This window comes from Aquarana catesbeiana, linkage group LG13 (genome assembly GCF_042186555.1).
Source record: "Aquarana catesbeiana isolate 2022-GZ linkage group LG13, ASM4218655v1, whole genome shotgun sequence".
In the NCBI taxonomy this organism is placed as follows: Eukaryota; Metazoa; Chordata; class Amphibia; order Anura; family Ranidae; genus Aquarana; species Aquarana catesbeiana.
Window position 1 is genome coordinate 219939168 of NC_133336.1, and position 72089 is coordinate 220011256.

General features: G+C 45.5%; 2 long non-coding RNA genes across 2 annotated transcripts; both read right to left on the minus strand.

Annotated features, from left to right (window-relative positions):
• Positions 1-13253: 13253 nt before the first annotated feature.
• LOC141116373 (uncharacterized) lies at positions 13254-14923 on the minus strand. Its single transcript, XR_012237030.1, has 3 exons — positions 14883-14923; positions 14732-14809; positions 13254-13386 (listed from the first exon to the last, which is right to left on the minus strand). It is a non-coding gene; the product is annotated as an uncharacterized lncRNA (long non-coding RNA).
• Positions 14924-38296: 23373 nt separating this feature from the next.
• Positions 38297-39979, minus strand: LOC141117750 (uncharacterized). Its single transcript, XR_012237206.1, has 3 exons — positions 39927-39979; positions 39776-39853; positions 38297-38430 (listed from the first exon to the last, which is right to left on the minus strand). It is a non-coding gene; the product is annotated as an uncharacterized lncRNA (long non-coding RNA).
• Positions 39980-72089: the final 32110 nt, after the last annotated feature.

The following is a 72089-nucleotide window of genomic DNA, read 5'->3' on the forward strand; positions in this document are numbered from 1 at the left end:
TGAGTGACTTCCTCTTCACTATCTGTCATGCTCAGAAACGTGTAGGCCTCTTCACTAGTGTACCTTCAATTTGCCATTTTGGGCTCTAAATTTAGTGGTACACTAGTGAGACTCACAGGCAAAAAAGCTCCTGACTGTCAGCGACTGTATCAAAACGCTACCAAAAAACTGTTAGCGATCGCAGGGATCAGGCCTGACTCTGCGAACGCTGCAGTTATGTGTGCTTAGTGTTTTGTGACAGTTATTGATCGATACTGCACTTGGGTGGGCTGGGCAGGGCTGGGCCGAGGAGCAAAACGCAGGTGCTAGTAGGTATCTGGACTGATCCCACTAACACTGCGTTTTTTTGGGGGACCCTAAACTGCTGGGGAGTATAGATCTGATCGGATCAGATATCGATCCGTTCAGATACTATAGCACTAAGGGAGGTGTATGCTGCGTGCGTGGGTGTTAGCGGTACTGGCGCTAACCTGACGCTGCCTGGGGCGACGCAGACCTTATCTGACCCTAAAAACTTAACTTATATCACCGCCGGGCAATTAGGGGGTTAAACCTTTATAAGGTAATAAACGGCGGGTGCCCTAAAACTATAATAAACTATAAAAAACTACAAAAAACAAACCAACTAACCAGCGTCACCCATAACAATTATATGGTGATCACTGGTGAAAGGGTTAACTAGGGGGCAATCAAGGGGTTAAAACCTTTAGAAGGTAGTATATGGGGGTCCCTGTCGCTATAAAACACTGACGGCGAACCAATATACTTACCTCCCTAACTAGCATCACCTGTGTCACTAATACAGCGATCAGAAAAACGATCGCTTAGTGACACTGGCGACGGGGGGTGATCATGGGGTTAAAACTTTATTAGGGGGGGTTAGGGGGGTACCCTGGACCTAAGGGGGGGTACCCTAGACTTAAAGGGGGCTAACCTAACTGCCCTAACACTTATAACTGACACAAACTGACACCAATGCAATAATCAGAAAAAAAAAACTGCTATTGGTGTCAGTATGTGTGGGGGTACAGGGGGGTGATCAGGGGGTGACTGGGGGGTGACAGGGGGGTGACAAGTGTGCCTGCGTGTTCTACTGTTAGTGTAGTGTTGGTGCACTTACTTGGATGTCTTCTCTCCTCGGCGCCGGATCAAAAAGACCGGCTCGAGGAGAGATGACATCACTTCCTCCGCTTCTGTTTACATTCACAGAAGCCGAGGAAGCCCATCATTGGCCAGGAGCGATCGCGAGGGGGGAGCCACGAATGAGTGGCCTCCCCCTCACCTTCGATCGACCCTGACCTGAATCCGACCGCCGCTGGCACCGGGGGGGTCCGATCGGACCCCCCACCCGCGGGCAGGCAAGGACGTACCTGTAAGTCCTTTTGCCTGCCCGTGTCATTCTGCCGACGTACATCGTCGTGCGGCGGTCGGCAAGTGGTTAAACTACGTAGAGGGTTCTTTACTGTAAGAGCGGCAAGGATGTGGAATTCCCTTCCACAGGCGGTGGTCTCAGTGGGGAGCATTGATAGCTTCAAGAAACTATTAGATAAGCACCTGAATGACCGCAACATACAGGGATATATAATGTAATACTGACACATAATCACACACATAGGTTGGACTTGATGGTCTTTTTTCAACCTCACCTACTATGTAACTATGTAACTATGTAAAGGCTTATATTCATGGTATTGTCATAAAAAGTGTTTGGGGACCTGGGTCCTGCCCCAGGGGACATGGATCAATGCAAAAAAAGTTTTAAAAACGGCCGTTTTTTCGGGAGCAGTGATTTTAATAATGCTTAAAGTGAAACAATAAAAGTGTAATATTCCTTTAAATTTCATAGCTGTGGGGTGTCTATAGTATGCCTGTAAAGGAGCGCATGTTTCCCGTGTTTAGAACAGTCTGACAGCAAAATGACATTTCAAAGGAAAAAAGTCATTTAAAACTACTCGCAGCTATTAATGAATTGCCGGTCCGACAATACACATAAAAGTTCATTGATAAAAACGGCATTGGAATTCCCCACAGGGGAACCCTGAGCCAAAATTTAAAAAAAAACAGTCTGGGGTCCCCCTCAAAATCTATATTTTAAGGGGATTTTAAGGGGAACCTTCTGCCACAATTGAAAAAAAAAAACGGCGTACCAGACCCTTATCTGAGCACGCAACCTGGCAGGCCGCAGGAAAAGAGGAGGGGACGAGTGAGCGACCCCCCTCCTGAACCGTACCAGGCCACATGCCCTTAACATTGGGAGGGTGCTTTGGGGTAGCCACCCAAAACACCTTGTCCCCATGTTGATGAGAACAAGGGCCTTATCCCCACAACCCTGGCCGGTGGTTGTGGGGGTCTGCGGGTGGGGGGCTTATCGGAATCTGGAAGCCCCCTTTAACAAGGAAACCCCCAGATTCCGGCCCTCCACCCTGTGTGAAATGGTAAGGGGGTACTGTACCCCTACCATTTCACTAAAAAGTGTCAAAAATTTTAAAAATTACAAGAGACAGTTTTTGACAATTCCTTTATTTAAATGCTTCTTCTATCTAGTTTCTCTTTCTTCTATCTTCTATCTTCCTTCGGTTTCTTCCTACATCTTCTTCTTCTTCTGGTTCTCATCCGGCATCTTCCTTCACGGCATCGGTGTCTTCTTCCCTTCTTCTCCTCAGGTAGCTCTGCATCCATGATGGCATGGATGGAGGCTCCCACTGTGTGACGCTTCTCCACTTCTGACGGTTCTTAAATAATATGGGGCGGAGCCACCGGTGACCCCGCCCCCCTCTGATGCACAGGGACTTGACAGGGACTTCCTTGTGGCATTCCCCGTGACGTCAGAAGGGGCGGGGTTACGTAACGGGTGACCCCGCCCCTCTCTGACATCACGGGGAATGCCACAGGGAAGTCCCGTCAAGTCCCCATGCGTCAGAGGGGGCGGGTCACCAGGCGGCCCCGCCCCCTGTTATTTAACAACCGTCAGAAGAGGAGAAGCGTCACACAGCGGGACCCTCCCTCCATTCCATCATGGATGCGGAGCGAACCCGAAAGGAAGATGAAGAGAGGATGAAGAGAGAAGCGTCACACAGTGGGAGCTGAAGGGTCTGGTATAGATTTTGAGGGGGACCCCACGCCATTTTTTTTTTAAATTTGGCGCGGGGTTCCCCTTAATATACCAGACCTGAAGGGCCTGGTAAGGAATTTAGGGGGACCCCCACGTCATTTTTTTAAATCTTGGTTCGGGGTTCCCCTGTGGGGAATGTCCTTGCCGTTTTTTATCAATGAACTTCTATGTGTATTGTCGGACCGGCAATTCATTAATAGCCGCAAGTAGTTTTAAATGACTTTTTTTCCTTTAAAATGTCATTTTGCTGTCAGACTGTTCTAAAAATGGGAAACATGCACCCCTTTAAAGACATACTATAGACATCCCCAGGTACAAAATTTAAAGGGATATTACACTTTTATTGTTTCACTTTAAGCATTACTAAAATCACTGCTCCTGAAAAAATGGCCTTTTTAAAACTTTTTTTGCATTGATCCATGTCCCCTGGGGCAGGACCCAGGTCCCCAAACACTTTTATGCCAATAACTTGCATATAAGCCTTTAAAATTAGCACTTTTGATTATTCATGTTCGTGTCCCATAGACTTTAACAGTGTTCGCGTGTTCAAACTAATTTTTTGCCTGTTCGCAAGTTCTGGTGCGAACCGAACATGGGGGTGTTTGGCTCATCCCTGGCTGAGAGGTATAGTGAGTATTTTGCAGACTTCGCTTTTTGTCACAAAGTTTTGAAAATTGAAAAATACATTTTTCTTTTCTGTCTTTATTTTCAAAAACAAATGAGAGCTGCAAAATGCTCACCATGCCTCTCAGCAAATAGCTTGGGGTGTCTACTTTCCAAAATGGGGTCATTTGCGGGGGTTGTGCCATCTTGGCATTTTATGACCTTGGAAACTATGATAGGTAGTGAGGAGTGAAATCAAAAATTTACGCCCTTAGAAATCCTGAAGGCGGTGATTGGTTTTCGGGGCCCCGTACGCGGCTAGGCTCCCAAAAGTCCCACACATGTGGTATCCCCATACTCGGGAGAAGCAGCTGAATGTATTTTGGGGTGCAATTCCACATATGCCCATGGCCTGTGTGAGCAATATATCATTTAGTGACAACTTTTTGTAATTTTTTGTTTGTTATTATTCAATCACTTGGACAAAAAAAATAATATTCAATGGGCTCAACATGCCTCTCAGCAATTTCCTTGGGGTGTCTACTTTCCAAAATGGTGTCATTTGGGGGGGTTTGTACTGCCCTGCCATTTTAGCACCCCAAGAAATAACATAGGCAGTCATAAACTAAAAGCTGTGTAAATTCCAGAAAATGTAGTTTGTAGACGCAATAACTTTCACGCAAACCAATAAATATACGCTTATTGACATTTTTTTTACCAAAGACATGTGGCCAAATACATTTTGGCCTAAATGTATGACTAAAATTGAGTTTATTTTTTTTTATAAGAAAATGTAGAAAATATTGTTTTTTTTTCAAAATTTTTGGTCTTTTTCCGTTTATAGCGCAAAAAATAAAAACCGCAGAGTTGATCAAATAGCATCAAAAGAAAGCGCTATTTATGGGAAGAAAAGGATGCAAATTTCGTTTGGGTACAGCATTGCATGACCGCACAATTAGCAGTTAAAGCGACGCAGTGCCAAATTGTAAAAAGTGCTCTGGTCAGGAAGGGGGTAAATCCTTCTGGGGCTGAAGTGGTTAATCATGGTTGATAAAGCAATTTATACCCCAATCAACTTTTAAGCCAAATGGCACATATGATCTCATGTTAAAAATCCATTTAGTTTCAAGCCTAGAAATTGATCTAATCTTGTTAGTACCCCTCCAGTGGGGATGAAATTTATCAATAGGTAAAAAAGGGTCCCTTTGAGTTTTTTGTCATGGTATTTGGCATAATGCCTGGATAAATTATGTTTAGTGAACCCACGTTTGAAGTTTTCTACATGCAGACATATGATTTTTTTCCTCATTCATTCATTTCAGGCATTTCACTCACACCAGCGCTGCACCCATACCTTATTCTATTTGTTTGAGTTTTGTATTTAGACTTCTGGTGCTGGCAGCTTTTTTTGTATTGGTTTCATTTCTAGTTTCTTATATTTGTTTCTAGCTCAGCGTTACCCTTCTGGGCTTTTTTACTACTATTGTACAATCAGATTACATAGTGTATGGTCTCGCTGAAAGGAATCTTTCTGTGAGAGCTGAGAATGGTCTTCCCCATTAGGGAGATTCCTCCTCTATATTTGCCCTGGTGACTAGGGATGAGCTTCGAGTTCGAGTCAAACTCATGTTCAACTCGAACATCGGCTGTTCACCAGTTCGCTGTACAGTGGACAATTTGGGGTGTTCACGGCAAATTCGAAAGCCACGGAACACCCTTTAAAAGTCTATGGGAGAAATCAAAAGTGCTCATTTTAAAGGCTTATATGCATGGTATTGTCATAAAAAGTGTTTGGGGACCTGGGTCCTGCCCCAGGGGACATGGATCAATGCAAAAAAAGTTTTAAAAATGGCCGTTTTTTCAGGAACAGTGATTTTAATAATGCTTAAAGTGAAACAATAAAAGTGTAATATCCCTTTAAATTTCGTAGCTGGGGGGTGTCTATAGTATGCCTGTAAAGGGGCGCGTGTTTCCTGTGTTTAGAACAGTCTGACAGCAGACTGTGTGATGCTTCTCTTCTGATGGTTCTTAATTAACGGACGGCAGGGCCACCCGGTGACCCCGCCCCCTCTGGAACACGGGAACTTCCCTGTAGCATTCCCCATGACGTCAGAGGGGGGCAGACAGGGAAGTCACCGTGCGTCAGAGGGGGTGTAAATAAAGGAATTGTCAAAAACTGTCTCTTGTCATTTTTAACACTTTTGACACTTTTTTTGTGAAATGGTAGGGGTACCCCTTACCATTTCACACAGGGGGGAGGGCCAAGATCTGGGGGTCCTCTTGTTAAAGGGGGATTCCAGATTCCGATAAGCCCCCCACCTGCAGACCCCCACAACCACCGGCCAGGGTTGTGGGGATGAGGCCCTTGTCCTAATCAACATGGGGACAAGGTGTTTTGGGGGCTACCCCAAAGCACCCTCCCATTGTTGAGGGCATGTGGCCTGGTACGGTTCAGGAGGGGGGGCACTCTCTTGTCCCCCCTCTATCCTGCGGCCTGCCAGGTTGCATGCTCAGATAAGGGTCTGGTATGGATTTTTGGGGAGACCCCACGCCATTTTTTTTACATTTTGGCGTGGGGTTCCCCTTAAAATCCATACCAGACCTGAAGGGCCCGGTATGGAATTTAGGGTACCCCCATGTCATTTTTTTAAAATTTTGGTTCGGGGTTCCCTTGTGGGGAATTCCCATACTGTTTTTATCAATGAACTTTTATGTGTATTGTGGGACCAGCAATTCATTAATAGCCGCGAGTAGTTTTAAATGACTTTTTTCCTTTGAAATGTCATTTTGCTGTCAGACTGTTCTAAACACGGGAAACATGCGCCCCTTTACAGGCATACTATAGACACCCCCCAGGTACGAAATTTAAAGGGATATTACACTTTTATTGTTTCACTTTAAGCATTATTAAAATCACTGCTCCTGAAAAAACGGCTGTTTTTAAAACTTTTTTGCATTGATCCATGTCCCCTGGGGCAGGACCCAGGTCCCCAAACACTTTTTATGACAATAACTTGCATATAACCCTTTAAAATTAGCACTTTTGATTATTCATGTTCGTGTCCCATTGACTTTCGCGTGTTCGAACAATTTTTAGGCCTGTTTGCATGTTCTGGTGTGAACCAAACAGGGGGGTGTTCATCTCCCTACTGGTGACCATGATCATTGAAAGTAACTTCACAAAATTTTGGGTTGTCACCAGAACAGGAATAGCGGGAAAATCTTCCAATGGGGCCACCGAGGATATTCTCTCACATCCTGTTTAGGATATAGAACAGGAAGTGAAGGGAAATCTTACCAATAGGATGTAGCCCCTCCCCCTTATTTTATCCAAAAACATAACAGAAAAGGTTTTGCCTTTAGTTCTCCTTTATTGAATTTGTAATTATCATTCATTATTAATTTTCATTCCTTTGTATTTCATACGGTGGATTTGGTTGTTGTCGGGAGACGTAGCGGCACCTTCCGTAGCCGGCCTCACTTTTGGGGTTGAGGGAAATAAAATTTGGGGATGGGATTGCCCGGAAAACTCCCAAATTTTTCATATTGGAATTTGCTGTCTGGTTCATTATTCGACAATACAGAATCCTTCACAAAAATAGTTGCATCCCGAAACTGATCCTGATCCTGAAAAGACACAAAGTATCATTCCTCCAATATACTGAATACACAACGTTACATTGCACCCTTTTCATCCACCGAGTCTGGGAACTGCAACATAGAAAGGGGGCTTCTCTGCTGAAGAGTTCACCTGGGGCCCCAGAACAATGACACCCTGACACTTGGGGGCCCCAGAACAATGACACCCTGACACTTGGGGGCCCCAGAACAATGACACCCTGACACTTGGGGCCCCAGAACAATGACACCCTGATACTTGGGGGCCCAGAACAATGACACCCTGACACTTGGGGGCCCCAGAACAATGACACCCTGATACTTGGGGGCCCAGAACAATGACACCCTGACACTTGGGAGGTCCAAGAACAATGACACCCTGACATATGGGGGTCCCAGAACAATGACACCCTGACATATGGGGGTCCCAGAACAATGACACCCTGACACTTGGGGGTGCAGAAAAATTACACCCTGACACTTGGGAGTCTTAGAACAATAACACCCTGACAAATGGGGGTCCCAGCACAATGACCCCCTAACACTTTGGGGCCCCAGAACAATGACACACTGACACTTGGGGGCCCCAGAACAATGACACCCTGACACTTAGGGGTCCCAGAACAATGACATCCTGACACTTGGGGGTGCAGAAAAATGACACCCTGACACTTGGAAGTCTCAGAACAATAACACCCTGACAAATGGGGGTCCCAGCACAATGACCCCCTAACACTTTGGGGCCCCAGAACAATGACACACTGACACTTTGCGGGCAATGAACAATGACACCCTGACACTTGGGGGTCCCAGAACAATGACACCCTGACACTTGGGGGCCCCAGAACAATGACACCCTGACACTTGCGGGGCACAGAACAAAGACACCCTGACATTTGGGGGTGCAGAAAAATTACACCCTGACACTTGGGGGCCGCAGAACAATGACACCCTGACACTTGGAGGGTGCAGAAAAATGACACCCTGACACTTTGGGGCCCCAGAACAATGACACCCTGACACTTGGAGGCCCCAGAACAATGACACCCTAACACTTTGGGGCCCCAGATCAATGGCAACCTTATGCTTGGAGGCCCCAGAACAATGACAACCTGACACTTGGGGTTTCCAGAATAATGACACCCTGACATTTGGGGATCCCAGAACAATTACACCCTGACACTAGGGGGTCCCAGAACAATGACACCCTGACACTTGGGGGTCCCAGAACAATGACACCCTGACACTTGGGGGTCCCAGATCAATGACACCATGACAGTTGGGGGTCTCAGAACAATGACACCCTGACACTTGGGGGCCCCAGAACAATGACACCCTGACACTTGGGGGGCCCAGAACAATGACACCCTGACACTTGGGGGTCCCAGATCAATGACACCATGACAGTTGGGGGTCCCAGAACAATGACACCCTGACACTTGGGGGTGCAGAACAATGACACACTGACACTTGGGGGTCGCTGAACAATGACACCCTGACACTTGGGGGCCGCAGAACAATGACACCATGACAGTTGGGGGTCCCAGAACAATGACACCCTGACACTTGGGGGTGCAGAACAATGACACACTGACACTTGGGGGGCACAGAACAAAGACACCCTGACACTTGGAGGGTGCAGAAAAATGACACCCTAACACTTTGGGGCCCCAGATCAATGGCAACCTTATGCTTGGGTGCCCCAGAACAATGACAACCTGACACTTGGGGATCCCAGAACAATGACACCCTGACACTTCGGGGTCCCAGAACAATGACACCCTGACACTTGGGGGTCTCAGAAAAATGACACCCTGACACTTGGGGGGCACAGAACAATGACACCCTGACACTTGGGGGTGCAGAACAATGACACCCTGACACTAGGGGGTCCCAGAACAATGACACCCTGACACTTGGGGGTCCCAGAACAATGACACCCTGACACTTGGGGGTCGCTGAACAATGACACCCTGACACTTGGGGGTCCCAGAACAATGACACCCTGACACTTCGGGGTCCCAGAACAATGACACCCTGACACTTGGGGGTCTCAGAACAATGACACCCTAACACTTGGGGTCCCAGAACAATGACACCCTGACACTTGGGGGTCTCAGAACAATGACGCCCTAACACTTGGGGTCCCAGAACAATGACACCCTAACACTTGGGGCCCCAGAACAATGACACCCTGACATTTGGGGGTGCAGAAAAATTACACCCTGACATTTGGGGGCTGCAGAACAATGATACCCTGACACTTGGAGGGTGCAGAAAAATGACACCCTGACACTTTGGGGCCACAGAACAATGACACCCTGACACTTGGAGGCCCCAGAACAATGACACCCTAACACTTTGGGGCCCCAGATCAATGGCAACCTTATGCTTGGGGGCCCCAGAACAATGACAACCTGACACTTGGGGTTTCCAGAACAATGACACCCTGACACTTGGGGTCCCAGAACAATGACACCCTGACATTTGGGGATCGCAGAACAATTACACCCTGACACTTGGGGGTCCCAGAACAATGACACCCTGACATTTGGGGATCGCAGAACAATTACACCCTGACACTTGGGGGGCACAGAACAATGACACCCTGACACTTGGGGGTCGCTGAACAATGACACCCTGACAATTGGGGATCCCAGAACAATGACACCCTGACACTTGGGGCCCCAGAACAATGATACCCTGACACTTGGGAGCCCCAGAACAATGACACCCTGACATCTGGGGGTCCCAGAACAATGACACCCTGACACTTGGGGGGTGCTGAACAATGACACGCTGACACTTGGGGGCACCAGAACAATGACACCCTGACATTTCGGGGCAGAAAAATGACACCCTGACACTTGGGGCCCCCAGAACAATGACACCCTGACAATTGGGGTTCCTAGAACAATGACACCCTGACACTTGGGGGCCCAAGAACAATTACACCCTGACACTTGGGGGTCCCAGAACAATGACACTATAACACTTGGGGCCCCAGAACAATGACACCCTTACACTTTGGGGCCCCCGATCAATGGCAACCCTATGCTTGGGGGCCCCAGAACAATGACACCCTGACATTTGGGGGCCCCAGAACAATGACACCCTGACACTTGGGGGTCCCAGAACAATGACACCCTGACAATTGGGGGTCCCAGAACAATGACAACCTGACACTTGGGGGTCCCAGAACAATGACAACCTGACACTTGGGGGTCCCAGAACAATGACACCCTGACAATTGGGGGTCCCAGAACAATGACAACCTGACACTTGGGGGTCCCAGAACAATGACACCCTGACAATTGGGGGTCCCTGAACAATGACACCCTAACACTTGGGGGCCACAGAACAATGTAACCCTGGCGATTGGGGTTCCAGAACAATGACAACCTGACACTTGAGGGTCCCAGAACAATGACAACCTGACACTTGGGGGTCCCAGAACAATGACACCCTGACAATTGGGGGTCCCTGAACAATGACACCCTAACACTTGGGGGCCACAGAACAATGTAACCCTGACGATTGGGGGCACAGAACAATGACACCCTGACACTTAGGGGTTCCAGAACAATGACACCATGACACTTGGGGGTCCCAGAACAATGACAACCTGACACTTGGGGGCCCCAGAACAATGACACCCTGACACTTGGGGTTCCTAGAACAATTACACCCTGACACTTGGAGGTCCCTGAACAATGACACCCTTACACTTTGGGGCCCCAGATCAATGGCAACCTTATGCTTGGGGGCCCCAGAACAATGACACCCTGACACTTGGGGGCCCAAGAACAATGACACCCTGACACTTGGGGGACCCAGAACAATAACACTATAACACTTGGGGGCCCCAGAACAATGACACCCTGACACTTGGGGCCCCAGAACAATGACAACCTGACACTTGGGGGTCCCAGAACAATGACACCCTGACAATTGGGGGTCCCTGAACAATGACACCCTAACACTTGGGGGCCACAGAACAATGTAACCCTGACGATTGGGGGGCACAGAACAATGACACCCTGACATGTGGGGGTCCCAGAACAATGACACCCTGCCACTTGGGGCCCCAGAACAATGACACCCTGACAATTGGGGGTCCCTGAACAATGACACCCTAACACTTGGGGGCCACAGAACAATGTAACCCTGACGATGGGGGGGCACAGAACAATGACACCCTGACACTTAGGGGTTCCAGAACAATGACACCATGACACTTGGGGCCCCAGAACAATGATACCCTGACACTTGGGAGCCCCAGAACAATGATACCCTGACACTTGGGAGCCCCAGAACAATGACACCCTGACACTTAGGGGTTCCAGAACAATGATACCCTGACACTTGGGGGTCCCAAAACAATGACACCCTGACACTTGGGGGTCCCAGAACAATGACACCCTGACATTTGGGGGCAGAACAATGACACCCTGACACTTGGGGGCCTAAGAACAATTACACCCTGACACTTGGAGGTCCCAGAACAATGACACTATAACACTTGGGGGCCCCAGAACAATGACACCCTTACACTTTGGGGCCCCAGATCAATGGCAACCTTATGCTTGGGGGCCCCAGAACAATGACACCCTGACACTTGGGGGCCCAAGAACAATGACACTCTGACACTTGGGGGACCCAGAACAATGACACTATAACACTTGGGGGCCCCAGAACAATGACACCCTGACACTTGGGGGCCCCAGAACAATGACACCCTGACACTTGGGGCCCCAGAACAATGACAACCTGACACATGGGGGTCCCAGAACAATAACACCCTGACAATTGGGGGTCCCTGAACAACGACACCCTAACACTTGGGGGCCACAGAACAATGTAACCCTGACGATTGGGGGGCACAGAACAATGACACCCTGACACTTGGGGGCCCCAGAACAATGACACCCTGACACTTGGGGCCCCAGAACAATGACAACCTGACACTTGGGGGTCCCAGAACAATGACACCCTAACACTTGGGGGCCACAGAACAATGTAACCCCGACGATTGGGGGGCACAGAACAATGACACCCTGACACTTGGGGCCCCAGAACAATGACACCCTGACACTTGGGGGTCGCTGAACAATGACACCCTGACACTTGGGGGCCCCAGAACAATGACACCCTGACACTTGGGGCCCCAGAACAATGACAACCTGACACATGGGGGTCCCAGAACAATAACACCCTGACAATTGGGGGTCCCTGAACAACGACACCCTAACACTTGGGGGCCACAGAACAATGTAACCCTGACGATTGGGGGGCACAGAACAATGACACCCTGACACTTGGGGGCCCCAGAACAATGACACCCTGACACTTGGGGCCCCAGAACAATGACAACCTGACACTTGGGGGTCCCAGAACAATGACACCCTAACACTTGGGGGCCACAGAACAATGTAACCCCGACGATTGGGGGGCACAGAACAATGACACCCTGACACTTGGGGCCCCAGAACAATGACACCCTGACACTTGGGGGGCACAGAACAATGACACCCTGACACTTTGGGGCCCCAGAGCAATGACACCCTGACATTTTGGGGCCCCAAAACAATGACACCCTGACATTTTGCGGCACAGAACAATGACACCCTGACACTTTGGGGCCCCAGAGCAATGACACCCTGACATTTGGGGGTCACTGAACAATGACACCCTGACACTTGGGGGCCCCAAAACAATGACACCCTGACACTTAGGGTCCCAGAACAATGACACCCTGACACTTGGGGGGCACAGAACAATGACACCCTGACACTTTGGAGCCCAAGAACAATGACACCCTGACATTTTGGGGCCCCAGAACAATGACACCCTGACACTTGGGGGTCCCAGAACAATGACACTTGGGGTCCATATTATAATGATGGAAATGATTTTCTTACTTGGAGGGTCTTTGCAGTATTCCGATATTCCTCCAGCTCTTTTTCATACAAAGTGTTCAGAATTTCTCCCTTGTTTGCGCTGTTATTAATTTCTTCCAGCAAACTCAGTATTCTCTCCTCCGGCAACAGGGCCTGTACAAACATATGAGGAGGTTCCATCATCTGATCTCCAACCTCCCCATCCACTAATATTATTATTATACATTTATATAGCACTGACATATACCGCAGTGCTGCACAGAGATCACTGAGCCAATCACATCAGTCTCTGCACCAGAGGAGCTTACACTCTAATGTCCCCTCCCCCACAGTCACAGTTTTCTATGCCTCCTATTAATAACAATTGTATTATTGTCCTCCACAATGAGGAGTGGTAGATACTCCCCCTGGCAACGAGGAAAGGTAGGTACTCCCCCCTGTATAATGAGGAAAGTTAGGTACTCGTCCATGTAATGAGGAAAGGTAGGTACTGATCCATGTAGTGAGGAAAGGTAGGTACTCCCCCTGGTAGTGAGGAAAACTAGGTACTCCCCTTGTATAATAAAGAAAGTTAGGTACTCCCCCTGGTAATGAGGAAAGGTAGGTACTCCCCCTGTAAAATGAGGAAAGGTAGGTACTCCCCCTGGTAATGAGGAAAGGTAGGTACTCCCTCTGTATAATGAGGAGAGGTAGGTACTCCCCTTGTATAATGAGGAGAGGTAGGTTCTCCCCTTGTATAATGAGGAGAGGTAGGTACTCCCCCTGGTAATGAGGAGAGGTAGGTATTCCCCCTGTATATTAAGGAAAGGTAGGTACTCGTCCATGTAATGAGGAAAAGTAGGTACTCCCCCTGGTAATGAGGAAAGGTAGGTACTCTCCCTGGTAGTGAGGAAAGGTAGGTACTCCCCTGTATAATGAGGAAAGGTAGGTACTCCTCCTGTATAATGAGGAAAGGTAGGTACTCCCCTGGTAGTGAGGAAAGGTAGGTACTCCTCCTGTATAATGATTAAAGGTAGGTAATCCCCCTGTATAATGAGGAAAGGTAGGTACTCCCCCTGCGTAGTGAGGAAAATTAGGTACTCCCCTTGTATAATGAGGAAAGGTAGGTACTCCTCCTGGTAATGAGGAAATGTAGGTACTCCCCCTGTATAATGAGGAAAGGTAGGTACTCTCTCTTTATAATGAGGATAAGTAGGTACTCCCCCTGTATAATGAGGAGAGGTAGGTACTCCCCCTGTATAATGAGGAGAGGTAGGTACTCCCCTTGTATAATGAGGAGAGGTAGGTACTCCCCCTGGTAATGAGGAGAGGTAGGTACTCCCCCTGTATAACGAGCAAAGGTAGGTATTCCCCCTGTATAATGAGAAAAGGTAAGTACCCCCTGTATAATGAGGAGAGGTAGGTACTCTCCCTGGTAATGAGGAAAGGTAGGTACTCCCCTTGTATAATGAGGAAAGGTAGGTATTCCCCTTGGTAATGAGATAAGGTAGGTACTCACCTTGGTGCTGTAGGCAGAGAAGAGACTCAGAAAGATCAGAATACAGAACATTTTGTTGGTGGGTTTGAGGATTGCAGTCTGGGGAGAAGAGAACACAATGATGATGGGTGAGGACGGGTAATATAAACTCTCTATAGGTAATATAACTTACCATGGTGATCGATGTGATGGCACACACTATGCTGGGTACAGGTGTGAGGAGCCTTTTATATGAACTGAAATCTGGTCAGACCCTCCTCTCCCCTCCTCTCTCCTCCTCTCCCCACCCCCTTTATGTGGATTATATTCCTTGTGTGGACACACCCAGCTCTGTACTGATACCTCTATACAGGTGATCCACACTCCAATGTCTTGTCCTGCGACTTGGGACTTCAAAGTCACATGACAAGTCGTTCCCCATGATTTCCAATGACAACCATTCATATTAGTACGACTTCAAGTTGTGCCGACTTCAAAGTAATCCCTGCACTACTTTGATCCACCTTTGATGCGAGTTATACAGGCATTCCCTAAAATTGTGGCCACAAAATTGTGTGACTTTGGAGTCGCGGTATTGTGAAAGGGGCCTAACTAGCTTGCAAACATTCTTCTCACCACTGAGTCCAGCTCTATCTCCTCAGAAAGGAACCTTTTATAGTGTGGGGTGAGACAAGGAGCACTGAGCCATGATTGGACAAAGTCATAACTCTGCCCAATCAGAGCTCTCACAGTGCTCTTTGGCCTGACTGGGCAAAGCCTTGCACCTCATCGCTGGTAAAACCGCTGGTCAGGTGCATTTCTTCAGCCAAGAAGAGCTGTAAAAAATGCACTGTGCGGCACGCAAGTGCATTGTGGGGCACTCGGCGGGAGAACATGCAAACACCCGAAAGGGCGATGTTTGGGGCTGAACTGATGCTTGACCCAAACAGCTCATCTAAACACCATGGTCTACAGAACAAGCAGGAGAATAAGAGAGCTTGGTTAGGGTCGATTGACTTCCAGTTGGCTTGTGTTCCAGTGTTGGTGTCTTTTCTTTCGCCGGCAGCCACATCTGGGTTTTACCTGGAGTGTGGTGGCTGCATCATATGACACATCACGGGTAGAGTTTTCACCTCATCACTTTAACCTCCCTGGCGGTTTTCCAGAGTGTGGCTCGGGGTTAAAATTCAGGACCATTAGCGGTAACCCTGAGCCACACTTGGGATTACATCGTAGGATCCTGGTGTGGCTTTACTTACCTTGTCCCCGGGATCCTGCGATGTCCCCCGCTGTGTCTGCTGGCTCCGTCCTCCTCCAAAGCCTCTCCATGCCAGGCTCCATTCCCTGCGAGTGGCGCGACGCACGGGGGCGGAGCCTGGCAGCAAATTCAAAAAATTGTAAAAACATAACACATACAGTACTGTAATCTTACAGATTACAGTACTGTATGAAATTATTTCACATCCCTTTTGTCCCCAGTGCTTTGGCCCATGCCCTGCATGCAGTTTTATGTTATATATACTGTTCTTTCTGCCTGGAAACTGGAGATTGTCCATAGCAACCAAAAAGTGTCCCTTTACATCAAAAGTGGCTTTAGACCAGCTAGAAAACAGCGATAGTAAATTAGAAAACTTGCAGAATTGAGCGATAGTGAATCGTGGGGAAATGTTTTTTTTTTTTTATTATTATTTATTTTTATTTATTATATTATAATTTATGTTTTTTTGTGTTTCAAACTTTATCATACCCGGGATATCTACTAGACTCTTGTTTGGACAGATTTAAGTGTGTTATTGTTAAGAATTACAGACCTACAATATAAAACGCCAAATTTCCATGCAATATAATTGTACCGCTTTCAGCACCTAAAATCCAAAATAATCATACCGCCAGGGAGGTTAAACCCGAACACCTTTGAATTACACAGGTTCTGAGGCTAATTAAATGCAGATAAGGCACCAAGCGAGTTTAATTACCTCCTAAGGCTCTGTTTCCACTACTGCGACTTGTTTTATGACTAGACACGTGACAAGTCGCATGACAAGTCAAAATCCATGTATTTCAATGGTCCTCATTCTAATTAGTGCGACTCAAGTCACAGTGTCTCCAAAAAAGGTTCTTGCACTACTTGGTTCCATCTTCGGTGCGACTTGTTCTCTATAGAAAAATATTAAGTCGCAATGCAGTCGCATGTACATGTCTGACACCACGACTTTGTTGCGACTTCCACGGAAGTCTACGGAAGCACATGATCTCTGCTCCTCCCAAATACATCACTTCCTATACTGATGTACATGAGTGTGGAAGACAGGAAGGGGAAATAACTAAGCAGGATAAGGAATTACATCACTCTGGCTAAATCGCAGAACATCAAAGTCGTTTTTAAAGTCGCATAAAATCGCAACATAAATGGTATTGTAAAGTCGCAGTGTAAATTGCGTGACTTTGGGGACGCAATAGTGGAAACTTAGCCTTAATCAGCCACAGAACCTGTGTAATTAATATGTGTTCGGGTTTAAAGTGATGAGTTGGCAACCATAATCACGGGACTGCATCCTCTATTTGAAATCAAGTGGGACATTGTGTCAGTGCTTGAGCACGGAGTCCATGTTCCTCTAGAACTTTTGTGCCTGCAGCTCCCCTAAAAGGTACTGAAGTGTTCCTCTACAACTGTAAGACCTTTAAACCTCCGTAGCCCCCTGCAACTTCCACTAATCTACACAGCAGTCCCTTTTGAGCCTTGGCATCCCCATCTGCCATCCATTCTCTGCAGCACCACCTCTGTACCCGCAGTCTCCACTACATCCACAGTCTGAACCTGGGCTACACCCAATACCAGGGCAAGGCCTTCTAGAACCCAAGAAAAATTAAGCCAAAATGTGCATTGTTGAGGCAGGCGAAGCTTTATATTTGCACCTAGAGTGTCCGGGACGGCACAGGGAACATAATTGGCCACCATTGTCCACCAGGCCTAGTCTTGATACTTTGAGGTCCATGGAAAACCAAATAGAAAAGGGAAAAAGATTTGACACGGTTCCACCAGTGTTGTTTAGGAGCTTTGGGAAGCCAGGTTTTCATTAAGGTTATTGGAACCAATTTTGGTTTTATCTGTAAACTAGTTATAACTCATAAAAATTGCAAATTGTATTCTTTTGTAAAGTCACTAGAATGAGGTCTGTGGTACAGATTCTGGTTCTGTCTATTTTTGTTATGTGACAGATCACTGTGCTGGTTCTGTTCCCCCAATGCCTATTATGACTAAATCTCAATCATGTAACTATGATAGACCACCCCCATCCCGTCCTGCAGATATACAAGTCTTCCCCGTCTCACTGATAGGGACTACAAGGATTACACCGGGACTACACCGCATGACGTCAGCCTAATGAGGATGTTTTTCACTCGGGATGTATGATTTTGGCAAATGGGCTCAATAAATCTTTATATGAGGATCTTGCTGTACCCAAAGGTCTACCGCCTGCTCCTGTTCTCCATTCCACAAGATAAATAAAACCAGTACTTACTGGGAATTAATGAATTGTTCTGCCTGCTCTTCCAATAATGAATGCCGGAGATCCGGGACCTCAGGCGAGTTCTGAACAATCATGATCTTTACCTGAACAAACTAATAGTCACAGTACAGGCCGGCCTCACAGTACATCTCATCCTCATTGAACTGTTTATCTGCGTTTGTCAACATCAACATCAATGTCACGCCACATGCCGATGTTTGTCTTTAACCTGTAATGTGGCCTGTACATAACAGAATGCATCTAAACACCCAAGAGAATAAGGGCATTACGTTAACAAAAGGTTATAAGCCCTGTCACTTGGGGGTCCCAGAACCATGATACCTGGACACTTGGGGGTCACATAGCAATGGCACCCGGGGTCCCAGAACAATGGCACCCAGGGGTCCCAGAACAATGACACCCAGGGGTCCCAGAACAATGACACCCAGGGGTCCCAGAACAATGACACCCAGGGGTCCCAGAACAAAAAAAAAGACAAAAAGACTTTTCAGAGGGTTCCCCGATCACCAGTTTGGCTGTTGATTGTATGTGACTGGCTTTAGAAGATAACTACATGCAGTATCTGGAGTAGAGTTAAAAGATATTACTTTTTATTTATTTATTTATTCCTTCATTCTGGAGTCCTTGTCCTTTAGAGCCGGTTCACACAGGGGTGGCTTCAAAGTCGCCCGACTCTGATACCGCCCCGTACAGCGCAACTTGCAAAACTAGTCTGTATAGAAGTCAATGCAAGCCGCTCTGAAGTTGCCCCAAAGTAGTACAGGAACCTTTGAGTTGAGTTTGACTTGAGTCGCTCCTATTAGAATGGTTCCATTGTAGAGAATGGAGAGCGACTTGTCAGGCGGCTAAGTTACCTGACAGGTGCCCCTGTGTGAACAATGGCTTTCTTCTTGTCACTCTCCCATAAAGGGCAGATTTGTGGAGAGCACAACTAATAGTTGTTAGAGAAATTTGGTTGTACGCAAAGCACACAGCCAAATCTCCTGTTTCTAATCATAATAGCAATTTCGTCTAATGATATAATACCAGTGCATCTCACCTTTTGATCGTATCCATCCTCTGGTGTGTGTGTCTCATGCTCACAAAAAATCACATCCTGCTCCTTCAGGTTCCAAAAGCTCACTGCTCGCCAGCCCCCCTTAGCTGTCTGCCTGAGCCACTTTATTAGCATATCAATAGGAGGTCCCAAAAGCTCGAGGGTTCCGCCTCCAACAGCCAAACACCCCTTACAAAGCTTGTGACCTCACAGGATATCAATGACCATATAAGGATTTAACACAGGAAAATGCAACAACCAATGAACAATGACTACAGGAGTCTTATGGGTGTGTCTGAGCAGAGACAGGGTGCCTGTATGTTTTTAGAAGCCACATGCCTTTTAAACATTAACCCTGTCTCCAACCAGAACCCAAAAGACTCCCGTATTTCCGTTGATAGAAATCCTTATTATACATTGTTCCAGAGAACAATGTATACCTGGATTATTCTACTGTCTTTGTGGACGAGAGATTATCGGCAGGTGTACACTCATTGGGCCACAAATGTGTTGATCAGGCACACAGGGGCAACATGAGAGCACACTCGTTAAACCGACAATGTCTTTGCAGAGCGAACACATCCCCACCAGACGATCGTTCTGTGCATCGCACAGGGGCCCTTAGCTGGCGGACATGTCCTCACTCCACAAACATTTCTCTACATCCCCAAAGAGCTTTTCCCTACCAAACGGATCTCAACCAGGGTTGGCCTGCCCCAGTCAGCTATTAGAGCGGGCTGTGGTTGATCAGACACACTGGGAGACTCTTATGACAACACATTAATATAAAATTTTCCACAACAGTCCCTCCTCTTGTCATATGATCCCATGTGTCCCTCGATGAATCCTGATCTTCTTCTTAGTCCATAAAAAGTAAAACACGGCTTGACATGTAGACTCTGTTGGAGATGACGTGGTGAGCTGTAGTAGTCGCCGGTCGGTCTGGGATCCTCTGTGTCTTGTACGTGGGTCGGGCTTCGGGGCATCTCATCAGGGAAGATGTGGTCATCTGCTCAGGCTCTGGTCACGCGTCCAATCAGGCAACAGGAGCACCTCATCATGGCATATAGAAGGAATAGAAACAAAAACAACATGAGTATATATACCCCTACTTCCTTCACTATGATCCGCTGCAAGATAAAAATTAAATCTCCAACGATTCCCAAACCCTTAAAAAGGATTCCAACCTTCACTAGCTATAGCTCTGGCTTTGCCTTGTAGGGATCTAAACCTTATCCATATGGGCCTGAACTTTGTCACTACTATCCCCGATCCAGATATAACAATCTTTACTTATGAATTCCCAGAAACCCCCTTGGACTGTGGGAACTTCCTTGTAGCTTCAACCGTTACATGAAACATCCCATCCTCAATGGATGAGAAATTGTTCAAGCGTTTCATAAGCTCAAGCCCCCACCGTGTATAAGCAATTCCCTTCCAGCTGTCCCTGCCATTCTTACCTTCTCTCGTGCCATCAGATCCTCAAGATCGGCCACGACATAAGATGCTGGGACGAGTTTCATCAGCACACATGAACCTCTTGCCTTACGGGAAATTACCTTATAAAGCTGTAGATCCGCATTAATACCAAACTACAGTTGTAGCACATTTGTGGGCTACCTCGTTATCCCGATACCAAAGCTGGCAAGAACCAGAGCTATTGTTAAAATTATAATTAATTTTACCCTCTATAAATGTTCTGTTAAATTCTTTTGACAGGTGTCTGTTTGGATTTTACTAGTCTGTCAAAACTCCTCACACCAATATGAACGTCACGTAGCATGTACCGCCGTCATCGCTGGGGCACTAGTAGACCTGACCATGTGTCCTGTTCTCTTTCTCAGCTAGTTGGGATGCTTTTCATCGTTACCCTTGCCAAAATTTATTAAACAAAAAAATATAAATGAACAAAGATACTCCTCTACTCTTTTGTGGTTGATCCGCTTCTTGTAGTGGCTGGCGTGGTCTCATCCCTCAAGCTTCTTTACAATGACCCAGTCACCTGGTTGGAAAGAATGTAAACTGGTTATTGTGTCAGGGTCCAGGATGGACTCGTGAACCCTGTGGTGGACCTTTTGAAGTTCATGTTACAGTGATTGCACCCACCGCATCAGCTGAGAATGTAGTTGACAGCTAATGAGGAAAGTACAATTCTGTTTTTGGTTGACCTTCAAACAAACCTCATATGACAATAACCCAGACATCGGGACTGTGGTCACTGCATAACCTGTGCGTGGCTTACCATCCGGGGTGTAATACCTGGAACCAGTGACAAAAAGGTTCTTAGCATCTGGGATGGGAGCCTCCTTCACCAGACTGCTGCTTGCTGATTCAAATTCCATCAAAGAAAGACAGTCTTGGCACAAACTTGGTTAGAATTAGAGCGGTTAGTATTATTGGTTTAAAAATGTGTTATTCTCACCACTCTCATCCCCCCTTTTCTTCCCTCCTCATTACATACTGAAGGAAGACATGCAGGGTTTAGAATGGTGCAGAATAAAACAGTGAAATAGCCTATGATACTTTTACCTTCTTATACACCTGTACACACACTTCCAGAAACTGGACCTGAAAAGATACTTATAAACAAAAGTTATTACTCTATCCTTCAAAGAATGGTAAACAATACAACATGCGTGTACATTGGTAAATTGTCACTGACATTCCACAAAACCGATAATAACTAAACCCTCTGTAAATCTTACTTTCACGTTTTTTTTTTTTCCTAAAATACAACAGCCGCGACACGCAAGAGGGCTGTCACGGGAGGTTCAAACATCTTGTTACCAAATACAAACAATGAAACAAAGACAAACATTTAGATACAAATGTGGGGGAGATATTTCATAGTTCCCAAAAACGAAAATGAAAAATAAAAACAAAAACGACCAGATGGAATGCTGCCTTCGCTCTTTTAGAGATAAAAAAAAGAATACAATTTGAAAGGCACGAGAGCATTTCAAAATCTTTGCATGGACCAGCCACACAAAGTTCAAAAACAGGCCTGTGTATTTTTAATCACACAAACGTGTACTACGCATCCATCAACTCACTCAACATTACAGATTTCTGAAGCCACAGCTGAACTACTTCCAAGGTATTTTTATTCTGGGGTCTTGTACCTCCAGACATCAAAAGTACCTTCCAAAGGAATACACCTTACTGTACCCTCTGATCATATCTGCCAATCTTTAAGGGGTCTCATGTCCGGAGCCCCAGACACAGATCTCATGTGAAGTGCAGCTGTCTGACTGGTGTGGAGCCTCATTTTTTTCCTCCAACGCATGGACCAACATTACCCATGACGATTCGAATCGCTTATGACGGTCCCTGCGTCCAGGGCACCCTTGCACTAGTTTTCGGATCAGTACTGCTTAGTGACTATTTTTACAATACTGGCACCCGGCGTTCTCCGATTATTTTACACGGCCTCCCGGTGTGCTAGCGTACTAATCCTCACATTTATATGCTCTACAACCGGTTATCGGCAGCCCTATAAATGTGTTGTCAGACAAACTACAAAGCACCATGAAATCCTCCACTATTTAAAACAAAAACAATCTTATGGCTTCCGTCTGTACCCAGATATTACAACAATAACTTGGATGCCTCCTGTTTGCTCTCTACCCAAAACTGTATTACAGTATAAACCTTAATATAATTTAAAAATAAAAATGATTTCGTCCTTGCAAACACAAGTCAAAAGACCCCAAGCCCCTCCCACCAACTTCCTGTTGCACACCTGAGTAGGAAGAGGGAGGGGGAGGGGAAGCCTCAAATAGCTTCATATTTTGTCTATCAAAACATTAGAAAAATCTATGGCTAACATCAACAGATAAAAACTCTTTGTCCTGGAGTGGGTGGAATAAGCCCCCATATTGCAAATGGGAGGGAATCCCCCTTGACTCACATATCCCCTAGGAAAACCACAAGTTTTGACCGAAATACCACACAACAGTGTAACAAAAGCCAAAAACTGAAACTCCTGCAAAAAGATGGCTGAAGGAGTTCTTTTCCCTTCCACGGCAGCCATAAACAAAATGGTGCCATTAACACATGAAATTTAGTTGTTGATCCCGCCAAAATCGAGATTTCTTCACTAGAAACATAAACTTCTTTAAAACAACTGGAATAAAAACCTAAATGATTCTATTGGAAATGGAATTCAGTACAAAACCAGAGATATTTCGCTCGATACTAAAATCAGCAGAAACAAGAAGGCAGTTGCAGCAATCGAAAATCGGTCCATGGCAAAATGGTGAATGAAACCAGGACTACAGAAAAATGGCCGACATTAACAAATGACAAGACAAACCAGGATTTCTTAAACACTACACTCTATTTGACTCTGAGAGTTAGAACTCCCCCATGCTATTACCTAGAAACCTGAGACCCCCACAGTGTGTAAACAGCTCCTATTGTGATGTCCCAACAATGCATGGGCACTTGGATATGCGACAGGCATTTCAACTTAAAACCAATATTCAATACAGAAAACGCAATAGTTTCCTTGAAAAGTAAGTAAACAGTACAAAAATAGAATTCACAAAATGGTGCCTAAAAGCCAGATTGTAGCTTAAAGCACATGGCTTTGCACACACAAATGAATACACAATGGAGCAGCTCCAGGGGGAGCTCACAGGTCTTCAAAATGGCCGTCGATGCACATGGTGACCACAACAAAGGCCAGACCACAACAAAATGGCGCATTTTCCCGCAAAAACTGACCAAGATGGATAAACATTTCAAAGTTCACACACAAAGGAAAAGAAAATGGTCAACCGTAGTCACATGGTAGACAACAACAACAAGAGAACAAAAGGAAGTAGCAGACAAAAACCATTTTCCTGCCAAAACCAAAAATGTCTCCCCAAAAACTTACACATTTGAGATACTAAATGAACGCTTAGACAAACATTTAAAAGTGTTAAAGTTACAAAAAGCACAACTTCGGAACACATGCTATCCAACGAAACAACCAAGCCACATAACCCACAATTACACGGCTGAAACATACCCCCAAACTCAGTTCACATCAGCTTTCACATTGAAAGATACAGACAGTGAATGCTTGTATGTCTATTCAGAACATTAGAGTTCCCTTCCCCCAGGGCGTAGACCCTTTCAATACAAAAACAACAATGCCTGCCCCTTCACTAAACTCATCTTTACAAACAGGTTCAGCTACTTACAAAACTACTCCACACACACATTGCAGGCTGCAAATAATATCAATTCATACATTTCTATTTCAAACATCTGCATTATTACACAGCATCACACACACACACACACACACAGGCACACACACACACAGGCACACACACAGACACAGGCACACACCAGACATACGATCAAACTTCCAGCATTATTTCAAAAGACGAAAAATGTGTTCTTTTTGCGAAGCAGACCCTCCCCAGCACATCTTAATGATCCGATTCTGAAGGAGGTTCTGTTCACTCCTACGTTCTGGCTCGCCATGCTGTTAGAGAAATTTGGTTGTACGCAAAGCACACAGCCAAATCTCCTGTTTCTAATCATAATAGCAATTTCGTCTAATGATATAATACCAGTGCATCTCACCTTTTGATCGTATCCATCCTCTGGTGTGTGTGTGTGTCTCATGCTCACAAAAAATCACATCCTGCTCCTTCAGGTTCCAAAAGCTCACTGCTCTCCAGCCCCCCTTAGCTGTCTGCCTGAGCCACTTTATTAGCATATCAATAGGAGGTCCCAAAAGCTCGAGGGTTCCGCCTCCAACAGCCAAACACCCCTTACAAAGCTTGTGACCTCACAGGATATCAATGACCATATAAGGATTTAACACAGGAAAATGCAACAACCAATGAACAATGACTACAGGAGTCTTATGGGTGTGTCTGAGCAGAGACAGGGTGCCTGTATGTTTTTAGAAGCCACATGGCTTTCAAACATTAACCCTGTCTCCAACCAGAACCCAAAAGACTCCCTTATTTCCGTTGATAGAAATCCTTATTATACATTGTTCCAGAGAACAATGTATACCTGGATTATTCTACTGTCTTTGTGGACGAGAGATTATCGGCAGGTGTACACTCATTGGGCCACAAATGTGTTGATCAGGCACACAGGGGCAACATGAGAGCACACTCGTTAAACCGACAATGTCTTTGCAGAGCGAACACATCCCCACCAGACGATCGTTCTGTGCATCGCACAGGGGCCCTTAGCTGGCGGACATGTCCTCACTCCACAAACATTTCTCTACATCCCCAAAGAGCTTTTCCCTACCAAACGGATCTCAACCAGGGTTGGCCTGCCCCAGTCAGCTATTAGAGCGGGCTGTGGTTGATCAGACACACTGGGAGACTCTTATGACAACACATTAATATAAAATTTTCCACAACATAGTTGTCCTGTGGACAGATTCTCCCACCTGAGCTGTGGATCTCTACAGCTCCTCCAGAGTTACCATGGACCTCTTGGCTGCTTCTCTGATGAATGCTCTCCTTGCCTGGCCAGTCAGTTTAGGTGGACGGCCATGTCTTCGTGAGATGTTCAAAGCTTGGGATATTCCTTTGTAACCTAACCCTGCTTTATACTTCTCCACAACTATATCCCTGACCTGTCTGGTGTGTTTCTTGGCCTTCATGATGCTGTTTGTTCACTAGGAATGAGCTTCGTGTTTGAATCGAACGCATGTTCCACTCGAACATCGTGTGTTCGGTCGTTCACTGAATTACGAAGAATATGAGCCATTCGCACCAAATTCGCGTGGCGCGTCATGGCCCATAATTCACTGCAGCATCACAGTGCATTGATGGCTGATGATCGGCCAAGCATGCACTCTGACCCGCATGCTTGGCCAATCACAGCGCCGTCTGTACAGAGAGCCGTAATTGGCCAAAGCCAGGTTGGCTTTGGACAATTATGGCTCAGGGGGTTTAGTACACGCCCCACACTATAAAAGGCCACCTGCATGGCGGCCCTGTGTAGTGTGTTCCGGCATTGAGAGAGAGATAGATAGACAGGGAGACAGTGTAATTTGATTTAAGTTAGATAGAGTAGGCAGGTGAGTCAGTTAGCTGCACTTACAATGTATTGTGTATATATATACATCCTAGGTGTTGTGTGTATATATATATATACACTGTATTCAATTTAGCTAGATCAGATCCTGTTATTCTCTTCTGGTGTTCTTCTGATCCTATTAGTCCTATTAGCTAGAGTATTTACAGTTAGTGTAGTGCATCCTCTGCACAGTGTGCACCTAAAGCTACATGAAGAAAATTAATGGTGTTCTTCTGATCCTATTAGTACAGTACGGCAGGCAGCTGCAGTATTTACAGATTAGTTTAGTGCGTCCTCTGCACAATGTGCACCTAAAGCTACCTGAAGAAAATTAGTGGTGTTCTTCTGATCCTATATAATTACCACAGGCAGGCAGCTACAGTATTTACAGTTAGTGTACTGTGTCCTCTGCACAGTGTGCACCTAAAGCTACCTGAATAAAATTGGTGGTGTTCTTCTGATCCTATTAATACCACAGGCAGGCAGCTACAGTATTTACAGTTAGTGTACTTTGTCCTCTGCACAGTGTGCACCTAAAGCTACCTGAAGAAAATTAGTGGTGTTCTTCTGATCCTATATTAATACCATAGGCAGGCAGCTACAGTATTTACAGTTAGTGTAGTGTGTCCTCTGCACAGTGTGCACCTAAAGCCACCTGAAGAAAATTGGTGGTGTTCTTCTGATCCTATATTAATACCATAGGCAGGCAGCTACAGTATTTACAGTATTTACAGTACTTTCACGCAAACCAATAAATATACGCTTATTGACATTTTTTTTACCAAAGACATGTGGCCAAATACATTTTGGCCTAAATGTATGACTAAAATTGAGTTTATTTTTTTTTATAAGAAAATGTAGAAAATATTGTTTTTTTTTCAAAATTTTTGGTCTTTTTCCGTTTATAGCGCAAAAAATAAAAACCGCAGAGTTGATCAAATAGCATCAAAAGAAAGCTCTATTTGTGGGAAGAAAAGGACACAAATTTCGTTTGGGTACAGCATTGCATGACCGCACAATTAGCAGTTAAAGCGACGCAGTGCCAAATTGTAAAAAGTGCTCTGGTCAGGAAGGGGGTAAATCCTTCTGGGGCTGAAGTGGTTAATCATGGTTGATAAAGCAATTTATACCCCAATCAACTTTTAAGCCAAATGGCACATATGATCTCATGTTAACAATCCATTTAGTTTCGAGCCTAGAAATTGATCTAATCTTGTTAGTACCCCTCCAGTGGGGATGAAATTTATCAATAGGTAAAAAAGGGTCCCTTTGAGTTTTTTGTCATGGTATTTGGCATAATGCCTGGATAAATTATGTTTAGTGAACCCACGTTTGAAGTTTTCTACATGCAGACGTATGATTTTTTTCCTCATTCATTCATTTCAGGCATTTCACTCACACCAGCGCTGCACCCATACCTTATTCTACTTGTTTGAGTTTTGTATTTAGACTTCTGGTGCTGGCAGCTTTTTTTGTATTGGTTTCATTTCTAGTTTCTTATATTTGTTTCTAGCTCAGCGTTACCCTTCTGGGCTTTTTTACTACTATTGTACAATCAGATTACATAGTGTATGGTCTCGCTGAAAGGAATCTTTCTGTGAGAGCTGAGAATGGTCTTCCCCATTAGGGAGATTCCTCCTCTATATTTGCCCTGGTGACTAGGGATGAGCTTCGAGTTCGAGTCAAACTCATGTTCAACTCGAACATCGGCTGTTCACCAGTTCGCTGTACAGTGGACAATTTGGGGTGTTCACGGCAAATTCGAAAGCCACGGAACACCCTTTAAAAGTCTATGGGAGAAATCAAAAGTGCTCATTTTAAAGGCTTATATGCATGGTATTGTCATAAAAAGTGTTTGGGGACCTGGGTCCTGCCCCAGGGGACATGGATCAATGCAAAAAAAGTTTTAAAAATGGCCGTTTTTTCAGGAACAGTGATTTTAATAATGCTTAAAGTGAAACAATAAAAGTGTAATATCCCTTTAAATTTCGTAGCTGGGGGGTGTCTATAGTATGCCTGTAAAGGGGCGCGTGTTTCCTGTGTTTAGAACAGTCTGACAGCAGACTGTGTGATGCTTCTCTTCTGATGGTTCTTAATTAACGGACGGCAGGGCCACCCGGTGACCCCGCCCCCTCTGGAACACGGGAACTTCCCTGTAGCATTCCCCATGACGTCAGAGGGGGGCAGACAGGGAAGTCACCGTGCGTCAGAGGGGGTGTAAATAAAGGAATTGTCAAAAACTGTCTCTTGTCATTTTTAACACTTTTGACACTTTTTTTGTGAAATGGTAGGGGTACCCCTTACCATTTCACACAGGGGGGAGGGCCAAGATCTGGGGGTCCTCTTGTTAAAGGGGGATTCCAGATTCCGATAAGCCCCCCACCTGCAGACCCCCACAACCACCGGCCAGGGTTGTGGGGATGAGGCCCTTGTCCTAATCAACATGGGGACAAGGTGTTTTGGGGGCTACCCCAAAGCACCCTCCCATTGTTGAGGGCATGTGGCCTGGTACGGTTCAGGAGGGGGGGCACTCTCTTGTCCCCCCTCTATCCTGCGGCCTGCCAGGTTGCATGCTCAGATAAGGGTCTGGTATGGATTTTTGGGGAGACCCCACGCCATTTTTTTTACATTTTGGCGTGGGGTTCCCCTTAAAATCCATACCAGACCTGAAGGGCCCGGTATGGAATTTAGGGTACCCCCATGTCATTTTTTTAAAATTTTGGTTCGGGGTTCCCTTGTGGGGAATTCCCATACTGTTTTTATCAATGAACTTTTATGTGTATTATGGGACCAGCAATTCATTAATAGCCGCGAGTAGTTTTAAATGACTTTTTTCCTTTGAAATGTCATTTTGCTGTCAGACTGTTCTAAACACGGGAAACATGCGCCCCTTTACAGGCATACTATAGACACCCCCCAGGTACGAAATTTAAAGGGATATTACACTTTTATTGTTTCACTTTAAGCATTATTAAAATCACTGCTCCTGAAAAAACGGCCGTTTTTAAAACTTTTTTTGCATTGATCCATGTCCCCTGGGGCAGGACCCAGGTCCCCAAACACTTTTTATGACAATAACTTGCATATAACCCTTTAAAATTAGCACTTTTGATTATTCATGTTCGTGTCCCATTGACTTTCGCGTGTTCGAACAATTTTTAGGCCTGTTTGCATGTTCTGGTGTGAACCAAACAGGGGGGTGTTCATCTCCCTACTGGTGACCATGATCATTGAAAGTAACTTCGCAAAATTTTGGGTTGTCACCAGAACAGGAATAGCGGGAAAATCTTCCAATGGGGCCACCGAGGATATTCTCTCACATCCTGTTTAGGATATAGAACAGGAAGTGAAGGGAAATCTTACCAATAGGATGTAGCCCCTCCCCCTTATTTTATCCAAAAACATAACAGAAAAGGTTTTGCCTTTAGTTCTCCTTTATTGAATTTGTAATTATCATTCATTATTAATTTTCATTCCTTTGTATTTCATACGGTGGATTTGGTTGTTGTCGGGAGACGTAGCGGCACCTTCCGTAGCCGGCCTCACTTTTGGGGTTGAGGGAAATAAAATTTGGGGATGGGATTGCCCGGAAAACTCCCAAATTTTTCATATTGGAATTTGCTGTCTGGTTCATTATTCGACAATACAGAATCCTTCACAAAAATAGTTGCATCCCGAAACTGATCCTGATCCTGAAAAGACACAAAGTATCATTCCTCCAATATACTGAATACACAACGTTACATTGCACCCTTTTCATCCACCGAGTCTGGGAACTGCAACATAGAAAGGGGGCTTCTCTGCTGAAGAGTTCACCTGGGGCCCCAGAACAATGACACCCTGACACTTGGGGGCCCCAGAACAATGACACCCTGACACTTGGGGGCCCCAGAACAATGACACCCTGACACTTGGGGCCCCAGAACAATGACACCCTGATACTTGGGGGCCCAGAACAATGACACCCTGACACTTGGGGGCCCCAGAACAATGACACCCTGATACTTGGGGGCCCAGAACAATGACACCCTGACACTTGGGAGGTCCAAGAACAATGACACCCTGACACTTGGAGGTCCAAGAACAATGACACCCTGACATATGGGGGTCCCAGAACAATGACACCCTGACACTTGGGGGTGCAGAAAAATTACACCCTGACACTTGGGAGTCTTAGAACAATAACACCCTGACAAATGGGGTTCCCAGCACAATGACCCCCTAACACTTTGGGGCCCCAGAACAATGACACACTGACACTTGGGGGCCCCAGAACAATGACACCCTGACACTTAGGGGTCCCAGAACAATGACATCCTGACACTTAGGGGTGCAGAAAAATGACACCCTGACACTTGGAAGTCTCAGAACAATAACACCCTGACAAATGGGGGTCCCAGCACAATGACCCCCTAACACTTTGGGGCCCCAGAACAATGACACACTGACACTTTGGGGGCAATGAACAATGACACCCTGACACTTGGGGGTCCCAGAACAATGACACCCTGACACTTGGGGGTCCCAGAACAATGACACCCTGACACTTGGGGGCCCCAGAACAATGACACCCTGACACTTGCGGGGCACAGAACAAAGACACCCTGACATTTGGGGGTGCAGAAAAATTACACCCTGACACTTGGGGGCCGCAGAACAATGACACCCTGACACTTTGGGGCCCCAGAACAATGACACCCTGACACTTGGAGGACCCAGAACAATGACACCCTAACACTTTGGGGCCCCAGATCAATGGCAACCTTATGCTTGGAGGCCCCAGAACAATGACAACCTGACACTTGGGGTTTCCAGAATAATGACACCCTGACATTTGGGGATCCCAGAACAATTACACCCTGACACTAGGGGGTCCCAGAACAATGACACCCTGACACTTGGGGGTCCCAGAACAATGACACCCTGACACTTGGGGGTCCCAGATCAATGACACCATGACAGTTGGGGGTCTCAGAACAATGACACCCTGACACTTGGGGGCCCCAGAACAATGACACCCTGACACTTGGGGGGCCCAGAACAATGACACCCTGACACTTGGGGGTCCCAGATCAATGACACCATGACAGTTGGGGGTCCCAGAACAATGACACACTGACACTTGGGGGTCGCTGAACAATGACACCCTGACAAATGGGGGTCCCAAAACAATGACACCCTAACACTTGGGGGTCCCAGAACAATGACACCCTGACACTTGGGGGTCCCAGAACAATGACACCCTAACACTTGGGGCCCCAGAACAATGACACCCTGACACTTGGGGGGGCACAGAATAAAGACACCCTGACACTTGGGGGTCGCTGAACAATGACACCCTGACACTTGGGGGCCGCAGAACAATGACACCATGACAGTTGGGGGTCCCAGAACAATGACGCCCTGACACTTGGGGGGCACAGAACAAAGACACCCTGACACTTGGAGGGTGCAGAAAAATGACACCCTAACACTTTGGGGCCCCAGATCAATGGCAACCTTATGCTTGGGGGCCCCAGAACAATGACAACCTGACACTTGGGGATCCCAGAACAATGACACCCTGACACTTCTGGGTCCCAGAACAATGACACCCTGACACTTGGGGGTCCCAGAACAATGACACCCTGACACTTGGGGGGTGCAGAACAATGACACCCTGACACTAGGGGGTCCCAGAACAATGACACCCTGACACTTGGGGGTCCCAGAACAATGACACCCTGACACTTGGGGGTCGCTGAACAATGACACCCTGACACTTGGGGGTCCCAGAACAATGACACCCTGACACTTCGGGGTCCCAGAACAATGACACCCTGACACTTGGGGGTCTCAGAACAATGACACCCTAACACTTGGGGTCCCAGAACAATGACACCCTGACACTTGGGATCCCAGAATAATGACACCCTGACACATGAGGGTCCCAGAACAATGACACCCTAACACTTGGGGCCCCAGAACAATGACACCCTGACATTTGGGGGTGCAGAAAAATTACACCCTGACATTTGGGGGCTGCAGAACAATGATACCCTGACACTTGGAGGGTGCAGAAAAATGACACCCTGACACTTTGGGGCCACAGAACAATGACACCCTGACACTTGGAGGCCCCAGAACAATGACACCCTAACACTTTGGGGCCCCAGATCAATGGCAACCTTATGCTTGGGGGCCCCAGAACAATGACAACCTGACACTTGGGGTCCCAGAACAATGACACCCTGACATTTGGGGATCCCAGAACAATTACACCCTGACACTTGGGGGTCCCAGAACAATGACACCCTGACACTTGGGGGGTGCAGAACAATGACACCCTGACACTAGGGTGTCCCAGAACAATGACACCCTGACACTTGGGGGTCGCTGAACAATGACACCCTGACAATTGGGGATCCCAGGACAATGACACCCTGACACTTGGGGGTCCCAGAACAATGACACCCTGACAATTGGGGATCCCAGAACAATGACACCCTGACACTTGGGGCCCCAGAACAATGATACCCTGACACTTGGGAGCCCCAGAACAATGACACCCTGACATCTGGGGGTCCCAGAACAATGACACCCTGACACTTGGGGGGTGCTGAACAATGACACCCTGACACTTGGGGGCACCAGAACAATGACACCCTGACATTTCGGGGCAGAAAAATGACACCCTGACACTTGGGGCCCCCAGAACAATGACACCCTGACAATTGGGGTTCCTAGAACAATGACACCCTGACACTTGGGGGCCCAAGAACAATTACACCCTGACACTTGGGGGTCCCAGAACAATGACACTATAACACTTGGGGCCCCAGAACAATGACACCCTTACACTTTGGGGCCCCCCATCAATGGCAACCCTATGCTTGGGGGCCCCAGAACAATGACACCCTGACATTTGGGGATCCCAGAACAATGACACCCTGACACTTGGGGGCCCCAGAACAATGACACCCTGACACTTGGGGGGCACAGAACAATGACACCCTGACACTTGGGGGTCCCAGAACAATGACACCCTGACAATTGGGGGTCCCAGAACAATGACAACCTGACACTTGGGGGTCCCAGAACAATGACAACCTGACACTTGGGGGTCCCAGAACAATGACACCCTGACAATTGGGGGTCCCAGAACAATGACAACCTGACACTTGGGGGTCCCAGAACAATGACACCCTGACAATTGGGGGTCCCTGAACAATGACACCCTAACACTTGGGGGCCACAGAACAATGTAACCCTGACGATTGGGGGCACAGAACAATGACACCCTGACACTTAGGGGTTCCAGAACAATGACAACCTGACACTTGAGGGTCCCAGAACAATGACAACCTGACACTTGGGGGTCCCAGAACAATGACACCCTGACAATTGGGGGTCCCTGAACAATGACACCCTAACACTTGGGGGCCACAGAACAATGTAACCCTGACGATTGGGGGCACAGAACAATGACACCCTGACACTTAGGGGTTCCAGAACAATGACACCATGACACTTGGGGGTCCCAGAACAATGACAACCTGACACTTGGGGGCCCCAGAACAATGACACCCTGACACTTGGGGTTCCTAGAACAATTACACCCTGACACTTGGAGGTCCCTGAACAATGACACCCTTACACTTTGGGGCCCCAGATCAATGGCAACCTTATGCTTGGGGGCCCCAGAACAATGACACCCTGACACTTGGGGGCCCAAGAACAATGACACCCTGACACTTGGGGGACCCAGAACAATAACACTATAACACTTGGGGGCCCCAGAACAATGACACCCTGACACTTGGGGCCCCAGAACAATGACAACCTGACACTTGGGGGTCCCAGAACAATGACACCCTGACAATTGGGGGTCCCTGAACAATGACACCCTAACACTTGGGGGCCACAGAACAATGTAACCCTGACGATTGGGGGGCACAGAACAATGACACCCTGACATGTGGGGGTCCCAGAACAATGACACCCTGCCACTTGGGGCCCCAGAACAATGACACCCTGACAATTGGGGGTCCCTGAACAATGACACCCTAACACTTGGGGGCCACAGAACAATGTAACCCTGATGATGGGGGGGCACAGAACAATGACACCCTGACACTTAGGGGTTCCAGAACAATGACACCATGACACTTGGGGCCCCAGAACAATGATACCCTGACACTTGGGAGCCCCAGAACAATGACACCCTGACACTTAGGGGTTCCAGAACAATGATACCCTGACACTTGGGGGTCCCAAAACAATGACACCCTGACACTTGGGGGTCCCAGAACAATGACACCCTGACACTTGGGGGTCCCAGAACAATGACACCCTGACACTTGGGGGCCCCAGAACAATGACACCCTGACACTTGGGGGCCCCAGAACAATGACACCCTGACACTTGGGGCCCCAGAACAATGACACCCTGATACTTGGGGGGCCAGAACAATGACACCCTGACACTTGGGGGCCCCAGAACAATGACACCCTGATACTTGGGGGCCCAGAACAATGACACCCTGACACTTGGAGGTCCAAGAACAATGACACCCTGACATATGGGGGTCCCAGAACAATGACAACCTGACACTTGGGGGTCCCAGAACAATGACACCCTGACAATTGGGGGTCCCTGAACAATGACACCCTAACACTTGGGGGCCACAGAACAATGTAACCCTGGCGATTGGGGGCACAGAACAATGACACCCTGACACTTAGGGGTTCCAGAACAATGACAACCTGACACTTGAGGGTCCCAGAACAATGACAACCTGACACTTGGGGGTCCCAGAACAATGACACCCTGACAATTGGGGGTCCCTGAACAATGACACCCTAACACTTGGGGGCCACAGAACAATGTAACCCTGACGATTGGGGGCACAGAACAATGACACCCTGACACTTAGGGGTTCCAGAACAATGACACCATGACATTTGGGGGCAGAACAATTACACCCTGACACTTGGAGGTCCCAGAACAATGACACTATAACACTTGGGGGCCCCAGAACAATGACACCCTTACACTTTGGGGCCCCAGATCAATGGCAACCTTATGCTTGGGGGCCCCAGAACAATGACACCCTGACACTTGGGGGCCCAAGAACAATGACACTCTGACACTTGGGGGCCCCAGAACAATGACACCCTGACGCTTGGGGGCCCCAGAACAATGACACCCTGACACTTGGGGCCCCAGAACAATGACAACCTGACACTTGGGGGTCCCAGAACAATAACACCCTGACAATTGGGGGTCCCAGAACAATGACACCCTGACAATTAGGGGTCCCTGAACAACGACACCCTAACACTTGGGGGCCACAGAACAATGTAACCCTGACGATTGGGGGGCACAGAACAATGACACCCTGACACTTGGGGGCCCCAGAACAATGACACCCTGACACTTGGGGCCCCAGAACAATGACAACCTGACACTTGGGGGTCCCAGAACAATGACACCCTGACAATTAGGGGTCCCTGAACAACGACACCCTAACACTTGGGGGCCACAGAACAATGTAACCCTGACGATTGGGGGGCACAGAACAATGACACCCTGACATGTGGGGGTCCCAGAACAATGACACCCTGCCACTTGGGGCCCCAGAACAATGACACCATAACACTTGGGGGCCCCAGAACAATGACACCCTGACAATTGGGGGTCCCTGAACAATGACACCCTAACACTTGGGGGCCACAGAACAATGTAACCCTGATGATGGGGGGGCACAGAACAATGACACCCTGACACTTGGGGCCCCAGAACAATGACACCCTGACGCTTGGGGGCCCCAGAACAATGACACCCTGACACTTGGGGCCCCAGAACAATGACAACCTGACACTTGGGGGTCCCAGAACAATAACACCCTGACAATTGGGGGTCCCTGAACAACGACACCCTAACACTTGGGGGCCACAGAACAATGTAACCCTGACGATTGGGGGGCACAGAACAATGACACCCTGACACTTGGGGGCCCCAGAACAATGACACCCTGACACTTGGTGCCCCAGAACAATGACAACCTGACACTTGGGGGTCCCAGAACAATGACACCCTGACAATTAGGGGTCCCTGAACAACGACACCCTAACACTTGGGGGCCACAGAACAATGTAACCCTGACGATTGGGGGGCACAGAACAATGACACCCTGACACTTAGGGGTTCCAGAACAATGATACCCTGACACTTGGGGGTCCCAAAACAATGACACCCTGACACTTGGGGGCAGAACAATGACACCCTGACACTTGGGGGCCCAAGAACAATTACACCCTGACACTTGGAGGTCCCAGAACAATGACACTATAACACTTGGGGGCCCCAGAACAATGACACCCTTACACTTTGGGGCCCCAGATCAATGGCAACCTTATGCTTGGGGGCCCCAGAACAATGACACCCTGACACTTGGGGGCCCAAGAACAATGACACTCTGACACTTGGGGGACCCAGAACAATGACACTATAACACTTGGGGGCCCCAGAACAATGACACCCTGACACTTGGGGGCCCCAGAACAATGACACCCTGACACTTGGGGCCCCAGAACAATGACAACCTGACACTTGGGGGTCCCAGAACAATAACACCCTGACAATTGGGGGTCCCTGAACAACGACACCCTAACACTTGGGGGCCACAGAACAATGTAACCCTGACGATTGGGGGGCACAGAACAATGACACCCTGACACTTGGGGGCCCCAGAACAATGACACCCTGACACTTGGGGCCCCAGAACAATGACAACCTGACACTTGGGGGTCCCAGAACAATGACACCCTGACAATTAGGGGTCCCTGAACAACGACACCCTAACACTTGGGGGCCACAGAACAATGTAACCCTGACGATTGGGGGGCACAGAACAATGACACCCTGACACTTGGGGGTTCCAGAACAATGACACCATGACACTTGGGGCCCCAGAACAATGATACCCTGACACTTGGGAGCCCCAGAAAATGATACCCTGACACTTGGGGGTCCCAAAACAATGACACCCTGACACTTGGGGGTCCCAGAACAATGACACGCTGACACTTGGGGGCCCCAGAACAATGACACCCTGACATTTGGGGGCAGAACAATGACACTCTGACACTTGGGGGCCCAAGAACAATTACACCCTGACACTTGGGGGCCCCAGAACAATGACACCCTTACACTTTGGGGCCCCAGATCAATGGCAACCTTATGCTTGGGGGCCCCAGAACAATGACACCCTGACACTTGGGGGCCCAAGAACAATGACACCCTGACATTTGGGGATCCCAGAACAATGACACCCTGACACTTGGGGGCCCCAGAACAATGACACCCTGACACTTGGGGGTGAAGAACAATGACAACCTGACACTTGGGGGTCCCAGAACAATGACACCCTAACACTTGGGGGCCACAGAACAATGTAACCCCGACGATTGGGGGGCACAGAACAATGACACCCTGACACTTGGGGCCCCAGAACAATGACACCCTGACACTTGGGGGTCGCTGAACAATGACACCCTGACACTTGGGGTCCCCATAACAATGACACCTTGACACTTGGGGGGCACAGAACAATGACACCCTGACACTTTGGGGCCCCAGAGCAATGACACCCTGACATTTTGGGGCCCCAAAACAATGACACCCTGACATTTTGCGGCACAGAACAATGACACCCTGACACTTTGGGGCCCCAGAGCAATGACACCCTGACATTTGGGGGTCACTGAACAATGACACCCTGACACTTGGGGGCCCCAAAACAATGACACCCTGACACTTAGGGTCCCAGAACAATGACACCCTGACACTTGGGGGGCACAGAACAATGACACCCTGACACTTTGGAGCCCAAGAACAATGACACCCTGACATTTTGGGGCCCCAGAACAATGACACCCTGACACTTGGGGGTCCCAGAACAATGACACTTGGGGTCCATATTATAATGATGGAAATGATTTTCTTACTTGGAGGGTCTTTGCAGTATTCCGATATTCCTCCAGCTCTTTTTCATACAAAGTGTTCAGAATTTCTCCCTTGTTTGCGCTGTTATTAATTTCTTCCAGCAAACTCAGTATTCTCTCCTCCGGCAACAGGGCCTGTACAAACATATGAGGAGGTTCCATCATCTGATCTCCAACCTCCCCATCCACTAATATTATTATTATACATTTATATAGCACTGACATATACCGCAGTGCTGCACAGAGATCACTGAGCCAATCACATCAGTCTCTGCACCAGAGGAGCTTACACTCTAATGTCCCCTCCCCCACAGTCACAGTTTTCTATGCCTCCTATTAATAACAATTGTATTATTGTCCTCCACAATGAGGAGTGGTAGATACTCCCCCTGGCAACGAGGAAAGGTAGGTACTCCCCCCTGTATAATGAGGAAAGTTAGGTACTCGTCCATGTAATGAGGAAAGGTAGGTACTGATCCATGTAGTGAGGAAAGGTAGGTACTCCCCCTGGTAGTGAGGAAAACTAGGTACTCCCCTTGTATAATAAAGAAAGTTAGGTACTCCCCCTGGTAATGAGGAAAGGTAGGTACTCCCCCTGTAAAATGAGGAAAGGTAGGTACTCCCCCTGGTAATGAGGAAAGGTAGGTACTCCCTCTGTATAATGAGGAGAGGTAGGTACTCCCCTTGTATAATGAGGAGAGGTAGGTTCTCCCCTTGTATAATGAGGAGAGGTAGGTACTCCCCCTGGTAATGAGGAGAGGTAGGTATTCCCCCTGTATATTAAGGAAAGGTAGGTACTCGTCCATGTAATGAGGAAAAGTAGGTACTCCCCCTGGTAATGAGGAAAGGTAGGTACTCTCCCTGGTAGTGAGGAAAGGTAGGTACTCCCCTGTATAATGAGGAAAGGTAGGTACTCCTCCTGTATAATGAGGAAAGGTAGGTACTCCCCTGGTAGTGAGGAAAGGTAGGTACTCCTCCTGTATAATGATTAAAGGTAGGTAATCCCCCTGTATAATGAGGAAAGGTAGGTACTCCCCCTGCGTAGTGAGGAAAATTAGGTACTCCCCTTGTATAATGAGGAAAGGTAGGTACTCCTCCTGGTAATGAGGAAATGTAGGTACTCCCCCTGTATAATGAGGAAAGGTAGGTACTCTCTCTTTATAATGAGGATAAGTAGGTACTCCCCCTGTATAATGAGGAGAGGTAGGTACTCCCCCTGTATAATGAGGAGAGGTAGGTACTCCCCTTGTATAATGAGGAGAGGTAAGTACTCCCCCTGGTAATGAGGAGAGGTAGGTACTCCCCCTGTATAACGAGCAAAGGTAGGTATTCCCCCTGTATAATGAGAAAAGGTAAGTACCCCCTGTATAATGAGGAGAGGTAGGTACTCTCCCTGGTAATGAGGAAAGGTAGGTACTCCCCTTGTATAATGAGGAAAGGTAGGTATTCCCCTTGGTAATGAGATAAGGTAGGTACTCACCTTGGTGCTGTAGGCAGAGAAGAGACTCAGAAAGATCAGAAGACAGAACATTTTGTTGGTGGGTTTGAGGATTGCAGTCTGGGGAGAAGAGAACACAATGATGATGGGTGAGGACGGGTAATATAAACTCTCTATAGGTAATATAACTTACCATGGTGATCGATGTGATGGCACACACTATGCTGGGTACAGGTGTGAGGAGCCTTTTATATGAACTGAAATCTGGTCAGACCCTCCTCTCCCCTCCTCTCTCCTCCTCTCCCCACCCCCTTTATGTGTATTATATTCCTTGTGTGGACACACCCAGCTCTGTACTGATACCTCTATACAGGTGATCCACACTCCAATGTCTTGTCCTGCGACTTGGGACTTCAAAGTCACATGACAAGTCGTTCCCCATGATTTCCAATGACAACCATTCATATTAGTACGACTTCAAGTTGTGCCGACTTCAAAGTAATCCCTGCACTACTTTGATCCACCTTTGATGCGAGTTATACAGGCATTCCCTAAAATTGTGGCCACAAAATTGTGTGACTTTGGAGTCGCGGTATTGTGAAAGGGGCCTAACTAGCTTGCAAACATTCTTCTCACCACTGAGTCCAGCTCTATCTCCTCAGAAAGGAACCTTTTATAGTGTGGGGTGAGACAAGGAGCACTGAGCCATGATTGGACAAAGTCATAACTCTGCCCAATCAGAGATCTCACAGTGCTCTTTGGCCTGACTGGGCAAAGCCTTGCACCTCATCGCTGGTAAAACCGCTGGTCAGGTGCATTTCTTCAGCCAAGAAGAGCTGTAAAAAATGCACTGTGCGGCACGCAAGTGCATTGTGGGGCACTCGGCGGGAGAACATGCAAACACCCGAAAGGGCGATGTTTGGGGCTGAACTGATGCTTGACCCAAACAGCTCATCTAAACACCATGGTCTACAGAACAAGCAGGAGAATAAGAGAGCTTGGTTAGGGTCGATTGACTCCCAGTTGGCTTGTGTTCCAGTGTTGGTGTCTTTTCTTTCGCCGGCAGCCACATCTGGGTTTTACCTGGAGTGTGGTGGCTGCATCATATGACACATCACGGGTAGAGTTTTCACCTCATCACTTTAACCTCCCTGGCGGTTTTCCAGAGTGTGGCTCGGGGTTAAAATTCAGGACCATTAGCGGTAACCCTGAGCCACACTTGGGATTACATCGTAGGATCCTGGTGTGGCTTTACTTACCTTGTCCCCGGGATCCTGCGATGTCCCCCGCTGTGTCTGCTGGCTCCGTCCTCCTCCAAAGCCTCTCCATGCCAGGCTCCATTCCCTGCGAGTGGCGCGACGCACGGGGGCGGAGCCTGGCAGCAAATTCAAAAAATTGTAAAAACATAACACATACAGTACTGTAATCTTACAGATTACAGTACTGTATGAAATTATTTCACATCCCTTTTGTCCCCAGTGCTTTGGCCCATGCCCTGCATGCAGTTTTATGTTATATATACTGTTCTTTCTGCCTGGAAACTGGAGATTGTCCATAGCAACCAAAAAGTGTCCCTTTACATCAAAAGTGGCTTTAGACCAGCTAGAAAACAGCGATAGTAAATTAGAAAACTTGCAGAATTGAGCGATAGTGAATCGTGGGGAAATGTTTTTTTTTTTTTATTATTATTTATTTTTATTTATTATATTATAATTTATGTTTTTTTGTGTTTCAAACTTTATCATACCCGGGATATCTACTAGACTCTTGTTTGGACAGATTTAAGTGTGTTATTGTTAAGAATTACAGACCTACAATATAAAACGCCAAATTTCCATGCAATATAATTGTACCGCTTTCAGCACCTAAAATCCAAAATAATCATTCCGTCAGGGAGGTTAAACCCGAACACCTTTGAATTACACAGGTTCTGAGGCTAATTAAATGCAGATAAGGCACCAAGCGAGTTTAATTACCTCCTAAGGCTCTGTTTCCACTACTGCGACTTGTTTTATGACTAGACACGTGACAAGTCGCATGACAAGTCAAAATCCATGTATTTCAATGGTCCTCATTCTAATTAGTGCGACTCAAGTCACAGTGTCTCCAAAAAAGGTTCTTGCACTACTTGGTTCCGTCTTCGGTGCGACTTGTTCTCTATAGAAAAATATTAAGTCGCAATGCAGTCGCATGTACATGTCTGACACCACGACTTTGTTGCGACTTCCACGGAAGTCTACGGAAGCACATGATCTCTGCTCCTCCCAAATACATCACTTCCTATACTGATGTACATGAGTGTGGAAGACAGGAAGGGGAAATAACTAAGCAGGATAAGGAATTACATCACTCTGGCTAAATCGCAGAACATCAAAGTCGTTTTTAAAGTCGCATAAAATCGCAACATAAATGGTATTGTAAAGTCGCAGTGTAAATTGCGTGACTTTGGGGACGCAATAGTGGAAACTTAGCCTTAATCAGCCACAGAACCTGTGTAATTAATATGTGTTCGGGTTTAAAGTGATGAGTTGGCAACCATAATCACGGGACTGCATCCTCTATTTGAAATCAAGTGGGACGTTGTGTCAGTGCTTGAGCATGGAGTCCATGTTCCTCTAGAACTTTTGTGCCTGCAGCTCCCCTAAAAGGTACTGAAGCGTTCCTCTACAACTGTAAGACCTTTAAACCTCCGTAGCCCCCTGCAACTTCCACTAATCTACACAGCAGTCCCTTTTGCGCCTTGGCATCCCCATCTGCCATCCATTCTCTGCAGCACCACCTCTGTACCCGCATTCTCCACTACATCCACAGTCTGAACCTGGGCTACACCCAATACCAGGGCAAGGCCTTCTAGAACCCAAGAAAAATTAAGCCAAAATGTGCATTGTTGAGGCAGGCGAAGCTTTATATTTGCACCTAGAGTGTCCGGGACGGCACAGGGAACATAATTGGCCACCACTGTCCACCAGGCCTAGTCTTGACACTTTGAGGTCCATGGAAAACAGAATAGAAAAGGGAAAAAGATGTGACACGGTTCCACCAGTGTTGTTTAGGAGCTTTGGGAAGCCAGGTTTTCATTAAGGTTATTGGAACCAATTTTGGTTTTATCTGTAAACTAGTTATAACTCATAAAAATTGCAAATTGTATTCTTTTGTAAAGTCACTAGAATGAGGTCTGTGGTACAGATTCTGGTTCTGTCTATTTTTGTTATGTGACAGATCACTGTGCTGGTTCTGTTCCCCCAATGCCTATTATGACTAAATCTCAATCATGTAACTATGATAGACCACCCCCATCCCGTCCTGCAGATATACAAGTCTTCTCCATCTCACTGATAGGGACTACAAGGATTACACCGGGACTACACCGTATGACATCAGCCTAATGAGGATGTTTTTTACTCGGGATGTATGATTTTGGCAAACAGGCTCAATAAATCTTTATATGAGGATCTTGCTGTACCCAAAGGTCTACCGCCTGCTCCTGTTCTCCATTCCACAAGATAAATAAAACCAGTACTTACTGGGAATTATTGAATTGTTCTGCCTGCTCTTCCAATAATGAATGCCGGAGATCCGGGACCTCAGGCGAGTTCTGAACAATCATGATCTTTACCTGAACAAACTAATAGTCACAGTACAGGCCGGCCTCACAGTACATCTCATCCTCATTGAACTGTTTATCTGCGTTTGTCAACATCAACATCAATGTCACGCCACATGCCGATGTTTGTCTTTAACCTGTAATGTGGCCTGTACATAACAGAATGCATCTAAACACCCAAGAGAATAAGGGCATTACGTTAACAAAAGGTTATAAGCCCTGTCACTTGGGGGTCCCAGAACCATGACACCTGGACACTTGGGGGTCACATAGCAATGGCACCCGGGGTCCCAGAACAATGGCACCCAGGGGTCCCAGAACAATGACACCCAGGGGTCCCAGAACAAAAAAAAAGACAAAAAGACTTTTCAGAGGGTTCCCCGATCACCAGTTTGGCTGTTGATTGTATGTGACTGGTTTTAGAAGATAACTACATGCAGTATCTGGAGTAGAGTTAAAAGATATTACTTTTTATTTATTTATTTATTCCTTCATTCTGGAGTCCTTGTCCTTTAGAGCCGGTTCACACAGGGGTGGCTTCAAAGTCGCCCGACTCTGATACCGCCCCGTACAGCGCAACTTGCAAAACTAGTCTGTATAGAAGTCAATGCAAGCCGCTCTGAAGTTGCCCCAAAGTAGTACAGGAACCTTTGAGTTGAGTTTGACTTGAGTCGCCCCTATTAGAACGGTTCCATTGTAGAGAATGGAGAGCGACTTGTCAGGCGGCTAAGTTACCTGACAGGTGCCCCTGTGTGAACAATGGCTTTCTTCTTGTCACTCTCCCATAAAGGGCAGATTTGTGGAGAGCACAACTAATAGTTGTCCTGTGGACAGATTCTCCCACCTGAGCTGTGGATCTCTACAGCTCCTCCAGAGTTACCATGGACCTCTTGGCTGCTTCTCTGATGAATGCTCTCCTTGCCTGGCCAGTCAGTTTAGGTGGACGGCCATGTCTTCGTGAGATGTTCAAAGCTTGGGATATTCCTTTGTAACCTAACCCTGCTTTATACTTCTCCACAACTATATCCCTGACCTGTCTGGTGTGTTTCTTGGCCTTCATGATGCTGTTTGTTCACTAGGAATGAGCTTCGTGTTTGAATCGAACGCATGTTCCACTCGAACATCGTGTGTTCGGTCGTTCACTGAATTACGAAGAATATGAGCCATTCGCACCAAATTCGAGTGGCGCGTCATGGCCCATAATTCACTGCAGCATCACAGTGCATTGATGGCTGATGATCGGCCAAGCATGCACTCTGACCCGCATGCTTGGCCAATCACAGCGCCGTCTGTACAGAGAGCCGTAATTGGCCAAAGCCAGGTTGGCTTTGGACAATTATGGCTCAGGGGGTTTAGTACACGCCCCACACTATAAAAGGCCACCTGCATGGCGGCCCTGTGTAGTGTGTTCCGGCATTGAGAGAGAGATAGATAGACAGAGAGACAGTGTAATTTGATTTAAGTTAGATAGAGTAGGCAGGTGAGTCAGTTAGCTGCACTTACAATGTATTGTGTATATATATACATCCTAGGTGTTGTGTGTATATATATATATATACACTGTATTCAATTTAGCTAGATCAGATCCTGTTATTCTCTTCTGGTGTTCTTCTGATCCTATTAGTCCTATTAGCTAGAGTATTTACAGTTAGTGTAGTGCATCCTCTGCACAGTGTGCACCTAAAGCTACATGAAGAAAATTAGTGGTGTTCTTCTGATCCTATTAGTACAGTACGGCAGGCAGCTGCAGTATTTACAGATTAGTTTAGTGCGTCCTCTGCACAGTGTGCACCTAAAGCTACCTGAAGAAAATTAGTGGTGTTCTTCTGATCCTATATAATTACCACAGGCAGGCAGCTACAGTATTTACAGTTAGTGTACTGTGTCCTCTGCACAGTGTGCACCTAAAGCTACCTGAAGAAAATTGGTGTTCTTCTGAACCTATATTAATACCAAAGGCAGGCAGCTACAGTATTTACAGTTAGTGTAGTGTGTCCTCTGCACAGTGTGCACCTAAAGCTACCTGAATAAAATTGGTGGTGTTCTTCTGATCCTATTAATACCACAGGCAGGCAGCTACAGTATTTACAGTTAGTGTACTTTGTCCTCTGCACAGTGTGCACCTAAAGCTACCTGAAGAAAATTGGTGGTGTTCTTCTGATCCTATATTAATACCATAGGCAGGCAGCTACAGTATTTACAGTTAGTGTAGTGTGTCCTCTGCACAGTGTGCACCTAAAGCCACCTGAAGAAAATTGGTGGTGTTCTTCTGATCCTATATTAATACCACAGGCAGGCAGCTACAGTATTTACAGTTAGTGTACTGCGTCCTCTGCACAGTGTGCACCTAAAGCTACCTGAAGAAAATTGCTGTTGTTCTGCTCCTATTAATACCACAGGCAGGCAGCTACAGTATTTACAGTTAGTGTACTGTGTCCTCGAACAGTGTACACCTAAAGCTACCTGAAGAAAATTGGTGGTGTTCTTCTGAACCTATATTAATACCACAGGCAGGCAGCTACAGTATTTACAGTTAGTGTACTGCATCCTCTGCACAGTGTGCACCTAAAGCTACCTGAAGACAATTGCTGGTGTTCTCATACTAATAATACTACAGGCAGGCAGTTGATTCTGCTAGCTGCAGTATCAGTATATATATATATACATCCCAGCTTTGTGCAGCTACATCTCACTGCAGGTCATTAGTATGTCTAGAAGGCCAACAAGGAGAGGCAGACAGTCACAAGTCAATAAAAGAGGGCAAGCAGACTCTGTGTCTAGAGGCAACAGTGCTGGTCATGGAGGCGGTGCATCCTCATCAGCACGTGGCCGTGGGACACGCTTGTCCTTTTTTTTTGGCAGCTGGCCGTGTTGAACCGCAACATACCATAGACTTGGTAGAGTGGATGACCAAGCCGTCCTCATCCTCCTCATCCTCTGTCACCCAGGCTCAGGGTACCTTGTCTGGCAAAGCAGCTCCCAACGTGGCCTCTTCCCTCGACTCAATGGCATCAGTCACTCCTTCCCTAGCCCCCCATTAGGTGTGTCACAGCCAAGTACTTGGGGGCAATCTGCTTTAGGTACATCGATGTCATATTGTACCAGGCAAATTTCCCTGCCCCAGCTGCTGCACCGCCGAAAGAAGTTTGCTCTCAGCCATCCACATGCCCAGCGGTTGAATGCTAGCTTGACTAAATTGCTAGCACTTCAACTGCTGCCTTTTCAGTTGGTAGACTCTGCCCCCTCCCGTGACTTTGTGGAATGTGCGGTTCCTCAGTGGCAGGTTCCCAAACACCACTTTTTCTCATGGAAGGCGATTCCGGCTCTCTACCGGCATGTGAAAGGCAATGTCTTGGCCTTGCTGACAGGGCGGTCAACGGTAAGGTGCATATTACTGCTGACTTATGGTCCATGTTACTTATCTTTCACTGCGCACTGGGTGACTCTTCTGGCAGCTGGGAAGGATGCAGAACAAGGTGCAGTAGTGTTGGAGGTTGTTCCGCCACCACGCCTCCAAAATACTACTAGTGGTGATTCTGCCACACTTCTCTCCTCCACCCTCTCCTCTTCTTCTTCCTCCATGGCCTCTTCCTGTGCTGATTTGTCTTCGGAACCAGCGGTGCTCCATAGGCGTTCAAGGGGCTACGCAAGCACGCAGGCCAAAAGATGCCATGCGGTGCTTGAGCTGGTGTGCTTGGGAGACAGGAGTCACACTGGGGCAGATATTCTGTCAGCTCTGCAGGGGCAGGTTCAGAGGTGGTCAACACCATGCCAACTTAAGGCAGGAATGGTGGTTTGCAACAATGGCACCAACCTCTTCTCCCCCCTCCAACGGGGACAACTGACCCATGTGCCCTGTATGTCTTGATTCTCTCCCATTTGACCAATTTCTTCCTCTCATTTTTTTATATACATCGGGACTTCCAACTCCCTTCCCTCTACTAATATTTTATATATCTGTGAAATGCCACCCTTTACTGTGTTTGTGTCACATAACCTCTCTAATGGTGTCAAATCCTCCCCCTCTCAGTGGGTGTGGCAACTTCATTATAAAAATGTTTAAGCTAGAAATATCGCCATTCATTCATAACTAACCAATCTTTTTTCATTTTTATATCATGCAGTGAACAAATTTTCCCTTTGTGTGTTATGTGTCAAAGTTGCAAGTTCTCTTTTTTAATCCAATTTCCTCCAATCGAACTCTTCCCTGGTGTGAAATAATTATTCTCTTTTAGTGACATTAGTGGTGAATTATATTCCCATTTATTTTGTTTGTGCAACTCATCCCATATCCTCATAACATTTTTAGTTAACCTTAGTGTATTAGCCCCAAGTGCCCTGTATTATGGAGGTGTCCATATATTTTTCCCTAGATTTGTATCCGCCATAGTATTTTTTATTTTAACCCATCTTTTCTCACTCCTTCCTTTAGTCCATTCTACCAGACGAGTCAAGACCACAGCTTCATAATACTTTTTAAAATCTGGTACACTTAATCCCCTTTGTCTTTCCCTCTCTGTAGAATTGACAGGGAGATCCTTGTTTTTTTACTCTGCCAGATCAGTATTGACACTAAACTTTTGAGCACCCTAAAATATCCTGGAGGTACATAGAGAGGTAACATCTGGAATTTATATAATATTTTGGGTAAAATTATCATTTTTAATGCATTGATCCGGCCAATCCAGGGCAGGGGTCGTAATGCTATTCTCTTTACCTCTACTTTTACTTCATCTAATAAGGATATATTTGGTGGACATCTTTTAGAAACCTGCACATCAGTCACGGTGTCTTTTCTATGTGATGAACTTTATTCACTAATTTCTACTTATTGTTTTTGTATTTATTGTGATACAGGGTGATTACATATATGAATCATTGCAGTATTTGATTATATTATTTATGCTTTTGATATCACTCATTACTCATTGGTCAAGCACTGGGCCACTGATTACCAATACTAGCACCGCTTATATTAATTTTCTGACATCTGTGAATTAATAGAGTTTACATTATTCATACATTTAAAGGGGCAGCTTTGGAAATTTTAACACTTTTTGCACAATTTTTGAAGCACTGATTTTCCTAAGCGCAGTGGTTGGTACTCGGGGCGGGCGCCACAGATTACTTGAATACCATCAGTCACATGAAGCCATCCGGCCCTGGACTTTTCCCTTTAGATTACTCTTTTAGAACCTTATTTATCTCTACTGTAGTAATTGGCCTCTCCAATGTTAGTGCAACTTCCTCTGATATTCTGGGGAGATTAGCATTTTGAACATAGCTTTTAATTTTTTCTTTTTTCTGGGCCTCCTGTTGTCCTTGTTCCCCCCTGTCTAACAGAATATATATGCTCATAAAAATCTTGGAACACACCTGCAATATCTTTTGAATTATGGACTTTTTCCCCTTTTTTATTTTGTATTTTCTCTACAAAATGTATTGATCTTTTTCCTCAATATCCTGGCTAAGGTTTTACTATTCTTATTCCCCCACAGATATCTATCTTTTGCTACTCTGCTGAAGGATCCCCTCATTTCCAGATCAAAAAGGTCCTTTAGCTCATCTTTTTTAAGTACTAGTTCATGTTGCAAAACCCTGTTATGTCTTTTATTAGTGGGAATGCTTTAGCAGTCCCACTATTGTTATTCGATTTTATTTATTATTTTTAATTTTATTCCGTACGTTTTTCGGTAATGCGTAACTTCTGCATACTTTCAGCTATTAAAACCATTCAACTATCAAAATGTTCGTCTCTTTTAGCTGAGGTGTGCTCTTTTTCAACTTTTTTTCTACCATTTATACTTTTTAAAATATTAAGCTTTTTATCACTTTTTTTTAACATTGAAGTCAATGGGAGCATGCTTGAAATCCTTAAATTTTTCTTCCGCTCCCAAAAGTTTCAGCTCCTTCATACTTTCACCTAGAGACACCAAACAAACTTTAAAATGTTCACAAAATATTCAGCTATCTGGCTATATCTTTTCAGTTTGATATCTTTTACAGTTTTTGAGAAAAAGCTTTTTGTTTAGAGGTCATTTCAGGAAATTTTAGCCATTAATCAGAGTGTACTGTGTGTGTTTTGTTGCCATGGTTACCAAAGCTTCTGTTATACACAGAGGGGGGGGAGGTGGCTGGAGCATCTCAGCTCTGATTACAGAGCCCGGGGGGAGGGGACAGACACACCATGTACTGATTTATAATAGAGGAATATGATGGGGCAGTTTTGATGGTGGCAATTATGATGGGGCAATTCTGATGGGGCAGTTTTGATGGCGGTCATTTTAGCAATTTAGCTATTCAGCAATTATTTTTGAAAAAAAAAATATATTTTTGAAAAAAAAAAAAATATTTTTGAAAAAAAAAAAATTATTTTTTAAAAAAAAATTTTTTTGAAAAAAAAAATTATTTTTGAAAAAAAAAAATTATTTTTGAAAAAAAAAATTATTTTTGAAAAAAAAAATATTTTTGAAAAAAAAATATATTTAAAAAAAAAAAAAAAAATCATTTTTGAAAAAAAAAATTTTTGAAAAAAAAAAAATCATTTTTGAAAAAAAAAATATTTTTGAAAAAAAAAATATTTTTGAAAAAAAAAAAAATTATTTTTGAAAAAAAAAAAATATTTTTGAAAAAAAAAATTATTTTTGAAAAAAAAAATATTTTTGAAAAAAAAATATATTTAAAAAAAAAAAAAAAAATCATTTTTGAAAAAAAAAATTTTTGAAAAAAAAAAAATCATTTTTGAAAAAAAAAATATTTTTGAAAAAAAATTATTTTTGAAAAAAAAAATATTTTTGAAAAAAAAATATATTTAAAAAAAAAATCATTTTTGAAAAAAAAATTTTAGAAAAAAAAAATTTTTGAAAAAAAAAAATTTTTTTGAAAAAAAAAATATTTTTGAAAAAAAAAATAATTTTTTTTCAAAAATATATTTTTCAAAAATAATTTTTTTTGAAAAAAAAAAATATTTTTTGATGGGGCAATTCTGATGGGGCCGTTTTGATGGTGGCAATATGATGGGACAGTTTTGATGGCAATATGATGAGGGCAATTTTGCTGGGGGCCGTTTTAGCAATTCAGCATTCCCACGCATTTTCTCCAGGAAATGCATTTTCTAGTTATAGTTCTTCCTTTTTTTGACCCTGTTCTAATATAAATATTTCCTCAATAAGTTCCTCCCTTTTCTTACTCCTCTCCTTCTTTTTCCTTGCTCCCATTGATATCAATATCCCTCTAATATAGGCTTTATGGGTCTCCCACAAGGAATTCTCTGCGATCTCCTCTGTCTCATTGATGGTGAAAAATTGTTCTAATTCCCTTTTCAAGATCTCTTCCCCTTGTTTATCTATGAGGCTCTTATTAACCATGTATATTGTTGCCTCTGTACCTCCGGAATTCTAATTGTCATGGAAACGGGAGCATGATCTGATAATGAAGTTATCTCTATATTTGTAGACACCACTAGGTCCAGCATCCTATGTTTGGTTAACCAGTAATCTATCCTCGTGTACGTCCCATGCACAGGGGAGAAAAACGTGAAGTCTAATGTTTTTGCATGTTGTATCTTGCACACCTCCACCATCTGATATTGATGTAGGTGGGTTTTTTATTGCTTTTAATTGAGTGTTTCTTATACCCTGTGCATGGGACGTACTATCTAGACCCGGATCCATACAGAAATTCAAGTCACCTCCAATTATTACCCTTCCTTTTTAGAACTCCCCCAGTTTTCTCAGAGTTTCCCCCAAGAACTTTGTAGGGCTGTTATTTGGGCAATATGTGTTTACCAAAGTACACTCCATTCCCCATAATTTCCCTTTAAGAAAGAGGAACCTTCCCTCCTGGTCACATAGTCTATCCACCAAGGAAAACCAGACTCCTCTATCTATCCAGATTGCTACCCCCTGTGATTTATTTGACATTGAGTCGTCATAGTACCACACTGGGTACCGTGGGGAGTACAGTTTCACTTTAGTTTCATGCGACAGGTGGGTCTCCTGAAGAAAGACCACACCTGCCCCATAGTGCTCAATTTCTTTCAAAATTCTATGCCTCTTAGCAGGTGTGTTTAACCCCCTAACATTATATGTCAAAAAATGTACAGTTGTCATATGGAATTATAGGGGGCCCCTACTTTCCTGAGAGAGAAAATCCTGTCCCATAATTGGGGTCAAACTTTACTTGGTCTAGGCAGTAACTTCCCCCTCCTTCCCAAATCTCCACCAACCCCCCCTCCCACCCCCCACCTCCAGCACACTCCCCCCTCCCACCTCCCCCTCCCCTCGGCCACAGTTTGGCTTTAATGCCACAGTCCAGAACCCCATCTGATCCCATACTGTGGCTTTACCTTCTAGGGTGTGACTCCAACCACGGCCTCCCATGTCCGAACCCCTCCCTCCCCCCTCCAGGGGGGGAAGGAGGGGAAGGAGTGGGCTCACAGGAAATGCATAAGACCCCCCTCGAACCTCAAGCCCCCCCTTCTCCCTTAACTTTATTTACCTTTATAAAACCCTTTTCCCTCCCTCCCCCCACAACCCCTGGATTTCATTTAGTTCCTTATTTTATCTTTGGATTTATTTCACATATCTCCATTACGTTCTCTGCCACGATCCTTCTTCCCCTGTCGTTCTTCCCCTTTCTTGCCCTCTAGTAAAGTCTGGCGCTGGAATGTCTAATTTTTTACAAAATTCCCGAATCTCTTCCAAAAACTTTAATCTTAAAGTCCTTCCTTCCTTCTGGACTATTAGCGATGCAGGGAACACCCAGCTGTATTTGATATTGGTCCCTCTCAATTGTTCCAATAAAGGTTTTAGTTGACATTCCTCTTAGCTTACTCCATATTTTAGCTTTATCTTCATACTGATGGAATTTGACAATTACATTTCGAGGCACATCCTCCTTCAGACCTGGGGGTTTTCTCACCCTATGAACTCGATCGATCTTTAATTAGTGGGAATGCTTTAGCAGTCCCACTATTGTTATTCAATTTTATTTATTATTTGTAATTTTATTCCGTACGTTTTTCGGTAATGCGTAACTTCTGCATACTTTCAGCTATTAAAACCATTCAACTATTAAAATGTTCGTCTCTTTTAGCTGAGGTGTGCTCTTTTTCAACTTTTTTTCTACCATTTATACTTTTTAAAATATTAAGCTTTTTATCACTTTTTTTTAACATTGAAGTCAATGGGAGCATGCTTGAAATCCTTAAATTTTTCTTCCGCTCCCAAAAGTTTCAGCTCCTTCATACTTTCACCTAGAGACACCAAACAAACTTTAAAATGTTCACAAAATATTCAGCTATCTGGCTATATCTTTTCAGTTTGATATCTTTTACAGTTTTTGAGAAAAAGCTTTTTGTTTAGAGGTCATTTCAGGAAATTTTAGCCATTAATCAGAGTGTACTGTGTGTGTTTTGTTGCCATGGTTACCAAAGCTTCTGTTATACACAGGGGGGGAGGTGGCTGGAGCATCTCAGCTGATTACAGAGCCCGGGGGAAGGGACAGACACACCATGTACTGATTTATAATAGAGGAATATGATGGGGCAGTTTTGATGGGGACTATTTTAATGGAGCAGTTTTAAAGGTGGCAATATGATGGGGCAGTTTTGATGGTGGCAATATGATGGGGCAGTTTTAATGGGGACAATTTTGATGGGGCAATTCTGATGGGGCAGTTTTGATGGTGGCAATATGATGGGGCAGTTTTGATGGGGCAATTCTGATGGGGCAGTTTTGATGGTGGCAATATGATGGGGCAGTTTTGATGGGGACAATTTTTATGGAGCAGTTTTAAAGGTGGCAATATGATGGGGCAGTTTTGATGGGGCAATTCTGATGGGGCAGTTTTGATGGTGGCAATATGATGGGGCAGTTTTGATGGGGACAATTTTTATGGAGCAGTTTTAAAGGTGGCAATATGATGGGGCAGTTTTAATGGGGACAATTTTGATGGGGCAATTTTGATGGCAGTATGATGGGGCAAAAAAATATATATATTTTTGAAAAAAAAAAATTATTTTTGAAAAAAAAAATTATTTTTGAAAAAAAAAAAAATTATTTTTGAAAAAAAAAAAATATTTTTGAAAAAAAAAATTATTTTTGAAAAACAAAAATCATTTTTGAAAAAAAATAAATATTTTTGAAAAAAAATAAATATTTTTGAAAAAAAAAATTATTTTTGAAAAAAAAAATTATTTTTGAAAAAAAAAATTTTTGAAAAAAAAAAAAAAAATATTTTTGAAAAAAAAAAATATTTTTGAAAAAAAATAAAATTATTTTTGAAAAAAAAAATATTTTTGAAAAAAAATAAAATTATTTTTGAAAAAAAAAAATGATTTTTGAAAAAAAAAAATTATTTTTGAAAAAAAAAATATATATTTTTGAAAAAAAAATGGAGCAATTCTGATGCGGCAGTTTTGATGGTGGCAATATGATGGGGCAGTTTTAATGGGGACAATTTTGATGGGGCAATTCTGATGGGGCAGTTTTGATGGCGGCCGTTTTAGCAATTTAGCTATTCAGCATTCCCACGCATTTTCCCCAGGAAATGCATTTTCTAGTTAATCTCCTTCCCGTCTACCTAGGACTGGGTTAAATATTGTTTTCATTATTTTCTCTAACTCTTCTCCGTTCTTTTCCGGTATTGCTCTAATCCTTAGATTTTGACATCTGATTTGATTTTCTTGGTCTTCCAACTTATATAGGATGTCCCTATGGTCAGTTTGTAGTTTTCTTGTATTTTTAATTCCGAAATTTCCTGAGCTTGTCTTTCTGATTACTTCTCTACTTCTTCTACTCTCCTCAGCAGACAGCCCATATCTCACTTTTTATTGAATCTTCTAGTTTAGCAAACATTTCCACCATTTCCATTTTAGTTGGCATTTGTACTATATTCCTCTGTTCCTCCATATTGCTTAAATCTAGTTCCCTTTCCATTCCAATATCTCCTTGGTCCCCTTTTTGTTTTGCCGACTCTTTCTTTTTCTCTTTTGCCCTCCTACTGTTTTTTTTCCAATCCTGGGCTTTCAGGGTTCACCTCCTTTGTTCTTAAATATTTCTGAATCATGCTAGAGTTTAAACTCTCTTTTGGGGTCTTGGGTTCAGTCACTTTCTGCGTACGTCCTCTCATATTTCCCTTTTATTACTTCCTTTCTCCCAGGTGATCTCCTCACGGGTGATCTCCTCACCAGGCCATATATAGCTCTATTCGACCCAACATACAGGAGTACATGGCCTTTACCACAAATTATTTGAGGGGACCCCTCTTTGGGCTCTTTGGGCTCAGTCCTTGTTCCCCTCCTCTTCCCCTCTTTACAACCTCCAAAGGGAATCACGACTATTAAGGGGTCATTTTTAATTAATCAGCTTTGATGACTCTAGAACCTATTAGGGAGGGAGTTCTTTATAGGTGAACTCCACCCGTAAGAGTTCCAAGAGAGTATGTCCCCAAGCTACGGGGCAGGGGCCTTAAAACATCAAATGGCCGGAGTGTGATACCCTCACTTTAGTATTATGACCACACAATGGGTGTGACCAGTGAGACAGAACAGAGCATCCAGTCCTCATAGTGGCCTAGCAGCAATATGGAACAGCAAAGAATCAGATTCTTGGATAGTAATCTAACTCAGTTCATAAGCTTGTGGAGACTTATGGCAGCACTTTAGTACAGTTGATCACAGTATGGCTGAACAGAAGTTATGTACAAAATTACTAAGCAGAACCTCCAGTCATTCCAATGATCTAGCAGCAGTATGGCAAAAAAAAAAAAGAAGAAAAAAATCAGGTTTTTGGATAATTATCTGGCACAGTCCATGGTCAGCAGAAACCATATGGCTACTCTTTAGCGTAAAAGGTTGCAAAATAACCAAGCGGAGGATAAGTCCAATATTAAAGGGCAAAAGCATTCAGTCATTATGACCTAGTAGGAATATAATGCAGCGACGCTTCAAAGCCTTAGGAAGCAATATAGCACAGTCAATAAGCATACAGGGGCCCTACGGCCACAGTTAGCACAGCAGATCTCACTCACCCTGGGCACAAGGTTTATGGATATAGCCAGAGAGTCCAGAGACACCAGGCCGCAGTATAGTACGAGCACATGCAATTAAAAGTTCAAAAAAGCCGTTTTACCTGGTGATCTGTATTCATTCCTTTACCTTCCAGAAGCTGCCTTTAGTCCTCTGAGGGGTCCCTTTGCTCTTCTTTCAAGTGCTTCAGGCTTCCTTATATTGCTTCCAAGGCGTCCTTAGCTGCTTAATATTTCATCCCCCGCTCTTGATGCTGACTTGACTGTCTGTTCATCTTTAGCCTGCCCTCAGGCTTGCTAGGGGGTGTCTGGGAGAGTGGAGAAGGGAGGGGGGTGTCGGTTTCCAGCTGGTCTGGACAGGCTCCCAGCATGCTCCTCTGCTCTCCTCACCTGCGCCTTTCCCCCACCAGACCGCACCGGTCCTTCGCTTACGGTCTGTGGGTCTCAGGGGCTTTCATTCACCGGTCCTTGTGGTCTCTCACCCTGCTCAGCTCCGACCAGTTCAGCAGAGCCTCCTCCATGCGCCCTCACAGGCGCCGCTGTCAGGCCCCTCCCTCAGCATGTGCGAGTCACGTCCGCATCACGTCCCCTGTAATTACAATTTTTGATGCAATATTTTGCAAGGAGGGTTCGTTGCTGCACTCAACTAGAGTATCTGTGAGGGGTTGCAGTGTTGTGACACCAGTGCCTAAGGCCCAATTTTTCAGCCCCTTACAGTGTTGTGGCCACAACAACACCTAGGGCCCAAATTTCTGCTGAGTATATAGGGCAGGCCCCTACTTTCAAACATCCAACTTACAAACGACTCCTACTTGCAAACGGAAGGAGACAACAGGAAGTGAGATGAAATCTACCCCTAGGAAGGGAAATTCTCTCCTGTAAGAGTTAATATGGGAAAAACTTTTCTCCTTTACACTGATGCTTTATCACCAATCCTTGTTTCACTAAAAAAAAACAAATTTTCAAAAAACATTTGTCATTGGGACAGAAAGTGAGATGAAATCTTCTGAAGAGGAGCACAGACAGCAAAACAAATGTCACAGGGGTGATAACCCTTCCCTATGTTTTCCAAAAAGCTTAAAAAAGATTTTTTGGCTGGAGTTAAACACGTTAAAAATGTACCCGTTCAAAATTACAAACAGATTCTACTTAACAACAAACCTACAGTCCCTGTCTTGTTTGCACCGCCTGTATACTGCTGTTCAGAGTATATAGGGCCTGGTGGCCCCACACCTTTCCTTATTTTAATTTGGGTGCGGGGTTCCCCTTAATATCCATACAAGACCCAAAGGGCCTGGTAATGGACTGGGGGGTACCCATCCCATTTGTCTCACTGATTTTCATCCATATTGCCAGGACCCAACATTACATTAAACCCGCAAGCAGTTTTAAATGACTTTTTTTCCTATAAAAATGACATTTTGTGCAGGGACTGTTCTAAACACGGGAAACACGCGCCACTTTACAGGCATACTATAGACACCCCCCAGGTACGATATTTAAAGGAATATTTCACTTTTTTTTTCTTTAAGCAACATTAAAATCACTGCTCCCGAAAAAAATGTCTGTTTTTAAAAGGTTTTTTTGCATTGATCCATGTCCCCTGGGGTAGGACCCGGGTCCCCAAACCCTTTTTAGGACAATACCATGCAAATTAGCCTTTAAAATGAGCACTTTTGATTTTGAACGTTCGAGTCCCATAGACGTCAATGGGGTTCTAACGTTCGTGCGAATTTTCGGTCCGTTCGCTGGTTCTGGTGCGAACCGAACCGGGGGGTGTTCGGCTCATCCCTATTGTTCACTAAGGTTCTCTAACAAACCTCAGAGGGCTTCACAGAACAGCTGTATTTATACTGAGATTAAACAACACACAGGAGGACTCTATTTACTAATTAGGTGACTTCTGAAGGCGATTGGTTCCACTAGATTTTAGCTAGGGGTATCAGAGTAAAGGGGGCTGAATAGCACACTTTTCATATATTTATTTGTATCGTTTATCATTTTCCTTCCACTTCACAATTATTACCTCTGATGTATGATGATGATGATGAGGATCAGATTAGGTACACAGAGAGGTGATCCTCATCATACATCAGAGGTAACCCTTTCCTGTCCAGAGTGTACCTACTAGCTAGGTCCACTTTTGCCTTCATTCTTGGTGTCATAGATACCGCAAGGTGTTGGAAACATTCCTCAGAGATTTTGCTCCATAGTGACATGATAACATCATGCAGTTGCTTCAGATTTGTCAGCTGCACATCCATGATGCCAATCTCCCGTTCTACCACATCCCAAAGGTTTTCTATTGGATGAGATGTGGTAAGTGGAAGGAGCCCCATCAGAAGATGGGGACATTGTAGTCATAAAGGGATGGACATGGTCAGCAACAATACTCAGGTAGGCCGTGGTGATTAAACCCCATCCCCCACACCATTACACCCCACCACCAGCCTGAACCGGTGATATCCCATCCCCCACACCATTACACCCCCACCACCAGTCTGAACCGGTGATACCCCATCCCCCACACCATTACACCCCACCACCAGCCTGAACAGATGATACCCCATCCCCAACACCATTACACCCCACCACCAGCCTGAACCGGTGATATCCCATCCCCCACACCATTACACCCCCACCACCAGCCTGAACCAGTGGTATCCCATCCCCCACACCATTACACCTCCACCACCAGCCTGAACTGGTGATACAAGGCAGGATGGATCCATGCATCAAATTCTGACCCCACCATCTGAATGTCAGAGCTGAAATCCAGACTCATCAGACCAGGGAACATTTTCCAACCTTCTAGCCTCAGTTTCCTGTTCTTAGCTGATGGGAGTGACGCCCGGTGTGCTCTTCTGCTGCTGTAGCCCATCAGCTTCAAGGTTGGATGTGTTGTGCATTCAGAGATGGTATTCTGCATACCTTTGTTGGTTATTTGAGTCACTGTTGCCTTTCTATCATCTGGAATCAGTCTGCCCATTCTCCTCTGACCTCAACAAGGCATTTTCCTCCACACAACTGCCACTCACTGGATATTTTCCCTTTTTCCCACCATTCTCTGTAATCTTGATAGATGGTTGTGTGTGAAAATCCCAGAAATACTCAGACCAGCCCATGTGCCACCAACAACCACGCCACATTCAAAGTCACCGAGATCCCCTTTCTTCACCATTCTGATGTTCAGTTTGAGCCTCAGCAAGTTGTCTTCACCACCTCTAGATACCTAAATGTTTTGAGTTGCTGCCATGTGATTGGCTGATTATATATATATATATATATATATATATATATATATATATATACAGTATATAGTACATTCACACCAGTCACTGCCCTCAAGGAGCTTACAGTCTAAGGTCCCTAACTCATATTAATACATACATTGGGGCTAATTAACCTCCCAGCGTGTCTTTGCAGTATGGGAGGAAACCCACACAGGCACAGGGAGAACATGCAAACTCCAGGCAGGTAGTGCCCCCTGGTTGGGATTTGAAGTGATGACCCCGAGTGCTGCCAGGTAGAAGTGCTAACCACTTATCAACATTGGAAAAGACTAAGAAATTGCAAAAAATGGACTTTGTAGGCACACACGTAGGATACAAAAATATTTGGATTTTTTATTGGATAAAGTTAAGAAAGGTAAAATGTAGAAAACATAAAAAGAACAGACATCCTACTAATGATGACATAGAATACATGACCCCGGGGACTCCAATAACACCTCCAAATATTATAATCTAATCCAGTGGGATGAGAAATAAGATCCGGTATAACCAGTAGCGCCATCCAAGAGGAATAAAGTGCATGGAGTAGTTGAGTCGCAGTGTGAGGTCACAGGAGGATTTTCCCCTCTACATGTTTCACACAATTGTGCTTCTTCAGGAGATTACAGATCTGATAAACATGGAAAAAACATCAAATAAGTATATATATATATATATATATATATATATACACAGGGCTTTTTTTTCAGCGGGCACCTCCAGCACTGAATGTATGTAATAGCATGGGGTGTGGGGTGTGCTGGAGGGTCTATTGATATTGGCTGCTGGGGATCTGATTTTGTGTGAGGGTCTATTGTTGCTAATGGGGAATCTATTGTTGCTGGGGGTCTTATATTGCTGGAAGGGCTCTATTGTTGGGGTGGAGTCCATTGTTGCTGGGGGATTCTATTGTAGTGTGTGGATCTATTTCTGGGATTCTATTGTTGCTGGCTGCAGGGGATCTATTTTACTGCTTTTCTTTTTATCATTAACATGTTCCATACAAATGATTTAGCACCACAAAATGATACTTGGTTCTGTATTCTCTAAAAGGGGCAGTACTGGTAGGTGGGTAGGGGGTGGAGGAATCAGGGGACGGTGGTCAGAGGTGGGTAGGGGGCAGAGACAAGGGGTGACTCAGATGGGGGGAGTTCCTGCACCTATTCTCAGAGAAAAAAAGCCATATATATATATATATATATATATATATATATAATCATACTATCCAGTACATAAAACAATATAAACAATGAAATGGTCATTTCAATGGGATCTAACAGGATGGAGCCCAAGTCCGGTGACCACCAGGGGAGGGGGCAAAAAGCAACAATCCTCCCATGGGGACGCAGCCACACATTACACAAACTAATAAACTAATCACTTCAGCCCCTGACCATTTGGCTGGCCAAAGACCAGAGCACTTTTTTGCGATTCGGCACTGCGTCACTTTAACTGACAATCGCACGGTCGTGTGCGGCGTGGCTCCCAAACAAAATTGATGTCCCTCTTTTTTCCCCCACAAATAGAGCTTTCTTTTGGAGGTATTTGATCACGTCTGCGTTTTTTAATTTTTTGGATTATAAAAAAAAAAGAGCGACAATTTTGAAAAAAAAGCAATATTTTTTGCTTTTTTCTATAACAAATATACCCCAAAAAAATATTAAAAAAAACATTTTTTCCCTCAGTTTAGGCCGATAAGTATTCTTCTACATACTTTTAGTAAAAAAAATTGCAATAAGCGTTTATTGTTTGGTTTGCGCAAAAGTTATAGTGTCTACAAAATAGGGGATAGTTTTATGGCATTTTTAGTAATAATTTTTTTTTTGTCGGCGATGAGTGATTTTTATTGTGACTGCGACATTATGGCGGACACATCGGACACTTTTGGTGCTATTTTGGGACCATTCACATTTATACAGAGATCACTGCTACAAAAATTCTATAAAAATGCATTGATTACTGTGTAAATGTGACTGGCAGTGAAGGGGTTAACCAGGAGTGGGCGCTGAAGGGGTTAAGTGTGTCCTAGGGATGTGTTCTAACTGTGGGGGAGGGGCTAAGTGTGACACGACACTGATCACTGCTCCCGATTACAGAGAACTGTGATCAGTGTCCTGTCACTAGGCAGAACAGGGAAATGATTGTTTACATCAACATTTCCCCGTTCTTCTGTGAGACGATCACAGGTATCCCCTCAGACATCGTGTCCATGGGACCCGCAATCACACTCACGGAGCTCGCAGTGCCCGCCCACAATGCCGCGTCTTAAAGGGTGACGTACAGGTACATTAATATGCCTGTCTGTGCCATTCTGACAACGTATATCGCATGAGCCGGTCGGCAAGCGGTTAAAAAGTTTTATGCATAACAAGTCAAATTTTGCAAGATATATTCCATAGAAATAGATACATAATATGAAGATTTTTAAGGTAATACATTGTAGGGGTCATGTATGAATAAATCACACAAAGAATCCCCAATATTGAAATAGTAAAATTCTGTAAAACAAAAAAAAGAAGAAAGGGAAAGAGAAAGATAATTTGTATGGTACCTAGAACTATGTATATACATTAAGCATGCCAAAAAAAATTATATGGCCAGTAAATAGAGACTATTGGATATATAAGGTATAAAAAATATATAAGATAAAAAAAGCAGAGGGCTTACCAGTGGCCAAAAAGGCCTATAGATAGCAATGGTTGATAACCATGAGAACCGGAACTTGTATTGTGTAAACGCACTTTAGATAAAGGCTCGTCTATCACCGCCGTCTAAGTTGGCAATTATTACTGTAAAATTTATTAGTGTTAGGGTTACAGTATTTATATTTTTTTGGCATGCATAATTGTTGCTTTTTACCCCCCTTCCCCCGGTGGTCACCGGACTAGGGCTCCATCCTGCTAGATCCCATTGAAATGACCATTTCATTGTTTATATTGCTTTATGTACTGGATAGTATGTTATATATATATATATATATATATATATATATATATATATATATATATACTTATTTGATGCTTTTTCCATGTTTATCAGATCTGTAATCTCCTGAAGAAGCACAATTGTGCGAAACATGTAGAGGGGAAAATCCTCCTGTGACCTCACACTGCGACTCAACTACTCCATGCACTTTATTCCTCTTGGATGCCGCTACTGGTTATACCGGATCTTATTTCTCATCCCACTGGATTACATTATAATATTTGGAGGTGTTATTGGAGTCCCCGGGGTCATGTATTCTATGTCATCATTAGTATGATGTCTGTTCTTTTTATGTTTTGTGCATTTTACCTTTTTTAACTTTATCCAATTAAAAATTCATATATTTTTTATCCTACGTGTGTGCCTACAAAGTCCATTTTTTGCAATTCCTTAGTCTTTTCCATTTAATATCGGGATGTTGGCATATTGTTATCAGTGTATCCACAGTGTCACCCCGTGAGGATACACGTTAAATTCCTTTTTTGTGACACTTATCAACATTACTCTCTATACTTTGCCTATCACTGCTAAAGCCCATTGTAATATGGCTACTGTGATCTCACCTTTTATTGTGAGGGGGGCTGGCTTATCCAAAAGCCCTTTTATTGGCCCTTCCAAGCCAGTTGACCTAAGCTCAAAGGCCAGGCAGTGCATTTTGATTAATATGGTAAAGTCCGGCATTATTTTGCTGGGTCCGCGAACCTCAAACACGAAAGAATTTGCTGTGAACCCATGACTGTTGTATAAGAGATGTAATTCACCCACCACTTAAATAACCCCAACCTCTTAACCTTAACCTTATTGATTGAGACCACACCAAGGTTGGAGTAACAAAAGGCCGTAGCAGCCTACTTTAGTTAAACAAATATATATTTCAAATTGACATAAACATATAAAACATCTGTTAATCAACCCATCAATCTACCTCGCGTTGGTCTTTGCAGGAACTTCATAACCATCTGTGGAAAAACAATATTGCACTGCGGTACCTCTCCAAATGTATTACTAGGCCTCAACAGACTGGCTCAGAGACAACCACTGGCCGCAGTGCCCCATTATCAATTCCCAGCTAACCTCCGTTAGCTGGAAACCACCATCAGGACCCATACCAACGATAGTTCCTGAACTCTTCCTTCTGAAATATCTTCCTTCTCCTGAAAAGACCAACAGCCGCCACTGCCACGACATCCAATATTCCACGAACCTGTCCTTAAAAGACATGAGAAAAACAAATACCTCTAAAACCATGAAGTCAAAACAAAAAAGGGGAGGGTGGGTGGGAACATTCCCCCATGCTGTGATGACCCATAAAGGAGGGGCCTACCTTTTATCTCTTCCTTAACCCCTCCCCTCAGCACCCAACTACCACACTTCCTCTCCTGTTACATTACCCTGTTTCCCCAGTCATGCCACCCCTTCCGCCCATGACATTTCATTTACATTGCTCCGGGCTTTTCTTGACTGTTGTATAACAGATGTAATTCACCCACCAGTTACATAACCCCAACCTCTTAACCTTAACCTTATTGATTGAGACCACACCAAGGTTGGAGTAACAAAAGGCCGTAGCAGCCTACTTTATTTAAACAAATATATATTTCAAATTGACATAAACACATAAAACATCTGTTAATCAACCCATCAATCTACTTTGCGTTGGTTGCAGGAACTTCGTAACCATCTGTGGAAAAACAATATTGCACTGCGATACCTCCCCAAGTGTATTAATAGGCCTCAAGCCGACAGACTGGCTCAGAGACAACCACTGGCCGCAGTGCCCCATTATGACTTCCCAGCTAACCTCCGTTAGCTGGAAACCACCATCAGGACCCATACCAATGATAGTTCCCGAACTCTTCCTTCTGAAATATCTTCTTTCCCCTGCAAAGACCAACAGCCGCCACAGCACCCAAGGGTAAAAACCTTACCCTTGGGTACCCCTCCATACCCAAAGTGCTTACTGAATGCCTTCTTGTCATCCTAACACCCACATGTCAATTCCCACCTCATTCAATTGCACCCCATCAATCCTCAGGTATCTCCACGTCTCAAACTCCAACTCCAAGTGCCTAATAGCTAATCCCCCATTCCTAACCATGAACCTGTCACATCCCTATTAATCTTCCTCTGTGCCCTGTTAACACCCTCCACCGACCTGGCCAGCCTCCATGTCATACTAGCCACCATATCCGACCAAACAATGACCATGTCAGGAAATTCCATCATTAACCACCACACATCGAATTTGATTTCTCACGTAATGTCCACCCTGGATCTAAACCCCCAAATCATTACCGCCCACGTGCAAAACTAAAATGTCAGGCGGCCTATCCCTTTGCCCATAACGATGTACTTCAGAGACCATCCTACCCCATAACATCCCCGGAACTCCCAACCACCAAATACAGGCCTCCACTCTACATCCATACCCTTTCTGGCTGCCTCCATTGCCGCCCTATCTGAAATGAATGAGAGGATAATTCCTTCTCTACCAATCCCAATGCCCGTAGGCATTTTCTATAAACAGCAACGAATTGCCAACGTGATAACAGGGATACATCTAAATGCACCAAAGGATACTGGCGGGCGGATATCCAAAAACCCCCACAACTGCCCCCACCGGGCACAGCGGCGAGCCCCACACTGGGAACACCTGTACTGAGCTCCCTTTTCCCACTTGATTCATCTTTGATCTACGCAAAAATAAAGCCAACCCTTCATCTTCACATGTCACCTGCTGACTCCAAATTCCCCCCGAACCTGTTTTGAAGGATTGACCAACTCCCCCATCCTAAATGCCCCAAAAAAACCCGCCAGCAAAAATGCCGCCTTGAACAATGTAACCTTGTATTCTGATGAACACACCCCACCCAAATGTGCTACAATACCCCGCATTATGTCAAAGGTTACCGGTCTACTGGAATCCCTACGAACCACCGATCTCCGGTGACCCTTAATCACCTTTCGCACCCAGAAATCTTTTGTGAAATCAGGTTGCCCTTGTAATTTTAATAAGAAAGCTAAAACCAACTAGCTTCTTATTCATAGTAGACATGGACACCCCCTCTTCCATAAGTCTTGCAATGAAATATACCACTAGTAGCCGACTCGCCTGGCCTTCTGGCTCTTCGCCCCCCTTGAACGAATGACAGCCACTCTTCTTCTTCCATCCTGCAACAAGTCCAATGCTATCCCCCACAACCACTCGGGACAAGTTACCCCAGCTGCTCCGCTGTCAGCACCAACTCTCAGAACCTGTCCCACTGGAAGTGAGACAACTCATCAGCTATGACATTTTCAACACCCGGGAGGTGTATTGCATGATTGAACACATTCAATTGCAAGCATCTCAAAGCCAAGTGTTGCAGTAACCTAATAACCGGAGGAGAAGATGCCAAAACCCTATTGCTTACTTGCACCACTCCCATATTGTTACCTTGGAAACTAACCTTCAGATCCCTGAACGATGAGCCCCACAATTCCACCACCAGTACCACCGGAAACAATTCCAACAACACCATATTCTTTGTAAAACCCCGCTTCAATCCATTACCATGGACCAGCACTCCACTGTCCCTGGAAGAAAAAAAACCCAAATCTGTGAATCCGGCAGCATCCTTAAAAAGTTCCAGGTCAAAATTGACAACCGGTCCTGACATCCCTAGCGTCCTTCCGTTAAAGAACTTCAAGAAGGTATACCAAACCTTAAAGTCCTCCTTGTGCATTTTTAACAAGCACACAAACCGTTTTGAAGACCGGATTCCGGCTGTACTTGACGCAAGCCTACGACTAAAAAACCCGCCCCATTGGCAGAATGCGACACGCAAAATACAGTTTACCCAATAATGATTGCAGTACTCACAGCTGAACTTTGCGTAATCCAATTATACCTGCGATTTCCCCTTTTAAATACACTAGCTTATCTGCTGGCAACCGGCATTCCCTTGCCTCCAAGTCAAGGACAACTCCCAGGTACGTGATGACCATGCTGGGTCCCTCCATCTTCTCAGGTGCCAACGGAATGCCAAACCGTTCCGCTATGTGTTCCAATGTAGCCAAGAGCACCGCGTAGATTCAGGAAGAAGCTGGCCCTATGCCTAGTGAATCGTTTAGGTAATGAATGATCAAATTCACACCTGACACATCCCTTACCACCCATTCTACAAATGAGCAAATTGCTCAAACAGTGCACAGTATACAGAGAAAAAGAACAACAGTGGCGCCACTCTAAGTGCAGTATTAAAAACGAATTTTAATATATCTTTAAAATCTGGTACTCACAAAGGTACATGTAAACAAGCGTGTAGAGTAAGATTGATAGTGCCAGGTGTCCCAAATGAGTTGTCCAGTAGGGATGAGCCGAACACCCCCCGGTTCGGTTCGCACCAGAACCCGCGAACGGACCGAAAGTTCGCACGAACGTTAGAACCCCATTGACGTCTATGGGACTCGAACGTTCGAAATCAAAAGTGCTCATTTTAAAGGCTAATTTGCATGGTATTGTCCTAAAAAGGGTTTGGGGACCCGGGTCCTACCCCAGGGGACATGTATCAATGCAAAAAAAACTTTTAAAAACGGCCGTTTTTTCGGGAGCAGTGATTTTAATGATGCTTAAAGTAAAAAAAAAAAAGTGAAATATTCCTTTAAATATCGTACCTGGGGGGTGTCTATAGTATGCCTGTAAAGTGACGCGTGTTTCCCATGTTTAGAACAGTCCCTGCACCAAATGTCATTTTTAAAGGAAAAAATCTCATTTAAAACTGCTTGCGGGTTTAATGTCATGTCGGGTCATGGCAATATGGATGAAAATCAGTGAGACAAACGGCATGGGTACCCCCCAGTCCATTACCAGTCCCTTTGGGTCTTGTATGGATATTAAGGGGAACCCCGCACCCAAATTAAAATAAGGAAAGGTGTGGGGCCACCAGGCCCTATATACTCTGAACAGCAGTATACAGGCGGTGCAAACAAGACAGGGACTGTAGGTTTGTTGTTAAGTAGAATCTGTTTGTAATTTTGAACATTTTTAACGTGTTTAGCTCCAGCCAAAAAATCTTTTCTAAGCTTTTTGGAAAACATAGGGAAGGGTTATCACCCCTGTGACATTTGTTTTGCTGTCTTTCCTCCTCTTCAGAAGATTTCACCTCACTTTTTTGTCCCAATGAAAAATGTTTTTTGAAAATTTGGGTTTTTTTGTGGAACAAGGATTGGAAAGCATCAGTGGAAAGGAGAACTTGTTTTCCCATATTAACTCTTACAGGAGAGAATTTCCCTTCCTAGGGGTAGATTTCATCTCACTTCCTGTTGTCTCCTTCCGTTTGCAAGTAGGAGTCGTTTGTAAGTTAGATGTTTGAAAGTAGGGTCCTGCCCTATATACTCAGCAGAAATTTGGGCCTTAGGTGTTGCTGTGGCCACAACACTGTAAGCCCTCACAGGGCCCTGCTGTGAAATATTAGATCAAGAATTGTAATTACATGCCCCTGTTGAACAGGAGCTGAAAAATTAGGCCTTAGGCACTGGTGCTGGTGCCACAACACTGCAACCCCTCACAGACACTCTAGTTGGAACGCAGGAACGAGCCCTGCTGCAAATTATTGCTTCAAAAATTGTAATTACACGCCCCTGTTAAACAGGGGCTGAAAAATTGTGCCTTAGGCACTGGTGGTGGCGCCCAGAACCAAAAATGTTCTTACAAGCTATCAGCGTGATGATTGAGGAGGAAGAGGATAATTACTCAGGGATAGTCACTCAGCATCAGCATAGGCAGTCTTTGAAGGGATCTGAGATTTCAAAAAAAATTATTCGGTTACATCAGCATCAGGTGCTTGGTAGCTGGTGGTGATCCAAGACTCATTCATTTTTATGAAGGTCAGCCGATCGACCGAGTCGGTGGACAGACGCACCCTGTGATCGGTTACCACGCCTCCAGCAGCACTGAATGTGCGTTCCGAAAGAACGCTGGATGCAGGACAGGCCAGTAGCTCAATTGCATACTGTGCAAGCTCTGGCCAGTGATCCATCCTCAAGACCCAGTAACCCAGAGGATTTTCGGTGGGAAAGGTGTCCAAGTCTGATCTTGCCCCTAGGTATTCCTGCACCATGTAAAACAGACGCTGGCGATGGTTGCTGGAACCGATCATACCTTGGGGCTGCGGACCAAAAAATTGTCTGAACGCATCGGTCAGACGGCCACCTTCTCCACCGCTCCTTCTTTGACTGACCGAAGCCTCAGCAACACGTTGTCCAGAAACAGGAGTTTGTAACCTCCCAGTCTCTGGGAACGCGTTGCACAGACCTTTCTGCAAGGCCTCCCGAAGATGTTTCATCCTCTGCTCCCTCTGCGATGGCAAGATAAGGTCCGCAACCTTACCCTTGTAACGTGGATCAAGGAGGGTTGCCAGCCAGTATTGGTCCTTCTCCTTGATACCACGAATACGAGGATCCTTACGCAGGCTTTGCAGGATCAGGGAGGCCATGCAGCGTAGGTTTGCTGAGGCATTCGGTCCGGAGTCCTCTGGGTCACTAAGAACGACATGGTCCGCAGCCACCTCCTCCCAGCCACGTACAAGTCCATGTGTTTCTTGGGACTGATCCCTTAAAGACTGCTGCTGATGCTGAGTGCCAGGCTCCACCTCCATACTGACACAATCTTCCTCCTCCTCCTCTTCCTCCTCGTCCTCTTCCTGTGTGATCGGCGGGCACGCAGGAACACTGTCTGGATAAAGGGGGCCTTGAGAGCTAAGGAAGTCCTCCTCTTCCTGCCTCTGTTCTGCCTCAAGTGCCCTGTCCATTATTCCACGCAGCGTGTGCTCCAACAGGTGGACAAGGGGGACAGTGTCACTGATGCATGCACTGTCACTGCTCACCATCCTCGTGGCCTCCTCGAATGGTGACAGGACAGTGCATGCATCCCTGATCATGGCCCACTGGCGTGGGGAAAAAAAACCAAGCTCCCCTGACCCTGTCCTGGTGCCATAGTCGCACAGGTACTCATTGATGGCCCTCTGCTGCGTGTGCAGCCGCTGCAGCATGGCCAACGTTGAGTTCCACCTGGTGGGCATGTCACAGATTAGGCGGTTCTTGGGCAGGTTAAACTCCTTTTGGAGGTCCGTCAGCCGAGCACTGGCATTATATGACCGGCGGAAATGCACACAGACTTTCCTGGCCTGCCTCAGGACATCCTGTAAGCCCGGGTACCTGCCCAAGAACCGCTGCACCACCAAGTTAAGGACGTGAGCCAAACAGGGCACATGGGTCATTTGTCCCTGTCGGAGGGCAGAGAGGAGGTTGGTGCCATTGTCGCAAACCACCATTCCTGCCTTAAGTTGGCGTGGCGTCAACCACCTCTGAACCTGCCCCTGCAGAGCTGACAGAACCTCTGCCCCAGTGTGGCTCCTGTCCCCCAAGCACACCAGCTCAAGCACCGCATGGCATCTTTTGGCCTGCGTACTTGCGTAGCCCCTTGAACGCCTACGGAGCACCGCTGGTTCCGAGGAAGAGGCCATGGAGGAAGAAGAAGAGGAGGGGGTGGAGGAGAGAGGTGTGTCACAATCAGCATTTTGGAGGCGTGGTGGCGGAACAACCTCCAACACTACTGCACCTTGTCCTGCATCCTTCCCAGCTGCCAGCAGAGTCACCCAATGCGCCGTGAAACTTAGGTAACGTCCCTGTCCATGCCTGCTGGACCATGAGTCAGCGGTAATATGCACCTTACCGCTGACCGCCCTGTCCAGCGAGGCATGGACATTGCCTTCCACATGCCGGTAGAGAGCCGGAATCGCCTTCCGTGAGAAAAAGTGGCGTTTGGGTACCTGCCACTGAGGAACCGCACATTCCACAAACTCACGGAAGGGGGCAGAGTCTACCAACTGAAAAGGCAGCAGTTGAAGTGCTAGCAATTTTGCCAAGCTAGCATTCAACCGCTGGGCATGTGGATGGCTGGGAGCAAACTTCTTTCGGCGGTGCAGCAGCTGGGGCAGGGAAATTTGCCTGGTACAATCTGACGTCGGTGTACCAAAAGCAGATTGCCCACAAGTACTTGGCTGTGACACACCTAATTCTACACCTTCATTCCTCTCACTGCAGGTCTCAGAGAGGACTGAAGGTCTAGTGGGGTTGGAAATCTCAGCTGATGAGGAGCAAGGAGAGATCCTCTTTGTTCTTTGGTGTGGGTCTTTTAGATACGCTTGCCAACGAACTGCATGGCAGGTCAACATATGTCTGGTCAAGCATGTGGTACCCAAGCGGGAGATATTTTGGCCACGCGAGATACGCTTGAGACATATGTTGCAAATAGCAGCGGTGCGATCTGATGCACTCGTCTCAAAAAAGGCCCACACCAAAGAACTTTTTGAATAACGCGCAGAGACTGCAGCGCCCTGCACATGTGGAGCTTTGGGGTGTGATGCAGTCAATGTGCTGCCCTTAGGCTGGCCCCTGGAGGGCATCCTGCCTCGTTGGTGATGTGCTGCCGCCTCCTCCTCCTCCTCCTCCTCCTCCTCCTCCTCCTCCTCCTCCTCTCTCCTATCAGGCACCCACGTTGAGTCAGTGACCTCATCATCCCCTCCCTCCTCATCACTGGAGCAAACCTGGCAGTATGCTGCAGCAGGGGGAGCATGACTGCCAGATTGCTGTCCTTCTTGGGCACCCCCTCTGTCCGCGCTCATGTTACTGCCTTCATCGAGCTCAGTATCGTCATCAGAGCCTTCCAAACGCTGGGCATCCTCCTGGAGCATGTACCCAACACTGTGGTCAAACAGTTCGAGGGAATCCTCATGAGGACATGGTGGAGCTAGGGAAGGAGTCACTGATGACATTGAGCTGAGGGAAGAGGCCGCTGCTTTGCCAGACAAAGCACCCTGGGCATGGGTGAGAGAGGATGAGGAGGATGAGGACGGCTTGGTCATCCACTCGACCAAGTCTTCCGCATGTTGCGGCTCAACATGGCCAGCTGCCGAAAAAAAGGCCAAGCGTGTCCCATGGCCACGTGCTGATGAGGATGCACCGTCTCCACGACCAGCACTAGACACAGAGCCTGCTTGCCCTCTCTTATTGGCTTGTGACTGTCTGCCTCTCCTTCTTGGCCTTCCAGACATACTAATGGCCTGTAGCTGCACTAAGCTGGGATAGAACACCTGTAATTTTCTTCAAGTAGCTTTATATACTGTAACCAGACAAGCCTGCCTGTCAGTAGGAAGATAACAGGAACGGATCTAGCTGAACACTGTGAGCAGGACGCACTGTACTAAATGTAAATAGTCTAGCTGCCTGACCGTGGTACTAATAGGATCAAATAGAACACCTGTAATTTTCTTCAGGTAGCTTTATATACTGTAACCAGACAAGCCTGCCTGTCAGTAGGAAGATAACAGGAACGGATCTAGCTGAACACTGTGAGCAGGACGCACTGTACTAAATGTAAATAGTCTAGCTGCCTGACCGTGGTACTAATAGGATCAAATAGAACACCTGTAATTTTCTTCAGGTAGCTTTATATACTGTAACCAGACAAGCCTGCCTGTCAGTAGGAAGATAACAGGAACGGATCTAGCTGTACACTGTGAGCAGGACGCACTGTACTAAATGTAAATAGTCTAGCTGCCTGACCGTGGTACTAATAGGATCAAATAGAACACCTGTAATTTTCTTCAGGTAGCTTTATATACTGTAACCAGACAAGCCTGCCTGTCAGTAGGAAGATAACAGGAACGGATCTAGCTGAACACTGTGAGCAGGACACACTGTACTAAATGTAAATAGTCTAGCTGCCTGACCGTGGTACTAATAGGATCAAATAGAACACCTGTAATTTTCTTCAGGTAGCTTTATATACTGTAACCAGACAAGCCTGCCGGTCAGTAGGAATTTAACAGGAACGGATCTAGCTGAACACTGTGAGCAGGACGCACTGCACTAAATGTAAATAGCAGGAACGGATCTAGCTGAACACTGTGAGCAGGACGCACTGCACTAAATGTAAATAGTCTAGAAGATAACAGGAACGGATCTAGCTGAACACTGTGAGCAGGACGCACTGCATTAAATGTAAATAGTCTAGATAGAAGATAACAGGAACGGATCTAGCTAAACTGAATACAGTGTATATATATATATGCAACACCTGGGATGCATATATATACACAATACACTGTAAGTGCAGCTAACTGACTGACTGTTCTGCCTAATCTATCTAACTCAAATCAAATGACACTGTCTCTCTCTCTCTCTATCTCTCAGCACACCGCACACCGGAACACACACTACACAGGGCCGCCGTGCAGGCGGCCTTATATAGTGTGGGGTGTGTACTAAATGCCCTGAGCCGTAATTGGCCAAAGCCACCCTGGCTTTGGCCAATTACAGCTCTCTCTACTGACAGCGCTGTGATTGGCCAAGCATGCGGGTCATAGTGCATGCTTGGCCAATCATCAGCCAGCAATGCACTGCGATGCCGCAGTGAATTATG